Source organism: Pimephales promelas, chromosome 1 (assembly GCF_988280905.1).
Source record: "Pimephales promelas chromosome 1, fPimPro1.hap1.1, whole genome shotgun sequence".
In the NCBI taxonomy this organism is placed as follows: Eukaryota; Metazoa; Chordata; class Actinopteri; order Cypriniformes; family Leuciscidae; genus Pimephales; species Pimephales promelas.
This window is the reverse complement of record NC_142769.1, coordinates 14905453-14977541: the sequence shown is the minus strand read 5'-3', so window position 1 is coordinate 14977541 and position 72089 is coordinate 14905453. Positions and strand designations below refer to the sequence as shown.

Below are 72089 nucleotides of genomic sequence, written 5' to 3'. Positions count from 1 at the left end.
AATCAGGACTCGTGCTTTCAATGTTGCTGCGTGTTCAGCTCCTCCATTTACAGCCAAAGTCCATCATCTTCCAGAGAAGGATACTAATAATACTAATTGCCTATCTATATTCTAAAGATCAAATTTGTTCTACTAAAAAACTTTATTATTAATCTAACGTTACTCCCCTCTACTAAGTTTAAAACCATCTTTAACATTAATTGTTGATTATCTTTCGACTCAAATTCTTCAATCATTTTATTTCTTTCCTCAGAATATTTATTACACTTAATAAGTACATGCTCCAGGGAGTCGGGTCAAGATGGCGCCGTGTTAACAGCAACTTTATTACGCTCTAATCCTTTATTATGTGCTGTGCTTAAGGCTTGAACTTCTATGCTTAATTTTCTATATAACTTGTAGTGGAATCTTAACACATCCTTTTAAGTCTGTTTTAACATTTATTGGGACCCTCCTTGCGTTTATTTTAATTAGTTTTTTTTCTACGCCTGTGTGAAGTAAGCTTGCGCCGTTGATACTACCATGGAAGAAAACATGGATTTAGCCTCTGTCGAGGCTTCTGCAAACAACGAAAATCTAAAGGTACACAACTACTCAAGACGTCTTGAAGATACTTTTGGGGGCCTTCCCGACACTCCTAGTAAGTCCCCTGCTCTGAAGAAACCTCGTTCTATTGCCTCCGACTCGGTCTCTAATTCTGTGCTGCTAGCGGCGATCGAAAAGGTTAGCAAGCTACAAGAAGAGTCTTTGGTAAAACTGCATTCAGTCGAGGCATCGGTGAAGGATAACACTGCTTCGATCTGTAACCTCACCTGCTCGCTTGAATCTATTAACAAGCAGGTGGAGGACGTGACGGATAAGGTGCTTTCTCTGCAAGCTAAAGTTGTGAAGCTGGAAAAGGAAAATAAAGCTCTTAATGAGAAATGCAGCGGTTTGGACAGTTACAAGCGCAGATGGAACCTCCGTGTAGCCGGGATACCTGAGCACGAGGGGGAAAACGTCAAAATGGTCGTCATTGAGCTGTTCAGGAACCTCTCTCCACACTCCGCGGAGAAACTGCAGGACATGGTCGACATCGCGCATCGGCTTGGTCCTAAGTCTGGAAACACCACTCCGCGACGGATCATCGTTCAGTTTTTATCCCGCACTTGCCGAGATGCAATTTGGGCGGAAGCAAAACGTTCTGAGCTGTTGAAACAGAAGAAAATTCGGATCTTGGAAGATCTTACGCAGGAAGACAAAGAAGCGAGAAACAAACTTTGGCCACTCGTTGAAAAGGCAAGAAGGGAAGGAAAGAAAGCTGGGTTTAACGGGCCCGTTGCCTTCATTAACGGGAAGAGAATTTCTGTTTTCGATATTTAACATGCCCCTTATTTTGTATTTTGCGAAATGGGAAGGTGAAGTGTTTTTTGTTTTTTTGGGTCCATAACGGAGTGTGTTGACTTTCCTAATTGATTTGGGAGTTCGAGCCTTATAAGCTCCGCATATCTTCTAAGAAGCATATTTAGTTTCTTCTGTACTTGTTCTGACAGTCGTATTAGGCTACTCAAAAGAGTTTGAGTTCTGTTTTTATGTTTAGTTCACATTTCTCATGTTTCTCTTTGAATGTTCGGGGGCTACGTGACTTAAACAAGCGAAAAGCTTTATTCTTGTTTTGTAAATCTGTTAAAAGGGACATATATTTTTTGCAAGAGACGCATTCTTGTGTAAACGATGAAAAATTCTGGCGTAATCAGTGGGGGAGCTCTATTTCTTTCTGTCATAACTCAAGTTCATCAGGTGGGGTCGCTATATTGCTTAATAGTGGATTTCAAGGAAAGGTTATAGAAACGCTTTCTTCAGGGATTGGAAGGTGGGTTATCTCAGTTGTTCACTTGGACAGCAATTTTTTTATAATGATTAACATATATGGGTTCAATAGTTCTGCAAACAACAAAACTTTACTTGATAGTATAGTCATTCATATAAATAATTTAAAACTTAAATATCCCTCTGCTTTTATTTTATTTGGTGGCGATTTCAACGAGGCACCAGACTTAGTTGCTGATAGATTCCCACCAAGACATGTATCTAATAGCGTCAACCCCCTGATTGCAAATCTCTGTCAATGTCTGAACCTGATCGATGCACATAGATATTTACACCCCGATACACACATGTATACTTGGTTGAAGTCAGATTTTTCTCAAAAATCACGTATAGACCTGTGGCTGATGTCAGACTCTTTAATTTCTTTTTTGGTATCAGCAGAAATTTCACCCTCACCTTTAACTGATCATGCAGTGATTGACATAACGTTATCGGATGATAAATCCAAGCGAAGAAGAAAAATGAACCCTGGGTACTGGAAGTTAAATTGCTCCTTTTTACTCTCTGAATCATATTGTCAAGAGATTGAGAAAATCGCAGAGAGTGTTAAATCTCAGGCTAATACCTCGGCTATTTCGAAATGGGAGCTATTTAAATATGAATGTAGGAGTTTTTCGGTTAAATTTGGAAAAAATAGAATGTCTGTTAAAAATAAGGAAATTGCAAACTTAATTAAAAAAATAAATGAAATTTTACAGAACCCTAACCTGAGTGAGAAGGATAAGGAATCTCTTTATACTTCACAAGCCTGTCTGGATGATCTCTTTCTAGAAAAAGCAAAGGGTGCTTTTATTAGATCGAGGTCAAAATGGCTTGAGTTTGGAGAAAAAAATTCTGCCTACTTCTTCAACCTTGAGAAGAAACGCGGCAGTAATAAAAAAATCTCTTCTCTGTATATTAATAATACGTTATCTAATGATTCCTCTGTGATTTCTTCCCATGTTTCTAAATTTTATCAAAATTTGTATACCTCCTCTTTTGACCCCAACGCTTCATCTTTGTTTTTTCAAAAGATTCAATCTGTTATTCCTAAAATTAATGACCAAAACAGGAAAAAATGTGAGGATCCTTTTAATATAGATGATCTTTATAATATAGTCAAAAGAATGCCTAATAATAAATCCCCGGGGCCAGATGGCTTACCCTTTGAATTTTTTAAAGTCTTTTGGGACTCTATAAAAAATCTTCTTTACGATGCCCTTATTGAGTGTTCAATGAAAGGTGAATTGGCAGAATCTATGAAACAAGGTCTCATCTCTCTTATACCCAAACCTAATAAGGATAACAAATTTTTAGATAATTGGCGCCCGATCACCCTTTTGAACTCTGATTATAAGTTATTGGCTTCTGTATATGCTGAAAAGCTTAAGCCTTGTTTGGGAGACATAATTTCTGACTCTCAATCTGGTTTTCTAAAAGGTAGACATATCTCTAATAATATTAGATTAATTTTAGATATTCTTGATTATTCTGATTTTATAAACAAAGAGGCTTTAATTTTGTTTATCGACTTCTATAAAGCTTTCGATACAGTTGAGCACTCTTTTATTTTTGAAGCCCTTTCTAAGTTTGGTTTTGGTAGTTCTTTTATTAATATGATTCGTACTCTTTATAATGGTATTAACAGTTGTGTCTCCTTAGCTTCCGGCACTTCTCCCCGATTTTCAGTGGGTCGAGGTATTCGCCAGGGATGCCCCATATCTCCTTTTCTATTTCTATTGGCTGCTGAGCTTCTAAGTTTGTATATAAAACACTCAAATATTGAGGGTATAAATATTGGAGAGAACACTTTAATAATTAGTCAGTTAGCTGATGATACTTGTCTCTTTCTTAAAAATGATTCACAAGTCTCTGGCGCCCTAAGCATTTTTAATCTTTTCTCCAAAGCTTCTGGATTGGTGGTAAATCCTACGAAAAGTGAAATTTTGTATGTGCATGATTCAGATAAAGTTTCTGTTAATGGTATTAAAGTTAAACAGCAGGTAAAATACCTCGGGGTCGATATTTGCAAATCAGGTTCAGAACGTCTTCACAACAATTTTCAACCAAGGATAGATAAAACCAAAAAAATACTATGTTGCTGGCTGCAGAGAGACTTGACAATTTATGGGAGAGTCCTGCTGTCTAAGGCTGAGGGCATATCTCGCCTAGTTTACCCTGCTCTTTCCCTATATGTTGATAAAAAAACGATTAAATGTATTGATTCTCTGCTATTCCGTTTCATTTGGAAAAATAAAACAGAATGCATTCAAAGAAAATCTTTGATAAGAAGTTACAAGGAGGGTGGTCTTAACGCTTTAGATTTTCAAACTATTAACCAGACATTCAAAATTAACTGGATTAAGTATTGTATTTCTAACAATGATTTACCCTGGTTTTGGATCCCTAATTTAATCTTTAAAAAATGTGGTGACCTTAAATTCTTATTATCTTGTAATTTTAAGTGTAGCAAATTACCTATTAAACTCTCAAATTTTCATAAACAAGCTCTTGAATCCTGGAAGATTGCTTTCAAACATAACTTCTCCCCGCACACGTGTATTATTTGGAATAATGAAAATGTACTGTGTGGTAACAAGTCTCTTTTTTTCAAAGAATGGGTGGATCAAAATATTATTTTTGTTTCCGATTTGTTTAGTGCTCAAGGAGACCTTCTTTCCATTTATGATTTTATGTCCCTAAAAAGTGTTACGATTTCTGTAAGAGATTTTAATAAGGTGACTAAGAGCATTCCTGTAAGTGTAAGAACCTTGTTTAAAGCACATTTAAATTACAACCGTGTAAACAACTTTATTCCAACACTTGCTTTTAATGGTGTTAATATATTAGATAAAAAATGCAATAACTTCTTTATTAGGAATGCTCTTTCTTCATCTTCAAAAACTCTTCCTAAAGCTCGTTCTAAATGGAGTATCTGTTATCCCAACTCTAATTTGAATTATTTATGGGCCTTTTCTCATAAACTTTTTATTCCTAATAAAATAAAAGAACTCCATTTCAAAATTATTCATAGATATTACCCTTCTAATCTATTCTTGAGCAAGTTTTCTGAGAATGTATCTTCTTTATGCTCCTTTTGCAATATTGAAGAAGAATCTATTCTTCATTTATTTTATCAATGCCCATTTTCTAAATCTTTCTGGTCAGATGTTACCCTGTTAGTTTTTTACTGTTGCAAGAAATTGGTACAAATTTCTGATTCTATAATTTTTTTATCAGATTTTTGTTCTAATGATATTAATTTTAATTATACTGTATTTCTGCTGTGTCTTCTGGGCAAGTTTCATCTTCACAAAGCCAGAACCATTCATTGTAAGCCGGATTTTAGAATGTTCTCATCTGATTTAAAGTCCCTTTTTTCTTCTTTTAAAAATTTGTCAAAACCATTAAACTCTAAGGTTTCTAGAACACATAATATTTTGGAGTCTGTGGTAAAGAACCTTTAATTTGGTTATTTTTACAAATTGTAATATGTTATTTTGTATAACTTAATGCAATCTATTTTGATGTCTGTAACCCCTCTATTATTGTTTTTGTTTTTTGTTTTTTCTCCTCTGTTTGCTGTTATTGTATTTTTTCTTTATTTTGCAATAAAAAAAAAAAAAAGAAAAAAAAAAAAAGTACATGCTCCACTGTTTCTCTGATTCCACACCATTCACACAATCCTGTAGGACAGTGGTTCTCAAAGTGGGGTCCGCGGACCCCTGGTGGTCCGTGAGCTAAAGCCAGGGGGTCCGCGAAATAATTTATAACAACCTAACGTTTTTTCCGTGCTATGAGTCATGTTTTCTTTATCATCTAAAAACATGCTATGTATTCTTAAGTAACTTATATAATGCATTTAACATCAAACAATACAAAGTAGACACTTAAAGTTTTCTATAGATAGATAATCTATATCTGTGCGTCAAGTAGATTATTCGCTGCTGTTGATTTGCGGGACGTGCGCCAGAAAGGAGACCAAGAGACGGCATGAACCCGCATATAAATGTGTCTTTTTAAAAGGCATGACATTTTGTAGTCATTTATAATATAGCCTATACACAAATAAAAAATGGACACTTTACCGTTTCGGATGATGCACTCTTGTCTTATCTATGACCATAAATAAGAGTATTCCTGTTTCCACTGCTGAGGAAAAATTCCCACGTAATCGCGCGCCGGCGTCTCGCGTGCGCGCACAATAGTCAGTTCTAGCACTGCCACTGTAGATTTGACATTAGAAGTCTGATCATTATTAAAATAAAAGTGCATAGTGACAGGGCCGTACCCACAATTGAGGTTGTAAGGATGCACATCGCGATGATACTGACCTTCTCGTCTGAAGTGCTTCAGCAGACTAACAACGCAGCTCAATGTCAAAATGTTTGAGTCGGAGTGAACTCAAAGTTCCCCGCACGACGTTTCAGTCAACGGTCATAAAGTGCGAGATAAGATGTAGGCATAAATTAACATAAACTAAACAGCTATTTTAGATAAAAGTTTTAAAAAACGACTGAAACAATCAGTTTGCAAAGTATTAATCAAGCTCAACTTTAACAAAGGAAAAAGCAGGTCAAGAGAAACATACTGTGCCCATGAGATTAACATTATGGATTCATATATTTAATTACAGAAGCTCAAATTAACAACGCACGCACCTATTAAACATAATGCCATTATCATTGTATTTATAGGCTTATGGGCTTTATATGTGTGCAGAATAGGCCTAATCATTGAAACATTATCTTTTAAGGCCATTCCTGATTGGAATATGTGATTGTGTTTCGTGACATCTTGACAAAAAAAAATTTATGCCACTGCCCACTGACACTGCTTCTAAATCTAGTTATCCAATTGTGGGGCCTTAAAACACCTTAAAATGCACATGTGTAGATCAAGAACATCAAAATTTCCTAAGTGAGGGATCCTAAGTGATTCCTAGCAAGATGACTTTTGGGACCTCAGTAGGCTATTTAGAAATTCCTGCATAGTACCCTGGGTGGAGACCCTTCATTTTGTGCAAAAATATTTCATTAGCCGCTCACACATTAACTTTGTGCTCAATAACGGTTATAAATATGAGGGGGGTCCTTGGAAATTTTTTTCCCCTGAAAGGGGTCCCTGGCTCCAAAATGTTTGAGAACCCCTGCTGTAGGATGTTTTCCTATTATTTGCATTGTTGAATTAAGTCCTGTATGTCCCAGTCTTAATCTAGAAATAAGACCCTGCGTCCAAATTCGCTTACTTACTATACTACGCCCTAAAAGTATGTACTCTTTTTGTGAAGAAAAAGTACATACTTTTGAGTGTGTAGCAAAAGAGTAGGCAAGCTTTGGGCCATAGGCTATCACGTCATCTTTAACGGACGGCTCTGTCGCGTGATGCGTGCATCCCAGAGCCATGTGGTGCATCCTGTCACCATAGAAATCATAGAGACTAGATACCCTATCCACAAGTTTCCGAGGGGCGCTCCTGTAAAAAATAAAGTGGGTGAAACTTCCGGTGACGCGGCGGAAGTAGCATTCCAATGGTATTTTGTGTGTTAGTTAGCGAAGAGGCTAGTTTTTTTTCGGAGAATTATTTTACTATTTAAAGACGCAAATCTTTATGAGAGATGACGTTACGGAGCTCAGGGACAACATGTGCTGTTCGCGGTTGTATGTATAACCGGACTAAACTAATTTAGTGGCTTAAACGGGATTGTTTTGAACATAACCTGAAAACGAAATCAGAGTGATCCTCCCAGAGCCTGTCTCTGATCCTGCCAGCGACTGTAGCTTCCATCACCTCCCAAAAGACGATGAATCTTCCTGTGTACATTTGTTTAAATTCTTAATGTTCTATAAACTCTATCAGCATGTGATTGGCTGTTCGCTACTGATGTTACACCTAAACTCAGGATCAAAGCCTGTGTTGACAGAATACCAAATGTGCCAGTTAATGTATTCAAGCAGCACATTCATTTATAATTTTGAATAAACTCCAAAGCACAATGACTAAGTGTGTATTTTTTATTTGAATTGTTTGTCAGCTCGCACAACTGTCTGTCACCATGCCTTGATGAGTATTGATTATTAATAATGTTATTATAATACTCCCAATCAACTACTGCGGAGGGTAAAGGTACTGTTATTTCACCCTTTTGAATTTCGTTGAGGTTGTGTTCCCACATCGTTATCTAGTTTGGATCGCTATAACTTGAATGACTGTCAACTGTTGAATGAACGAGTGTGAAGTATGTCAAGTTGCGCTTTGTTTACTTCCAACCGGAAGTCGCGCCCACTTTTGACGCAAGGCCTCATGGGGCGTAGGAAACTTGTGGATTGGCCGCTGGAAAACGAGAAATCCGACCGCCATCTTGAACCGGTCGTATTCCTAGTCTCGTTGCGTGGCAGCAGATGAGATGCCAGAGCACTGTGGAGCATTTTCCTGTTCTAATCGCCGGACCACCGAAAATAGGGCTTTTCACAAGTAAGTCTTAAAATTACCGTACTATTGGTTGTATTTTGTGAATAGAATATTACCAGATAATCGAGAAGGAGCAAGGATATTTGCTATTACTGTACTGAAATCGTTGTGAAATGCTGTTTACTGCATCAGCCGGTGTTCACCCGGCATGGAGAGGTGGGGTAAGTGTTAAAGTAATAATTACAAGAGCTTCTAGGTTGTCAGATAAGCATTCAGCTGCCCTGTTGTATAGGTTATTTGTGTTTGCGCACATCAGGAAGCAACGTAATGTACACGCATGACAGCGATGCGCAATTTGAGTTACCTCTCCAACTTCTAGTTTTATTGATAACATATCTTACCACATGCGATTTGGCTATTGATATTACAGAAGTCCTGTGGTAAAATTACATTACATTAGTGTGTGTGTGTGTGTGTGTGTGCGTGCGTGCGTGCGTGCGTGTGTGTGTGTGTGTGTGTGTGTGTGTGTGTGTGTTCCGGGGGATGCAGTTAGGAGGGCTGCAAAAAAAGGAGGCAAAAAAGCTTGCAAAATTCTGCTCTGTTTCAGCCACCATAGGGAGCTTGCAAATCTGGAGACGGAGATGCTTTGTTTATCCTTAATGTGTTGAGTATTAAATGGATGGACTCGTATAAGTTTGTGAGCAATGAATTGTAGATCTGTCACCTTGTCAAAGACCCTTCCCAGAGTATTTGGATCTTGTATTCTTTGTAATGTCTTTTAGATCCAAATAAAAGTATTAAATGTGTGTCTGTTTGTGTGTATGTATTTGCGTGTGTCAATCATAAACTGTTTCTTCAACTTATTAAAATATCTTACTTTACCGCTACTATCTGTTTCTGCTTCTTTATTATATTTATAGTGTGTGAATTATAAAATACATTATATCCTTCATCACATATATTGTGTCTGGTCACTTAATATCTTATATCAGAATATTATCCATAGCAAACTGACATTGAATCAACGTGGAAATATGACATCGAAACAACTTGATCTGACATTGTTTTGCTCATCGAATTAACGTTGAACCAACGTCAGATGCGTCATTCTTTCAAAACTAACGTAAAATCAACTTGAAATCAACGCGTTGTTTCAACGTTATGAAAGCAAACCAATTTTCGATTTCATTTAGCTTTGAAGAATGCCGCGTCTGATGTTGGTTCAACGTTAATTCGATGAGCAAATCAACGTTGTTTCAATGTCATGAGAGACGTCGTTTCCACGTTGATTCAATGTCAGTTTGCTATTACTGTTAACCTACAATGGATATTAAAATACGCCGAACCATGTGTCCTGTATCATAGCTACATGAATGACGTTGGCAGCAAAAAAAAAAAAACGCGTTAAAATCAGTTCAGTATTCAGTATGATTAATTTAATGTGCTGACAGCTCGTTTCACCTGCCATTCAGATTGCACTGAGCGGAGCGGATGACCGGTTTAAGATGGCGGCTCCAATTCTCGTCCGTGCCAATAGGCAGTAGTGGTCGATAGGGCGTCTACCTATATGATGTCTATGTCCTGTCACCACAAACTGCCCTATCAATCATCTTGTCACAGTTAAAATCCTCCATTCAATCTAATTTGATTTCCTACCGTTTCGGGAGCACGTTCATCTGCCAATCGTGGGTCTTTAATGCGGATAGGCTACTTTCGTGTTTTGCTATTTGAATATAATGATGCATTTAAAAAGTAATGGCTAAACGTATCCTTACAAAAGTTCACAATGCTGCTGCAGATGCAATATAATGTGGAGAACATTGAATAAATTATTTTCGTTAGGTTAGATAGTAATGATTAATCACTCAAACCTCTTTATCTAAACAATGATTTTATGAATTACTTCAATGAGAAAATAGAAAGCATCCGAAACACAATTATAAATGTACAATCCTCTATGGTGTCTTTTGATTCAGCTTCAATTATGGCCCCTCCAGAACAACTAAACCGCTTTACAACGATAGGACAGGAAGAGCTAAATAAACTTATCATTGCATCTAAACCAACAACATGTTTATAGATCCAATACCCACTAAACTACTGAAAGAACTATTACCTGTTGTGGAAGAGCCTCTCCTCAATATTATTAACTTGTCTTTATCTTTAGGTCATGTTCCAAAAATATTCAAGCTGGCCGTAATAAAACCTCTCATTAAGAAACCGCAATTAGATCCAAATTACAGACCCATTTCAAATCTTCCATTTATGTCCAAAATACTAGAAAAAGTTGTGTCCGCTCAATTGTCCTCTTTTTTGCGAGACAATGATATCTATGAAAAATTCCAGTCAGGATTCAGACCGCATTATAGTACAGAAACTGCGCTAGTTAAAATTACAAATGATTTACTTTTAGCTTCTGACCAAGGCTGTATCTCAATACTAGTCCTACTTGATCTTAGCGCTGCGTTCGACACTATAGATCATAAAATACTCTTGGATCGACTACAAAACTACACTGGTGTTCTGGGACAGGCATTAAGCTGGTTTAGATCGTACTTATCGGACCGTTCTCATTTTGTCTGTTTAAATGGGGAAAAATCAAAGATAACGTCTGTAGACTATGGAGTACCGCAAGGATCGGTTTTAGGCCCTCTGCTATTCTCAATATATATGCTGCCACTTGGTAATATCATAAGAAAACACAGAATTAATTTCCACTGTTACGCTGACGACACTCAATTATATATTTCATCACGACCAGATGAAAACACTAACTCATCTAAAATGACAGAGTGTCTCAAAGATATAAAATGCTGGATGACGCGTAATTTTCTGCTATTAAATTCAGATAAAACGGAGGTATTACTTATTGGTCCAAAAAACTACTCACAAAACCTCTCACAATACAACTTTAATATAGACGAATGTCCTGTTACTCTATCCACTACAGTAAAAGACCTGGGTGTTATACAAGACCGCAACTTGTCTTTCGAAAATCATATTTCATGTGTTACAAGAACAGCCTTTTTCCACCTTAGAAACATTGCTAAGCTACGTAACATGCTATCTGTTTCTGATGCAGAAAAGTTAGTTCATGCATTCATGATCTCGAGACTAGACTACTGTAATGCTTTATTAGCCGGTTGCCCTGCATCGTCAATAAACAAGCTACAGTTAGTACAAAATGCAGCTGCTAGAGTTCTTACTAGGTCAAGAAAATATGATCATAACACCGATTTTATCATCTCTACACTGGTTACCTATTAAGTTCCGTATCAACTACAAAGTACTACTACTGACCTATAAAGCCCTAAATGGTTTAGCTCCTATGTACTTAACGGACCTTCTTTCGCCCTACAATCCACCGCGTTCCTTAAGATCACTAAATTCAAGGCTTCTGGTCATAGGATATCTAAGTTCACTAAAGGAGGGAGGGCGTTCTCGCATTTAGCTCCAAAACTTTGGAATAGCCTTCCCGATACAGTCCGAGGCTCTGACTCGCTGACACAGTTTAAAACTAGATTAAAGTCAAGTCAAGTCAAGTCAAATTTATTTATATAGCGCTTTTCACAATACAGATTGTATCAAAGCAGCTTCACAGTGATAACATGAAAGTAGTACAACACAGATCAATAATACTGCTAAACACTAAATAACCCCAACTGAGCAAGCCAAAAGCAAGGCGACAGTGGATCAGATTGGATGGAGAAAAAAAACTAGATTAAAGACGCATCTCTTTAGTCAAGCATTCACATAATGCTTACCTTTTAGTCCTCTGTTATGCCATACGGAACCGTTTGCCACTGAAACGCATTTCCGCGACAGTGGGGCTCGACAGCCTTAGTCAAACGGGTAGGCGTGTATGGTTGGGTTGCGGTGAGTTTGTGAGATAGTGGTTTTCTTATCTCCCATCTGCCTTGTTTACTGTTATCTCGGGACGCTTGTCCCGAGAAAAATGGCGTTTGTCAGGTCCAGTTTTGTATCCAGCCTCTCACTGGGATTTCGGATGCCCTAACGCCTGTGACGAAACCGTTGAAGAGGAGACCAGCGCCTGTGAAGAGACGACTCAACGCCGGCGATATGTTATGGAGCCGTTTTATATATAAACAATATTTATATTTAATATTTATATATAAACAATATGAATGTAAGCCAGAGGAGAACTGGCCCCCGACTGAGCCTGGGTTCTCCCAAGGTTTTTTCTCCATCCAATCTGATGGAGTTTTGGCACTGTCGCCTTGCTTTTGGCTTTTTTAGTCAGGGTTATTTAGTATTTAATATTTAACAATATTATTGATCTGTGTTGTACTACTTTCATGTTATCACTGTGAAGCTGCTTTGATACAATCTGTATTGTGAAAAGCGCTATATAAATAAATGTGACTTGACTTGACTTAAACCTCTCAACATAACCGCGGGACTCGCGCGACCTCCGTGTCTGTAGTTTTTTTTTTTTTTAACACTTTTTACTCGTGTTTGTAGTTCTCTAACTGAATCCTCGTCCAACGCGCAATGGGTTGTGGGCAATATCAGCCGTTAGAGTGTGCATCGATCTACACTTCAGATTCTGACCGGAAAAAGTAGACCATCCGGGTATCTTTGAAATACTCATGCTGCGTTCCAGGAAGGTTTTTGTGCACGTAAAGCAGGACTTCAAACCACGACTTACGACTTTGTAGCATTCCAGGTCATTCACGCCAAACTACCTAGATGTAAACAAACCAGCACTTTTTTGCTCAAAGCATTCCGTTGATTCCGCTAATCCGCTCCAGGTTTTTTCCGCTCGCTCCGCAGTCCGCACTCCGCAGCGTATGTCTGCAGCCCTCTCTTGAAATTGAGATAAGAGTCAGTGATGTAGTGGTGCCTGGAGAAGTGGGTATACTCTTGAAGGGGTGGTCAAAATCCCTTGCCTCTTCAGTATATATTTCATAATATCATTTTGAATGATTATGTATTTCTTTTATAAAATCAATAATTAAGTATGTTTATTGTTATTTAATCATTTATTGACATAAATGTATTCTTTGTGCTTTTGCTTGTGAAATAATATTCTTAAATGCATGCTGATGTAAGTCACCAGCTTCTTTTAGGTGCACAAGGCCATTTGTCTCTTTCTCTGGTCTCAGGAGAAAGGTTTATGGATCATAAAGGCGTCGTGAACACATATGTCCAACACATATGATACTTCTCTGTACCGATGGTCAAGCTATATTGAGCATTGCTTTATTGAACTTTAATTGTTATATTAAACTGTATTCTTTCTATTATATTTGCTTTCTGAGAAGCAAATGTTATCTGTTTTTCCCCCAAACGAGTGAATGTTTTACCATTATGTTTTGGTACACTTAACTGATAATAAGCCGCTCAGACTCTCTTCAGCCTTGATGGGAGCTCCTATTTGCTAGTGTCCTATGTGAATGCAGTAACAGTGAAAATAATAGGGAAATAGGGATTTGGTTTATGTTTGAGTGTTAAAACATAAAGGGGTCATTGAAGCCAACAGTTTAAGGCACTATTTCTTTGTTAAAGTCTTACTCCAGTTAGACTAAAGTTTAGTGTTAGTCTTCTTAGTTGCAGGTTAAGGAACCACTGCCATTATTGGAGATTGAATGAGTTATTGTTCTGGACACACTGGCGCCAGCAACCCAAATCTGTGACCTGGAAGGTCATGACGTGCCTCATCGATGGAGATATGTTTCGTCTATCTGTATATGTGTGGAAAATTACTGTGTTTATCCATATCGTAGCCAATGAGAATCATTCAACGTGTAAGCAATGACGTAGCTTAGACCTTGAAAATGGTATAACTGCTGTGATCTTTGTAACTGTAAGCGGCGGCCTACGAACTCCTGAGGGAGTCTTGAAGCTGACTTCTGCTGATGAAATGGCAAACTATGTTCAGTAAAACTTTCTTTAATTTTTATAATTCCGACTCCGGGTCTTCATTCTTCATATCTGGTTCTGGGTCTTTTAACTGTTAACCCCTAACAGTTTGGTGGAGGATGCGCGGGCAATTATTCTCGGTGACACCCCTGGCAAATCAACAAACAAGGTAGTAAGCTTTTGTTAATTGTTAGGGCTGTCTGATTGGAAGAGATTTTGAAGGAGGTCGGGAGAGTCTTCACTCCGATGAGCGAGTGAAGAAGTTAATTATACTAAAGTTTAAAGTATAAAATGAAGTCGCTGATAGCATTGTTTAAGGTTTAAAGTTAACAAGAGCAGACAGCGCAAGTGAAGCGTGCTTTGTGGGGGCCCCACTGGGCCTGGGCATTGTTGGTGTAGCAACACCCCAGCAAAGTGCGTCCCTGGAATGGGTTTAAGTTCCAGGGCACCGCGAACCTACTCTATCTCTTCCATCTCAGATAGGGGTACCCCGAATTTAGTGGATTAGGCAGTTAGGGATACTAACAAAAACAGGGTTGTTTGCCAGGGATGCATCAGGAACGATTCCGGGGAAAAATAAATAAAAAGTTGGGACCCAAATTGGCGTGGACCAGTATATGTAACTGTGATTTTGCAGTATACTTTGCAGTTTCATCACGCAGAAGCCAAGCTGAGTTGTTCAAAGATTGCCGCCTCCATTTCTGCAATAACTTCAGGTGAGTATGAACTATGATTAAGATATGGCAGAAAAATTGGATAACTTAATCAGTAATCTGAACAGTCCTAAAACAAAGAGTGCGACAGAAGAGAGCAAATGCTGTAAACAGCTGTGCTCTGAAGCCCTCACTTTGAAGAAATTTGCAGAAATTATTAAGTAAATGGTAGTCAGGGTTTTGAGTCTGATTGGAAATTTAAATGACAACTTGACTGGTTATAAAGAAACTGAAAGATGAAAATGTTTAGCCTCTTATTGCTAATGATCATTACAAAAAGCAAGTAGAATAAATTCTGGGGCGGGAATAATTTCCCTAGGCAAGTGATTAAAGTTAAACTGAAACTTTGTGAAAACAACTTAGAAATATTTTGAGCATTTCGATGCAGCTTCTGAAAATTAATGTTCTGTCAATAATAATGAAGAAGATTATGATTGGGCTATTGTGATTAAATCCGCCACTGGCGGACTGTAAAAGAATACAGAGAACTGCTTATCAGTGGCTCTGTGTGCATTCCTGAATGGGACACACACCGCTTCAAGAGTGTGCAGTAAGTTGGAGCAGATAGAGAGTGTTTTAATTGTGGTCAGCAGGATTATTTAACACGTAACTGTAAATGCCCACAGAGAAGGTGTTTTAAATGTGACAGACAACACATTTCTGGTATTAATGTGGGTTTGGAAGTAGATCCGTGATCCGTGTTTAAATGACGACATTAACATTTTTTGTCTTAGAAATAAGAAATAAAAATAAGGTCAAAAGATTGAAGTTTTAAAGTGAATCCTTTTAAAGAAAGGATCTATAATACTAATTTTTAAAAGTGAATTGATGAATAGGCCTACAGTTTGATGTAAAATGAATGACTCCAACAAATGTGAGTTGCAAAATATATCAAAGTAACTAAAAGGATGATTGTGTTTTAATTAAACATTTTAAAAAGGTTTTAGATGATATAGAGAGACTAATCACACAGATGATTTACAATAACTGCAAAAGTATCACAAGCAGAGAGTGCTTGCCTCGTCAAAGTTAGTGTGAATCCTAATTGGAGATTGATAAACTCCAAGAGAAAACTTAAGTCAAATATTAAGCAATGGTTGAGAACTTGACGATTAAAATTGAGATTGAGAAATGAGAAACGTTATTGAGAACTAGAATAATTATTTTTATTTAAGAACAAATAAGCAGAAGCAGTACTTTATTGGCAGTTGCTGAATGCTGATTAAACAAACAACTTGAGAAGTTGACCATGAAAGAACTAGAAGCCGATGTTTAGCTTTCAAAAAGATAAGTTTGTTTTGGGCTGTAATGAAACAGTTTGCTTATCTGAATCTGATGTGTACTGTGGCTGAAAACTGCCAGTGCAACAGAGACTCAATCTGAGAGGAAATTAGTAATGCCTAATTCCCTGATGTGGGCAAAAGACAAATGTAAATAATGTTAATTTGAAACCGTATGTAATTTCTGGCAAAGATGCCTTAAGTTGGAATAGAGTTAAACGATGGGATAAAGTTTGATGTTAGAAGTTTATGAGCGCAGTACCAGTACTGAATCCCTCACAGTCTCTCTCTCATTCAATGTCAGCTAAAGATGTTATCTGAGCCTGTGTCATTAGTGATAATAAGCTATTTGTATTAAAACACAGTGTTTCAGTTGAAGATCATAGACACAGAGATGTTAAAAGAAATCATTGCCATTCAGAGGCAGTTTGTATTTTAAATGTTTTAAAAGCAAAACTGAAGGACTTTCAAGAAGTCATTAAAATAATAATAGACGAAACTAGATAGATCTTTGACTAGGTTGTTTGTGAACCAATAACTTCTTTGTCTGAAAATCTTAGTCCCCACCATGAAACGGGGGCGGGGCCGATGGCTCCGCCTACAGATGAAGTACACTGAATGTACGGTTGTGATCTAAATCCACTGAGTAGCTAGTTGCTGCTTTTAAGATGGTTAATGGATTTAAGTGATTGAATATGTTGTTATTAACCTGTCTCCCTGTGTTACAACTATTAGGCAGTCCGAATGGCCCTGGTGACTCTCGAATATTTTTCCTAAGCTCCAGAAACAACAGATTTTGTTGAAGAAAACGGTTTTGAGAAAATGGCGGTTACCATGTGTGCACGAGTGGTCATCTCGATGACGGGTAAGACCTTCTTTGGCCAAATAGAAGGCAACCTAAGGCAGGGGGATCACGCAGACACTGGGCATCTCCTGATGAAGGTGTTTATGTGAGGTTGGGTATGAGAGTGGACGGGTGTCTGCGAGGCCAACAGCATCCTGTATCGTTAGGGGGGATGGAGCTGTGAGGAGTCACGGCAGTCTGCCCCAGGAACGTAAGTCCCTCTATCCCACTCACCAGAAACCGCATTCACTGTATGGCTTGTTTCTCATTGTGACAAGCTCTGTGTATGCCAGGGGACCACACCCTGATGGAGATTATAGATAAAGAGCTAACAGGAAGGGGGCTTCGGGGTTCAGTCGGGGCCATGAAGTGATTCCCATTTGTTGTTGTGGAGACAGTAACAAAACCTTTGGATGTCGGTTACCTTATGGGCAAGGAAAATTATAGTGTTGATTTAGAACTAATATGTCTAACATAATTTTGACTCCTAAAGGTCGTTAGACGTGGTGGTGACTAAAGATGAAGGCAGCATTTGTAGATTTAAGAAAAGTCTGGATAACAAAGGTGAATGGTCAAAGGATATTGTAATGAGTTTAAATGTTGTCTAAGTTACAGTATTATAAGGCTGATGAAAAGATTATTTGTAATAGTGAGAGAGACTTGAGTGGAGGAAGGGATGGAAACTGTGTCCGTCTTTCTGTTTTGGCCTGCTAAAGAAAGCTTAAACAAAATAATGTTAATGAACCAAAACAATCCAGCTGACTGTCTAAAAGTAAATGAATAATAGCAGGCATGCTTTGAAACTGGTTTAGAGACCATAAACAATTAAATAAAAGCTACAAGAAAAAAATGTTGATTACTAAACTGTAAAAAATATTGTTGGTTTAACTTAAAAAAGTAAGTAACCTGGGTTGCCTTAAAATTTTAAGTTGATTGAACTGGAAAAAGTGAGTTAATACAATGAAGGAGATTAATTTAATCATCAGAAACTCAAAATAATAAGTTATTTCAACTAAAGAAATTATTATAAAGTTGATTTGACAAAAGAAAATATGTTGTGATAACAAATCTTGAAAATATTTTTTTTCAGTGTATGAATGTGTGTATTTTTGGTGACGGCACGTTACATGTGTTAGTTTGGGGACTATTATTTCCTGATTTTGAGGATATTGTATCATTAACCTCTGGAATGAGTGTTTTATCATTACAGATGTTAAGTGGAATGACAAACTTTCAAAAAGTTGACATTTCTGAGTCAATCTGATGAAAAGACAATACAGAACATGGGACGAGCTTTAATTGGAGTGGTTTTCCAGCTCTGTCTGCTATTGGTGATTATTAATAATTTTGTCATTTATGATATTGTTCTGAATTACTCTCTGGATTAGTATGTTAAATAAACTGGAATTGTAAAGTTGAAGATTGCCGTCCATTATGGGGTAAAAACTCTTCTCTAAATTCAACTGAGGGTCTACATTTAAATAGACGACTATGTGGGATCTTAATGATAAACGTAAATAAAAGAAATTATAGACTTGACGGCAGAGAGACAAAGTGACACATTGGCTGAGTCACTATCCAAATTATCCAGAGTGAGCTCCCTCATTTTGTTATGAAAGGCCGGTGGGCGAACAAAGGAGGAGTGAATATAACTTCTAAAAAAAAATGTTATTTCTCAATCCATTGAATGGATGTTTGACATTAGATGTCTAAGAAAAATACAATTTAGTTAATAAAGGTTAAATGAGAAAGCAGCTTTATGGCTGTCTTAGAGGTTGCGATGCGAGTAAGATAATATTTTCGTTTCTGTAAAAGTGTAAAGATAAGTGGGACTGAGATATTACTGAGATACTGATAATATTTTTGGACTTCTATTTTTCTAACAGTCTTTAGACTAACCATTTGATAGACAAATACTGTGAAAAGGAAAAATAAAGTTGAAATTAATGATAAGAAACCAAGGGTATTGAAGAATTAATAAAGTAATTTCCCTAACGAGGGAACTCGTGTCACTAGGCTGACAGCAGTGAGAGACTTGTTGGAAGAGGGAAGTGAAAAACAAAAAGGTTGTTTTGTGAGATATGTTTGTGTGGATTGTAAGCAAACAATTATACTGGTTAGATGAGGAGTGTAGGTAAATGGGTAAAGATAGAAGAAATATAGGTTAAATTAAGTTTAAATGGTATGAAATGTTTCAGAATAAAAATAAGGCATTGTATGATTAACAGGGTTTAACGTGATATAAAGATAAGGAATGGACAAAAGCTTTATTAAGCAGAATGGGAAAAATTCTGTATTTTAGTGGTAAAATAATAATTAAACTGATGATGTGGATTTGTTTTATTTTATTACTATTTTTGAAACCATAATAATAAAACAGGTGTAAGATGTTATACAATTAAACTGATACATGCTTTGTGACCATAAACTGATTGATAATTTCAGTAAAGACTTAAAAGTGCTTGAATCGATTATCAGTGATCTTATTAATATTTTATTTTTTGTTGTTATATTTTTGTTAGACAACCATTGTGTTTTGAACCTAAAGGGTCTATAAAGGGGGTAGTGAAAATAATGGATTAACTATCCAACATTGTTTATGATAAAAGGATTTGAAAATTATGGTTTTAAATAAATGAATAAAAAATAGTGCTTATATTCTGGTATTCATGATTATAGAATGTCCTTATTTAGGATCTGAGTAGTGACTGCGGGTCTAGCCCATGCTAGGAATACAGCAACAGTGCTTGTTTATTTAGCCCGGCTTCCAGAGAATAAATATGTACTTGTTTCGTAATCAGTTATGTGTTTTATAAAAATGTTAATCTGACTGATAAATTGAGGAAGAATGACATTGATGTCCTGTTGTGAGTGGAAGGTGGGAGAGCCTCTTAATGGGGACTGGAATTTTTAGTATCCAGCATGTCCGTGACGAGGTGAAGAGACAAGTGTGACCCGTCAGGGGAGCATGCGTCATCACTCCCCTTTCCGTAGTGACCTCACTGGTTAGACCAGACGTGGCGGTATTGGACCCCACATTGGTCTAAAACGGGGGACTGAAGGGGTGGTCAAAATCCCTTGCCTCTTCAGTATATATTTCATAATATCATTTTGAATGATTATGTATTTCTTTTATAAAATCAATAATTAAGTATGTTTATTGTTATTTAATCATTTATTGACATAAATGTATTCTTTGTGCTTTTGCTTGTGAAATAATATTCTTAAATGCATGCTGATGTAAGTCACCAGCTTCTTTTAGGTGCACAAGGCCATTTGTCTCTTTCTCTGGTCTCAGGAGAAAGGTTTATGGATCATAAAGGCGTCGTGAACACATATGTCCAACACATATGATACTTCTCTGTACCGATGGTCAAGCTATATTGAGCATTGCTTTATTGAACTTTAATTGTTATATTAAACTGTATTCTTTCTATTATATTTGCTTTCTGAGAAGCAAATGTTATCTGTTTTTCCCCCAAACGAGTGAATGTTTTACCATTATGTTTTGGTACACTTAACTGATAATAAGCCGCTCAGACTCTCTTCAGCCTTGATGGGAGCTCCTATTTGCTAGTGTCCTATGTGAATGCAGTAACAGTGAAAATAATAGGGAAATAGGGATTTGGTTTATGTTTGAGTGTTAAAACATAAAGGGGTCATTGAAGCCAACAGTTTAAGGCACTATTTCTTTGTTAAAGTCTTACTCCAGTTAGACTAAAGTTTAGTGTTAGTCTTCTTAGTTGCAGGTTAAGGAACCACTGCCATTATTGGAGATTGAATGAGTTATTGTTCTGGACACACTGGCGCCAGCAACCCAAATCTGTGACCTGGAAGGTCATGACGTGCCTCATCGATGGAGATATGTTTCGTCTATCTGTATATGTGTGGAAAATTACTGTGTTTATCCATATCGTAGCCAATGAGAATCATTCAACGTGTAAGCAATGACGTAGCTTAGACCTTGAAAATGGTATAACTGCTGTGATCTTTGTAACTGTAAGCGGCGGCCTACGAACTCCTGAGGGAGTCTTGAAGCTGACTTCTGCTGATGAAATGGCAAACTATGTTCAGTAAAACTTTCTTTAATTTTTATAATTCCGACTCCGGGTCTTCATTCTTCATATCTGGTTCTGGGTCTTTTAACTGTTAACCCCTAACACTCTTAATTTAGGATACTCTTAATTTAGGATGAACGCTCTGTGTTATAAACAGTGACATGTAAGACTACTAGTCTTGCATTAGTATTCAATATGCAAGACTATAGAATAGAGTATAATGAATACAATAGAACACATAGAATCAGTATTCTTGCATATCAGGGCCGCACATATGGTTTTCTAAATACCCAGGTGCCTGCCAGGTCCCATAAATTGTATTGTTAGGGGGGCATCGGGGGCAAAAATTTTGATTTTCCTGATCTCGAAATGAGCATTTTAAGGTGTTTGATGGCCTAAAAAATTGAAAACAATAGCTGTAAAAGCATGAAGTAGCCTATTTGATCAGATTCTTATACATGAGAATCAGTTCCAGTTTCAGCGACTTTTCTTTCCTAAATTAATCAATGTTTTTTGGACTAATCTGTTAATTTAATTAATGGTTCAATTGGCTTTATGCCCAGCTGCACTACTTCCTGAACTTCAGCCAGCTCCTTGTTTCCTGTCTGCCATTATTGGCCAAATTGATTAATTCAGGTGTGTCTGATTATTGTTGCCATGACTACTGAGGTCAGGTACACCTGAATTAATCAATTTGGCCAATAATGGCAGACAGGAAACAAGGAGCTGGCTGAAGTTCAGGAAGTAGTGCAGCTGGGCATAAAGCCCATTGCTCACTCAAAAAGACATTCACTTGTCACCACCCTCTGGCTTAATGCAAGTGGCGCAAACACAGACATCGGACAAGCAGTGAAAACTCAAACACATTCGAAAAAACGTTATACAAATATATTTATACAATAATAATGGCAATATATTTAATAGGGTGCTTGTGTTGTTAAATTGAGCTTATAATTTCCACTGCCTTTAATCAAACTGATTATTTCTGTCGGTCATTTAAAACGTCTATTGAAAAACAGCCGTAAATTTGAGCTACTTGCATCTTATCTCGCACTGTCGTTAACTGAAGTGAAGTGTCGCGTTGGGATTCGCGCTCGGCTCGCGCTTCTATGAACAAAAATACTGCATTCTTTGATTGCTCTCACGAACATTTTGATATCGAGCAGGTGAGTGCTGAAGCAGATCAGATGAGAAGGTCAGTTATCGTCGCGATGGGAGAATCTGCAGCAACAAATTAAAGTTAATATTACGGATACGACTCTAACTGGGTGTTTTTTTTTCTTCACGAAATTGGATTAGCAACTAAATGATGCGCATCAGAGGGGATTTAGAAGTGGGTATGCGCAATGCCGACTGAAAAGGAAGTGGGTATACGCCGTATACCTGCGTACCCTGCACTACACCACTGATAAGAGTGAATACGACAGTTCACGAAAGCTGTTGCATTAATAGCCTAACAGGTAGGCTATGCAAGACTATGGAAGCTTGTTTCCGCCACAGAATGAAAAATAAAAAAGGCAATTGCAACTTTTTACCTCACAATTCTGACTTTTATTCTCACAATTGCGAGTTTATATTGCGAGATATGAAGTCAGATTTGCGTGATATAAAGTCAGAATTGCGTGTTATAAAGTCAGAATTGCGAGATATAAACTATTCTGAGGGGGAAAAGTTAGTATTTTTCCCCCTTAGAATTGGCTTGAGACTCGCAATTGCGAGTATATAGGCTATCTTAAAATTCTGAGAAAAGATGTAAGAAATTCGACATATAAACTCGCAATTATGTGTTATAAAGTCAGAATTGCGAGATGTAAATTAGCAATTGTGAGAAAAAAAGTCGCAATTCTGTTTGTTTTTTTCTCTTAGAATTGCGACTTTATAACACGCAATTATGACTTTAGGCCTATATCACGGAATTCTGACTTTATATCTCGCAATTCTGACTTTATATCACGCAATTCTGGCTTTATATCACGCAATTCTGACTTCATATCTCACAATAAAAAGTCGAAATTATTTATTTATTTATTTTTATTCAGTGGCGGAAACAAGCTTCCATAATAGACAGTGGTTGAATCTGCGAAATTATTCATTATTTTTTTGTTTGTTTTTGTGCATTTATGTCGGTAATGTTTTGCTCTTGGTCTTCTACTAACAACTTGTACAACATATCCACATTCTTAGAATTAGCTGCTTGTCTTACCAAATTAGGTAACACTTTATTTTGTAAGTACACTGAAATTACGGTGTACGTTTCTGTAATTATAATGTAGGCTACTTCTGTGTAGGTATAAGGGAACAATATGTTAAGTTTGGGGTAATAAAGGGGTAACAAACAGATATACAACCTTCAAATAACTTTGTAAGTACACTGAAATTACGGTGTACGTTTCTGTAATTTTAGTGTACTTCCGTGTAGTTATAAGGGAACAATATGTTAAGTTTGGGGTAATAAAGGGGTAACAAGCAGATATACAAGCAAATTATTTAATTAGTTAAAAAATAACAGGTACCTATTCTGTTAATATATTCCAGGCAAAAATTGTACGTCTGTTGTTTATAAAACATATCACATTTCTGGCAAAATATGTTCTTGTGCAATGTTACAGGGTAATTGTGACATCTGTGGGTTAAAAGTTAAACAAACACACACACACACACACACACACATATATATATATATATATATATACTATCATAAAAATGAAATTTATTGGCATTTCTTACTAGATTACTTAATGTTAAGTCAAAATAATTTGTTTTTGCTATGATTTTAATTTAGACCTTACCATGTGGTAATTACCTTATCCCATTGAATTGCAATGACACTTAAATGTCAAATATACTGTGTAATTAAAACGTTTTTTTTTTGTTTGTTTGTTTGTTTTTGATAACAGTACCTTTCTCTGTAATTATTACAGTGCAAATAGTGTTGTTTCGTAGTAAGTAGCGTTTGTTACCCCCTTGTTCTGTATAGTTACAGGGTAAGTGTAACTCCTGCGGGCTGTAAATTAAAGTGGTGCTTGATACACCCTTGTTCTGCGTAGTTACTGGGTAAGTGTAACTCATGCGTGCTGTAAATTAAAGTGGTGCTTGTTACCCCTTTATTACCCAAAACTTAACATATTGTTCCCTTATACCTACACGGAAGTACACTACAGAATCGTACACCGTAATTTCAGTGTACTTACACAGTTGTTTGCGGGTCGTAAAATAAAGTGTTACCAAATTATATTTGACATTTAAGTGTCATTGCAATTCAATGGGATAAGGTACTAATTACCACATGGTAAGGTCTAAATTAAAATCATAGCAAAAACAAATTATTTTGGCTTAACATTAAGTAATCTAGTAAGAAATGCCAATAAATTTAATTTTTATCATAGTATATATGTGTGTGTGTGTGTGTGTGTGTGTGCGTGTGTGTGTTTAATTTTTAACCCACAGATGTCAAAATTACCCTGTAACATTGCACAAGAACATATTTTGCCAGAAATGTGATATGTTTTATAAACAACAGACGTACAATTTTTGCCTGGAATATATTAACAGAATAGGTACCTGTTATTTTTTAACTAATGTAGCAAATGCAACATTTAATAATATACATAAAATGTATTTAAGGGGCCGAAGGCCAATTTAGCTCAAAGGGAAATGATTCATTGATTTGCAATGAATCTATGGAACCGAATCACTGAACCGAGCAAATGACTCGCTTAGAATTCATTTGAACGGGCCGTAATTATAACCAAATCTATAGTGAAACACTATGGCTGCGTCCAAAACCGCATACTCAATGAGTAGGTACTTAATTTCAATAAGTACTTACTCAACGAGCGCTAAAAGAGTAGGTACTTTATAGGCAAATCTCGTTGAGTATGAATGAGAACCGGACATCTGCCATGTTGACGTTATCATGTGACCTACTACGACGCGTTATTATCATAGGCTATCACAAGCGCAACAACTTAAAAGAAATGAAGAACGACACGTTTAATTATTCTATCTATAAATATCTTAACATTGATGAAACTTGCTCATTCTGTTGTGGTATTGTTGAAGAAAAAGCTGCCTTTAAGGTTGATTTAAGTTGTTATATTTTAAACCCTACTAATGTGACCCACAGTGTTATTCTTATAACGATATATTTTTTTATTAAGAAACCCCCAAATCGTCACCTCTTGAATATATGTTGTTAATTTCTTTATTTTATACCCCAAAAGTTTCTCCTTTAAGTTTTCCTCCTTTTCTTGATGAATTTACCTCATTTCATCCCTCAGACTTATAACAACATTTTTTATGTATTATGAAGAACTATTTAAAGATATTTAGCCTTGTTATTGTTCCTTTTTCCTGTGTATAAATATTATATTATGATGTCATATTATGTACACAAACCAATGATCTTTGTGTTTTCTGTTTTGTCATTATGACTGTTATGGTATCTTTCCATGATCTTGTATGTAATAAGTTTGTAAGTTTAAATTATATGAGCAACAGGTGCACTAACACTTTATAACATCAGTAACTCGACAGCACAACCTAGAACAGTTTTCCTCTGCGTTTGTAATGTCTTCATAAAGGAGACGGGCAGCTGCTTGAAGATCTCTTTTGGAGAAAACTGTTGATTTTATACTCGAAAAATGTAAGTATCACTCCTTAAAAATTAATATTACCTCAGAATGAATTGCATTGTTAGCCCACCCCAAAACTTAAACAAAATAATGATATTAAATGCTGACCAATACTTAATCATATAACTTTTTTATATATAAAAATATAATTTAATATAACAAGCAAAATGTAATTTGTTTTGTCATATGACAGTTATGCATGAATAAATTTATATTCATAAATGCAGTGAAACATCTCAATTATCAGTCAATCGATGAATTAATGGATACATTAATTAAATAATTCAATTTTATATACTGACAACAATAATAAAAATGAATAAATGAGTAAAAGAACAAATAAAAGTAACCATCACAATAAACAAATGCATTATACAAGTCAACAACACATGAAACAAAGCTTTATTCAAACTACAAACATGTATTTACAGGGCTGAACACCACATCCTAATGCCGTCTCAACACAGCGGTTCCCATTCTGCGGCTTTATTCTGCTGAATTCACCAGAGGGGACTGTGCCTTCGTCCCGGAGCTTGTTGCTGCGCTGCGCTTCACAATCTGAGGCAATAAGGGCAGGTGGAGAGATAGAGGGTCTTGTAAGGGCAGGTGGAGAGATGTAGGGTCTCATCCATGGCACCACTTCCAGGATGCAGCTCTAGGCTCCTCATCCTCAGTGCTCACACCAGTCTGCAGACATTTCAGATCCTACAAAAATGCACAAACATTATACAAAAGCAGTAATTTTAACACAATGTCATTTGATTTATGTATTAAAAATAACCTTACTTTATATTTGAGTAAAATCCCTAAAACAAATGCTGCCATCATCTTTCCTTGCAGGTCTTGCTCCACCACAAAAGCTATGCAGCAAATGCACAGAAATCAAGAATCAGAAAAGTGTTGTAATTTCTCTACTTGAAATTTGTACAATAATTCAAATAAACTACAATTTAAGATTGAATAGATTTTGTTATCCATTTCTGTAGTATACTCACTCAGAGCCTTTCATGACAGCATTCAGCATCATGAGCCTCTCTCCAGCAGATAAACACACGCGTGTTCTTCTGTCCCTGTAACATACAGACAAGATTCACATTACGAGTTCAACACTGAATTTACATGCTGAGGTTGATGTGTTAACTCACTTTTAATCCAACTTAAATGTTCCTCAATATATCAACACTAATAAGGGACAAATTAAATATAACATATTTAGTTACTTTATAGATTTGTTTATTTACCTTATTTACAGTACATTTGTCTAATGTAAGTAGTGTTGACAACAGTGAATTATCCTTCATATTAATAGCACACATAACGTTACATCACTCAGATGTATTTTTCATGTTGGGATGTGCTCATCTGCAATACTTAAACAATATTTTCATTTCAGATGTAAATAGACATTTTAAATAAGCGTATTTAAGATGTAACGTTATATGGTTATGTAAATCCATTTTAGAAACTTACGTGTAGCGTACTTACTGGAGCTCCCCAGTTTAACTAACTAATAAAACATGTGTTTACAGCAAAATCACAACTATACTATACTGTCTAAGTCCTTTAGACCTTCAACAGTTAAAACGTTTACTCTATAGTAGTTTAACACATACGATTTAAACACAAGAAACCGTGTTTACTCACATTTGAAAACCCCTGCTGATCTCCGATGTTGATAATGACGTATGCTCTCCCGTGGCCTCCTGGGATAGAAGAGTATCCATCGGATGAACACTCAAAAATCGGGGCGAAAGCAGGAGATCATCCGGGAACTTCTCGCCTACTCTTTTATGAGTACTGAGGTTTCGGACATACTACTCCTCCTAATACTGTTTCCCCCTACTATATAGTACGAAAGTAGGAATATTCGGACGTACTATAAGTATACGTATGCCCGAATCTCGCGATAATTAGTACGTCACTCTGGTAATTCTCGCCTACTCTTTTATGGATACTAAGGATTTGGACATACTTATTCGCTCGCCTACTGCTTTTTCCATACTATATAGTAGGGAAGTATGCGGTTTCGGACGCAGCCTATGTCTTAGCAAGGTAACTTTAGATCGAACAGTACAAGACATTAAATGTGCAAACACGACACAAGAAGATTTATCTTTTCAAATATATGGAAGACTTTATTAGCTATTCTAAACACAACTAAGGTCTAACACAACTAAACATAATCACGCACACACACATTCATACAGTCGCGAAAGGGAAAGAGTGAGTTGGAAAGAGTGAGAGAAAGTTTCAACTTTCTATATGCACGTAAGACATAACCTGAAGGGACCACCAAGCATTAATTTGAACCTTCATTTCTTAGAGAGGTTATTCAATTAACATTAAAGCACCAGTTCAGTTAGAGCCTGGAGTACTTGCGCTTTGTAGTGGCTGAGGGAATTCCCTTTGTCTGCGTCGCGTCGAAGGGGGGTTTCCCGGCCGGGTCCGTTGCGTGGTTTGTTGTCTTTAAAGTGCAGGGATGGAAGTTTCGCCGCTGGTCACGTGTGATTAGCAAGCGAATGAGAGTCTTTTCCAGTTCGAAGCGCGTTGCAAAGTTAACTTTGAAACGAGACTTTTACGAAAAAGGAAATAAAGGAAAGAAATGAAAGTAAGACGAGTCGGATGGCTTGACTGAGCTGAATTGTAACCCTGATCTTGATGGGTTATTCGTCTGCTGGTCGAATTTGGTCTAGTCGATGTAGAAGCATGCGAACATGTTCTTTGTTTCAGAGATAAGCACGAACAGAACACTCTCTTGCTGGTTTTAGAGAGAGGCACGAACTTAACAGTTACAAACACTAACAAAAATCACAAAAATCACAAAAATCTGAACATGAGGTCCTTTGTTCGGATCTTTAACTTAAACTCTAGTCCAACCTCCAAGAAACTTCAGGCCAATGGGTAATGGCATGATCTCAGGAGGTGGATCTACTTCTTGCTTTATCATAATTTATGCATGGTCTGTGAGCTGGTCTCCAGCACTTAGCAGAGACAAAAGACCATCGTTTTAACCTTATGATAATTATAATCATAAAACAAAACCTTTTACGCAGATTTCAATCAAGCCATCTTTTGAATTACGAGAATACGGTTCGTTTAAGAGCAAACGAGGCATTCACACTTCTAATGGTTGTATAACAATTACAAGAGTTAATAGTTAACAACAATTACATGGTTATTATGTGATCTAAGCATAATAACACATGAAGTGTAGGAACAACAACAATTATGATTGGTTATAGGTCCAAGAATTGTTCTGTGGTGAGTTTATATGATTTTATGTGTGAGATCTCCGATCTCAACCGCAAGGTTACTGCGAGTTCAACTCGTAAGGGGGACGAGGAGATGTGTTCTGTGGAACATCTCTGTCAGGGGATCAAAGGGGTCTTGGTTGTGAGCCTCTCGTTCCACCATTTTGGAGCCGATTTGTCTTAGTAAACATTAACATATTGACACGTTTCTTCCTGTGGCATTCTGTTGGTATCTGCAGGACCATAAAAGTCTTCGGAGGGGGGGGGGGGGGGGGTTATTGTCCCCCCAAAGCAAACCCTCGGTGCCGTTCTGTGACTCTGGAATGTGGAGCTCCAGAACTTGGAGTGTTGAAGCCATGTGAATTAATCCCATGAGAGATTAATTTGATTAAGTTGTGTTTGATTCGCCTTGATTCCCTACATATCCCCCCTTCGATCGATGATGGGTTGAGAAGAAGACATCATTGAACGCTGGAGAATCAGAAGAAGAAGAAGCAAACACACACAGCAAACAACAAGGCAACTCCTCCATGACTGGTCACTTTACTGGTGCAGGGCATTAGGTTATCTAGGCCTAACGAGTTCACTCTCTCAATATAGTCAATTATGTGGAAAAAGTTTAGTTCAATTTTAGGACCGTTATTCTAGTTTGTGTTAAACGGTGATTGATCAACTTTGTGACTAAATTTGATTTGTTTGTTTTATTCTCTCCTAAATTGTTCTAGGTTTAGACCAATTTACCTTCCAAGTTTTGATTCGAATGATGCAGGGAGTTCTCTGGCTAACATTCGTTCTAAGGTGACTTGCAAACGTCAGGCGTGGTGCGTCAATCCTTATATTGTAACCTTGACCCTTATGGGGTAAAAGGGATTTTACCTAATAAGAGAAGAAGGGAAGGAAGAGGTAAAACAAAACAAAGCAGTTGAGTGACTCCAGTATGGCTACGGTCGTGCAGTGACAGGTGTCAAAATGTAATGAGAGGTGTTATACTTGTTGGGTGTATCGCTATATGTTTCCTGTGGAAAGGGTAGCTAAGTCAGTGTTGCGATTTCAGTGTCTACCTGTGGGAAGAGCATGTTTGTGGAATGTTCTTCATGGTAGATGTGTTTAACTTGTGTATGTTAGTGGTACAGTGTAGTAGTGCATGTAGTGTAGTGCATGTACTGTACGTATGCTGTATGTATGTCAGATCTGTCTCAGTCTGTTTTGCTCCCCCCCTTTGCTTGATGGCTTAGCTTTGATGAGCTTGTCACATCTTTGCCTTGGAAAGGGATCTTCTGTGATCTGCTGGGGGTCAGTCCAGTAAGGCAGGAAGTTCTCTGGCAGACATTGGGAGGTGGTTTGGCACTGTTACGTGGTTGTACGTTGGGGACACTGTTTGTGTTGTTCTTGTTCGTTTTGTTGTTTTCTGTTTCCTGCCTTATAGGTCACGTGACGTCTCCCCGGTTGCGAGTGGGCGGGGCCGACTGTTTTTAAAAGGACGGAGATTCACATTCTCGCTCTCTCTCACTGGGTTTAGACCTCGCTCTCCCTCTGGTGCGGTCGGACGCCGTGCTCTCTCCCATGTTTCCTCCTCGCCGTGGTTGCTCATGTCGGAGCGGATGCTGTACCCAAAAGCTCCCATGGGCTTGGCCGATGTTGCCTTTGAGCTAGATGGCGTCGGAACGGTGTAAACAGACCACGCATTAACCCCAGTACCTGTCCTGACATTTGTGTGGGTGTTATGACGAAGTCGTTTATTTTTGTTTTGAGTTGGTGGTATTGGTGACGGGTTTTTCACTTGTTTAGTCTAAGATTATTTTAGAGCAGCAGTCAGTGGACCCGGAAGACTCACCGAGAACTTGTCTTTGTTTGGAACGGGAGGCAGACAAGTGTGTTGGATTCGGTAGATATTAGTGAGCAGGGTTCTTCTTTCTGTTTGCTTTATGTTTATTTTACCACCAGACTTTGTTACCGTCCTACCTGTCTTTCTTGTTAACCACTGACAATAAATTATTTTTATATTGTCCACGAACGTTCTTGTGGTTTCTTTATATGTTAGGATGTCCCCGATTAAACTCAGTTAGGGGGCACGTAACATATAAATGGGGGCTCGTTTTGCCGGGTTTTGGACCGTATTTATTTATTTATTTATTCGTTTCGATTTTTCCTTAGTAAAAATCTTTTTCCGTGGGGGGTCGTCCTGCACGCTGTGAGAGAGCGCTTTTTTTTAGGCTTCTGTGGAAGTTCGCTGATGTATTTATTTATTTTTCCTCTCTTTTCCTTCTTGACTGCGGCCCGTTTAGGGAATTTTGTATCATTCGAAATGTTTGATTTAGACGCGTTTATTCTCGCTCCTTCGCAAGAACTGTTGTTATCGATCACACGTGATGACCTTGTTAGAGTTGCCGGGCACTATAAACTTGAAGTGAGTGGTGGCCCTTCCAAGGCTGATTTGCAGGAGATGCTTGTGAAAAGGTTGCGAGAACTGGGAGAGTTTGGAAAAGTGGTTTCTGATATTCCTACATCGCCTGATCAGGGTAAGCGTCTTCCTATTGATCCTTCACCTAGTAAAGCAGCACTAGAATTGAAACGTTTACAGTTAAGAGAGAAGGAGATTGAATGGGAACGGGAGAAAAATAAACTAGAGGCTGATAGGCGGTTAGTAAGAGAACGAGAACAAAGAGAACACGAATTTAGGTTAAAAGATCTTGAACTTGCACAAGCATTACGCATTAAAGAGCTCGAAGTGAAGGCTCGTGAGGCTGGTGTAGCGTTTAAGCCAGATCAGTTTGACATAACTCGTAACATTCGTCTTGTTCCACCCTTTAATGAGAGCGAAGTGGATAAGTTCTTTGCACATTTTGAGCGTGTGGCAACAACATTTAAATGGCCTAAGGAAATTTGGACCATGACGTTACAATGTGTCTTTACTGGGAAAGCGCAGGAAGCGTATTCCTCTTTAACTCTGGAAGACGCAGCAGATTATGAAAAAGTTAAACATGCTGTTTTGCGCATTTATGCTCTTGTGCCTGAGGCTTATCGACAAAAGTTTCGTAGTTATCTAAAACCTGAAGCTCTTACATTTGTCGAATATGTTCGAGAGAAAGAAATGTTATTTGATCGCTGGCTTAGTTCACAAGAAGTAACAACTTTTCAATCTCTTCGTGATTTGATTATTCTTGAAGATTTTAAAAACGGTCTTCCTCAGACAGTCGCTACTCATGTTAGTGAGCATAAAAATCTGACACCTGCTCGCGCAGCTGTGTTGGCCGACGAGTATGTGCTCACACATAAGCGTGTCCTGCCTAATTTAAAACTTTCTCAGAATGTCTCGGGTCATTCAAATGCGTCTAAAATGTCTAAAGAAATCGTGCCTGTCCCTGCTCATTCTCCAGACCACCGTCCGTCGCGGTCTAGTGGTATCGTTCCGACCTGCGCCTACTGTAAGAAACGTGGTCATGTTTTGTCTGAGTGCTATACTCTAAAACGTAAAAACAAGACGGCAAGTCAGCCAGCTTCTTATAGATCAGAGGTGGGGTTGTGTGTTTCAAATTTGCCTGTGAGTAGTAACGACCCGATTTCTGATAAGCACGGTTTTGCGCCGTTTATAATGGATGGTTTCGTCTCTTTGCCTGGGGAGCACTTAAAAACTCCAGTAAAAATTCTGCGGGATACTGGTGCTTCACAGAGCTTTATTTTGCGAGATGCATTACCTTTCTGTGATGAGACTTTTACTGGTGATAGTATCCTGGTACGTGGATTTGAAATGGGTCATGTTAGTGTCCCTTTGCATGAGATCTCTTATGACTGATTTAGTTACCGGTAACGTTATCGTGGGGGTACGCCCCTCCTTGCCCATTGAAAATGTATCGATGTTACTTGGTAATGATTTGTGTGGGGGAAAAGTTTTACCTTGCCCCATAGTGTCTCCTGACCTTCCAAAAATGGGTACTGATGATCTGTCTATTAGCTTCCCTGAAGTTTTTTCCTCTAGTGTCGTTACTCGGGCCATGGCGAGAAAGGAACTAGAACAGGAGACTGAGGAACAGTTTGATCTAAGCGATACTTTTATTGCTCGACCTTCACCCCATAGCGATAGTGAGTTACGGTTGAATTCGGATTCACTGTCGTTTTCTTCCGAGGTTCCTAAATTTTCTATGAGTCGAGAGGAGCTTATTAAGGAACAGGAAAGTGACCCATCTCTGTCTTCTTTTTTTTTCAGAAGTTTTGTCTGAAGAAGATATTGAGCATACGCCGCATGGCTATTTTTTACGGGATGGGGTCTTAATGCGCAAGTGGAGACCTCTTATGGCTTCAGCGCAAGATGAGTGGAGAGTTCTTTTTCAAGTTGTTGTCCCAGTTGCTTTTCGTGATAAGGTGCTGAGTTTAGCTCATGACCATCACTTGGCAGGTCATCTTGGCGTTAATAAAACTACGGATAGAGTGCTGCGTCATTTTTTTTGGCCGGGTATTAAGAGAGACGTTGTGAGATACTGTCGAACATGTCATGTGTGTCAGGTTACGGGAAAACCTAATCAGGTGATTCCGCCTGCACCGTTACAGCCGATTCCCGTTGCTTTTGAGCCTTTTGAGAATATTATACTAGACTGTGTGGGCCCATTGCCTCGAACAAAGACTGGGAATCAATGGTTGCTTACCATCATGTGCAGCTCAACTCGTTTTCCAGAAGCTGTTCCGCTCCGTAAAATCACTGCCCCGGTCATTATAAAAGCCCTGATGGGTTTTTTCTCTCTCTTCGGCCTTCCAAAAACAGTTCAGACAGACCGCGGCACTAATTTTATGTCTCGCGTGTTTGCACAAGTTATGCGTCAGCTCGCGGTCCGCCATGTGACATCCACCCCGTACCGACCACAGACTCAAGGTGCACTCGAGAGGTTCCACCAGACTTTGAAAAGTATACTCAAGTGTTTTTGTCTCGAGTTTCAACGTGATTGGGATGAAGGGGTTCCATCTGCTCTTTTTGCGGTACGAGAGGTTGTACAAGAAAGTTTGGGTTTTAGCCCTTCAGAGCTGGTTTTCGGGCACACGGTTCGTGGACCTTTAAAACTGTTAAAGGAGTCTTGGCTTGCTGAGCCTAAAGATTCCCTCAGTTTGTCGGATTATGTGTCTAAAATGCGTAGTAGACTCAGTCGCGCATGTCAGTTGGCTAGAGATAATTTAGGGCTCTGTCAGAAGAGAATGAAGCAGAGATTTGATCAGAAGGCTGTCTCACGAAGTTTCAGTCCTGGGGATAAAGTTCTTGTGCTGATTCCCGGGTTTGGTTCTGCTTTGCAGGCTCGTTACAGCGGTCCCTATTGTGTCCAACGACGAGTGAGTGACTTAAACTATGTTATCTCTACCCCAGATCGAAAGAGAAAAACTACGCTGTGTCACATCAATCGACTGAAGCGTTTTTGTGATCGAGGAGAAGGTTCAATTTCGGAGCTCAAGTCGCTTTGCCCTTTAGGTAACAGAAATGATGAGCGTGCGTCAAAAGTGGCGCTGTCCAAGAAAGGTGGTGCTGAAGTTGCTGTATCGCTGACAGTGGCGACACCTGCTGAAAATGCGTCTCCATCAGAACAGCTGGGTCCGGTGTTTAGTCCTTTGCTGGAAGATGAGGGTCGTATTCCTTCAAGGGAGATTATTGAAGGGAGAATGAAGAATTCTGAGGTTCTTAATGATTTAGATTTATTTTTGTCTAATTTATCCACCTTAGAACGTAATGATTTAATCTCTCTGTTCAAGCAATATGAGAATCTGTTTCCTGATGTGCCTCGTCGGACAACGAAAATCGAGCATGACATTGATGTGGGCGCTACGCGTCCAATTAAACAACAGCCTTATCGTGTAAATCCACATAAAAGAATGTTGTTTTTAGAAGAGGTGAAGTTTATGCTGAGGAACGGCATTGCAGAGTCTAGTAATAGTCCATGGAGTTCGCCCTGTCTTCTTATTCCAAAGAGTGATGGTACCACGCGGTTTTGCACAGATTTTCGTAGAGTGAACGCTGTTACCAAGCCTGACAGTTATCCCTTGCCACGTGTTGACGATTGTGTTGATCGTTTGGGTTCTGCTGTATTCGTCAGTAAAATTGACCTATTGAAGGGATACTGGCAGGTTCCGTTGACGCTCCGTGCCAGGGAAATCTCCGCTTTTGTGACCCCAGATCACTTCCTGCAGTACACTGCTATGGCCTTCGGTCTTCGAAACGCTCCTGCCACCTTTCAGAGGCTTATCAACAGCGTTCTGGAAGGAGTGTCCAACTGCGAGGCCTATTTAGATGACTTGATCATTTATAGTGATACCTGGGTCTCACATCTGGCCCATCTTTCTACTGTCTTTGACCGATTGTCAGAAGCTAATTTGACCATTAACCTGGCTAAGCGTGAGTTTGGCCAGGCCACCGTGGTATATTTGGGCAAAGTGGTTGGTCGGGGACAGGTGCGTCCTGTCCAGTCTAAAGTTGAGGCGATTCTGAATTATCCTCCTCCAACTACTCGTCGTGAACTCCGTCGTTTCCTCGGCATGGTCGGTTACTACCGATCGTTTTGTAAAAATTTTTCTGTTTTTGCTTCACCTCTCACTGATTTGCTGAGTCCGAAGGTGTCTTTTTCCTGGACTTCACGGAGTCAAGCTGCCTTTGACTCTATTAAAGCACTGTTGACTACTGCGCCTGTGCTAGCGGCCCCTAATTTTTCTTTGCCTTTTGCCATCGCCGTTGACGCGAGTGATCTGGGAGCGGGAGCTGTTCTTCTGCAAAATGACGCGGATGGACTGGAACACCCTGTCTGTTTTTTTTCGCGTAAGTTCACCCGCTGTCAGCGTGCTTATTCGACAATAGAAAAGGAGGCTCTTGCGCTAGTGCTTGCCGTCCAGCACTTCGAGGTTTATGTCGGAGGTGCTTTGTCTCCAGTGGTGGTCTATACAGACCACAATCCCTTGGTTTTTCTTGATCGCATGAGAAATTCCAACCAGCGATTAATGCGGTGGAGTTTGATTCTCCAAGGTTGTAACTTGGAGATTAAGCACATTCGAGGACGTGACAATGTAGTTGCAGATGCATTGTCTCGTGCTTGATGTAAATGAGTTAAATAAATTGGGATCAGAGATTTAAATTTATATTTGTTGTACTTAATTTTTTTTTTCTTTTTCCTGTTCAGCAGGTTTTGGAGATCCTGCGGCCTGCGAGTTTGTAGATGTTTATGGATGATTTTTCCTTTGTTGACTGAAACCCCAATTTATTTTCTTTAAGGGTGGGGGTGTTACGTGGTTGTACGTTGGGGACACTGTTTGTGTTGTTCTTGTTCGTTTTGTTGTTTTCTGTTTCCTGCCTTATAGGTCACGTGACGTCTCCCCGGTTGCGAGTGGGCGGGGCCGACTGTTTTTAAAAGGACGGAGATTCACATTCTCGCTCTCTCTCACTGGGTTTAGACCTCGCTCTCCCTCTGGTGCGGTCGGACGCCGTGCTCTCTCCCATGTTTCCTCCTCGCCGTGGTTGCTCATGTCGGAGCGGATGCTGTACCCAAAAGCTCCCATGGGCTTGGCCGATGTTGCCTTTGAGCTAGATGGCGTCGGAACGGTGTAAACAGACCACGCATTAACCCCAGTACCTGTCCTGACATTTGTGTGGGTGTTATGACGAAGTCGTTTATTTTTGTTTTGAGTTGGTGGTATTGGTGACGGGTTTTTCACTTGTTTAGTCTAAGATTATTTTAGAGCAGCAGTCAGTGGACCCGGAAGACTCACCGAGAACTTGTCTTTGTTTGGAACGGGAGGCAGACAAGTGTGTTGGATTCGGTAGATATTAGTGAGCAGGGTTCTTCTTTCTGTTTGCTTTATGTTTATTTTACCACCAGACTTTGTTACCGTCCTACCTGTCTTTCTTGTTAACCACTGACAATAAATTATTTTTATATTGTCCACGAACGTTCTTGTGGTTTCTTTATATGTTAGGATGTCCCCGATTAAACTCAGTTAGGGGGCACGTAACAGGCACGGATGCGTGAAGCTGTAGTGCAAAACGTGGTCTCCTTGTTGCATTCCACTTGTGATGCCTTCTGGTTGTGACAGACAGTCTGACTTCTGTGCTTACTGGTGTTGCGGCAGCACATAGATGGTTCTTGAGTTTGGAGCTTGTGGTGTGATGGGTAACCAGGATGGTGTTTTCTGGTACCTCTGGGTGTTTGTCAGTGGTTGACTGTGAGAAGCCACTTTGTTCTGTGTTGTTGTAGAACAGGTGGACGTCTCAGGAAGGTGTGCAAGGGTGATCACTGGTCTTCTGTGTTCAGCTTGTCTTTGAAGAACACTTGCAGTCGACTCAGTAGTCGCTCCATGTCCTCTGAGGGGAGACTGTCGTGTTCTTGGACACACTCAGTGTGATGTGGTGGTGGGTTTCGTTGTCGCTTACCCACATAGAATGCTTTTGGATGCACTCGTTGATTCCAGTTGTTTCCTTCTGAGAAGTGTGGCTGGTCCCATGACTTTTCCACGTGGTTGGAGTGGTAGCTGTCATCGGCATGGGAGTCACGCTCTCTGTGCTCCTGATGAAGGACTGTGGCGTTGTCATGCCACTGGGTGTCTTCCAGTGCAAGGCTTGTGTCTTGGCTGCTGGAGTTTGACACTGTGGATGTTTTCAAACCTTTCTTTGAAGTCATCTTTTGTTTGATGTAGGCCTTGTGTGTCAGGTCACGTAGCTGTTGAAGCGTCATGGTGACTGGGCAGGCCATGATGCCGAGATGACGACTCAGTCCTGGGTGCAGGTTTCTCAGGAAGAGGGTTTTGAAGTTCAGATCCTCTTCAAATTCAGGTTTGCTATGTGCACCGAAGTAGGCTTGTCGGAAACGGTGATAATAGGCTTGGGGAGTCTCTTGACGACCTTGTTTGGTTTCCAAGGCGACTAACTAATCAGGATCTCACGTAGCAGCTGGTAGTTTGACTTGACATGAGCAGGTTGTCGGTCTAGGACGCTTCGTACCTCTTGACTGGATGTGGATCTGAGGAGGTATAAAATGTCTCTGTCAGTCATATGTGGTCTCACCTCTAGGAGGAAGTCGATATCTTGGAGGTAGGCCTGGATGCAGTGGCCCTCCGTGGAGTTCGGGTCGAACTGGGTGATGTTCTTAGCCAGCTGGTTGAGATCTTTGAAGGTCATTCCAGTTGCAGCTTTAGAGTCTGGCTGGATGATCTCTCTTTGTTGGTTGGCAGGGAAGAGTTCTGTGGTGAGGGCCGGTGACGTTTTGGGGTGTGGCCATTCACTTCTTCCGTAGGATGACAGTTCTTGGATGGAGGACTCTGTTCTGCTCAGCAGTGATGATGCTGAGGGAGGTCTCTCCCTTCTTGGCTCTGGTTTCTTGGCTGTTGGTTTTCCAGGTGCTTCTGGACAGTCTTTAACTCTTGTTTGTCACGTTCAGTGACTGCAAGGGCTTCTTGGAGCTTGTCAACTTGGGTCTTTGTTTCATGCTCCGCTTCGTCGGACGCTTTGAGCTGGTCTTTGCAGTGTTGAGTGTGCGTCAGCTCTCTCAGGAACTCGGTGGTCTTGAGGTCGTCCTGGACTTTCACTTCCAGCTTGTCTATGCGGCTTTGGGCACGCGTCAGCTCCTCCTGAAGGTGGGTGACGTGCTGGTGGCTTAGCTTTAGCTGGGCTGTGAAGGCATTGCTTAGGGAACAGGTTATTTTTGTTAGTTCCACATGGCTTTGGTTTTGGCTTGAATCATGTGTCAGGAATCTTCTCAGAATTATGATTATTATTAAAAATAATAACAGTTCAATTGTCTTTGGTGTGAGGCAGTCTGTAATGCCTCTGAGCCAGGCGTCCATGTCTTCCCGTTGGGCAGTGGGGTTTGTCGTCCACGACATGTTGGCATGCTCGGTGAAGAGACTGACACAGATCTGTGTGGTATAAGCCTATATGTGGTTGCACGGCTGAGTGTAGTTTCAGTAAGTGTGCACTAGGGGTGGCACGGTTCACAAAACCCACGGTTCGGTTCGTATCACGGTTTTAGGGTCACGGTTTTCGGTTCTGTACGGTTCTTCTTGTTATTTTTTATTTTAATCTTTAACACTCCAGAAATTTCCTTCAGCATATGATACATACACAGGAAAAATAGCAGAGTAGTTTTTCCAGAGTAATTATTTTTTTCCTCAAAAAGAGTTGTTTTTTATCTATTTTGAGTGAACAGAGTAAAATGTGTCCATAGAGTGGGAGCAAAATTATAGAGTAACTGTGACTCCTCCCCAAAATCTTCTGCTCCCTAAGTTTCGTTTGTCAGCCATTACTGTTCTACACGGCCATCGCGATCGCGATCTGCATTTGGATTTGGAAGAGATCGTTGTGCTACTGCTGGATTTAAAAGTAAGTAGAATTCCAAAGTTTTAGTACCCATTTTCATAAAAATCGCCTCTGTTTTGAGCTCAGATCAATTCCGCGGTTTTTGAACATTACAGAGATAGCTTTCTCATGTTAACTTGATGTGAAGTTTAACGTGACCGTTAAGTTAGTGCTCGACAAGAAAATCACTAACGTTAACGTTAATCACTTGTTTGTTAAATGCAGTTGTACAGCCAAAATGCTAAGCCTATGTTAGTTAACTGGGAAGGCGAACACATAAGGATCACATTTTAAACTGGGCTCAAGATTAAACTAATGGGATAAATTAACTTATTTTTGTAATCACCCCAAACGCAAAGAACGTTAGATGACATAAGTTATAGCTTAAGTAAACGTTAACACTAGTGAAACTAGCTAGCTGCATAATTATGTGTGTCCACTGTCCAGTAAGCGGCTTGAGTTGTGCGCCACATGTACATGACTCTATTAAGAGTTAAGTTAACGTTAGCCTTAATTGGAATGATGGAGGCTATTTATAAGTTATAGCTTACATAAACTTTAATTGACACTATTGAAACTAGCTAGCTGCATATTGATGTGTCCAGTAAGTTATACGTACATTAACGTAACATTACTGTGACGATGAGCGGCTCGAGTTGTGCGCCACATGTACTTGACTCTGTAAAGAGTTAAGTTAACGTTAGCCTTAATGATGGAGGCCATTTTGATGTGGTCATTTTGAGTGTTAACAATGCGTTAAATATTTGTTCATGATGAATAACTTACACATGAACAAATGATTAATGCATTATTAACGCTCTAGTAGAAAATATTAACTAACGAATTCTGATTAATAAATAGTGAGTAATAGCGCTCAGAATGTGTTAGTTCACTATTAGCTAATCAGTAACTTTTTCATACCTCCCATAGGATTACTAATAAATAATAACTACTACTGCTTGTAGGTTCATAATTAACGTGAATAATGCATAATGTATAAAATATTGTAATGTTGGTAACCCACTGATTATGACTCAAGTATTACCAAATAGTTCATAGGGAACTACTTATTATTTGGAACAGTATTCTAAAGTTAAAAGCATGATAACTTCCTTGTAATGAATGACTATTGTAAGCTTTTGATATAATCAGGGCTTCATCTGACTGTGAGTGTTAACGCCTTAACTGTCTTTTTGGTCCCTCCAGAATGCAAACCAACAACGTTGTGAGACTGAGAGTGAAGTTCAAAGACACCAAGAAATATATTTTTTCTCCAACACCTTTTACATTTCAAGAATATGCAAAGGGAATCATCTCCCTATTCCCATACTTGGCAGAATGGGTCACCCAGGATCAAGCTTGGTTATGTACGTAGCTGTTGCCTCTCAATATTTTTGATTTACAGGAGGATGATATACTCTGTATACTGCAGAGTAAAGATTATCTACATTATTATTCATATGGTATTTATTTCTTTAATTGTGTAATGTATAACTACTAGGTCTGTGTATTGTTCTGGTCATAGGAGCATTATTACAATCCAGAAGATGGAAGTGGATATCTGGCATGGAGAATAAAAACCCTGCAGAAAGAAGAATCAGAGGGACGGATGAAAAGGCAACCACAAACAGGTGTGAGATTTGATTTTTAGTCTGCTTTTATTAGCTTGAACGGAATGATTAATAAACTTTTGTAACTTTTTTATTGACCATACAACTTGGTTATTTTACGCATCTGTCTTTGAAGTATTATTTTGTTCCAGATTGGTCAGTCATTAAGTCATAATGTAAATAAGGTCGAGAGTAACATAGTATCTTTTCAAAATATAATTGCTGTTCTCAGGGATGGGCAACAATTAATCGCGAATTCGCGATTAATCGCATCCAAAATAAAAGATTGTGTTTACATAATATATGTGTGTGTAGTGTGTATAATTAATTTATAAATATAAATACCCACACATGTATGTGTATATTTAAGAAGAATGTGTTATTAATATATCAAATATTTATATATAATATTAATTATGTTTAAATATATATAAAGTATATACATGCAAATATTTCTTAAATATATACATGCATGTGTGTATATTTATATATACAAATTAATTATACACACTACACACACATATATTATATAATTTTATTTTGGATGCGATTAATCATTGCCCATCCCTACATGTTGGGCAAATTTAAAAGTCTGGGATACTCTCACTCTGGGATTATCCCACTCTGGGATACTGTATGGTTTCTATGTTTTTTTTCCTGTCATCTAGTTCTGGTCATAAATGTGTTGTGCTTTTGAAAGAAAAGGAACAAAATATTTTGTTTTCATATTGTCTTAAATACTTTCAGGTGGGCCAACTACTGACAGGGATCCCTTCAAAGCCGCGAGGCCTCAAACAGACTAGTGAGCTCCAAGACGTTATCCAAAATGCTGAAGGTAACTATTGTGCTATAACTTAAATTATTTAATTGGAAGTTATGCATTTATGACAGCATAGCTTTATTCAGATCTAGAGTTTACTCTATACTTTACCCATTAGACATGCTTGATTCATATGCAACACAGACTTGCAATGGGTAAACTGTCAGAATGAAAATCACATGTTTCTCTAACATTTCTACCTTGATCTTCTCTCAAAGACCTAGTAGAGGAGTTTACAGATTTACAGTTTGAAATGGCTTTCATATTGGTCTCTGAAATATAAAAAGTTTAACTCTTTGATATAAAGTTTAACTCTTTGACCTCATTTTAATATCTGTAAAAACGATATAAACACTGTTCGATTTCTCAAACAAACCGCTCGTTTCGTGTCTTAGGCCATCAATGTGTACTTACATTTACGAGTCATTCAATCATGTTTAATTTGGACTTCTCTGTGCATGCTCTTTGAGGTGGTGACCATAGACCTCCATTATATGACTGACAGACAAGAACGGTTTGACTGAAAAATGTCAAAATTGAAAATACTGTGGAAACAAAGACACCTACATCTTGGATGCCCTTGAGGTAAGCTAAAACATATCAAAAATTAATTTCAAAGTGAACTATCCCTATAATACTTATTCTGTGTGCAGTATAAACTAAAGTACTGGAGTGGTTAAAGTATTTATACTGACACATCATCCAAGTGAAGTTAAGTCTACGTAAAACTAGTTCAACTGAGTATGTTCATCCCCTTCTACCTAAAAAACTAAAACAAATGTGTTTATTTTGTTTTCCTTGTCTTCAGGTTGGGACAGCGACATGTCATCCATTCTGATGCTGGTTCACCTTTTGCCACCCTCAAGTTAAGGCCGGGAAAGATCTCAGCGAGAAAAGCGTGATTCTTGTGAAATTCATCAAGGTGAAGCAACTGATGAAGCAGATAAAATGACACTAGTTCATATGAAGAGTTCAGATGCAAAAGCCTCTAAGTGCCATTTGAAATTTTCTTCTAGAATGATCATTTTTATCAAGCCTGTATATTTAAGTTCAGTAATTTCACTTAAATGGCAATGAAGATTACCTATTGATTGTCATTTAAGTGAAATTACTGAACTTAAATATACAAGATTGATAAAAATGATCATTCTAGGAGAAAATTTCAAATGGCACTTAGAGGCTTTTGCATCTGAACTCTTCATATGTTGTGTTACTGTGTGACCTTGAACTTGCTTATTTCTCAGACAGGTTCTTATAGATCACCTACCATCCAAATTGTTGTTCTTGTGCTATTCTTTTCTGCTTAGTACAGTAACAATCTGTTGAAACTATGTAATAAAGAAACTTTGAGGGAAGACACAATTTTATCACAATTTTCGATTATTTTATTATTATTGTTAATTTTTATTTTATTTTTTTGATCACAAGTGAATTGAGTGTAAGTGCAACATTGTTTAAACAGGTGCTTGAAAAATAAAATTGAGATATATGAGTATAAAGTTGTTGATTTTTTTTTTTTCAGACAAAGCAAGTTTTTCATTTATATTTTTACGACTTTTTGAGGGTAAAACATGAATGGTGCAATTCAGAAAAATAATTTACTCTTTATAGTTTACTCATAATTGATAATAAACAACTCAGGAGGGAAAGTAAATTGTGGCAGAGTACATTTAAAGTTCCCCTGAACAGAGTTAAAAAGTAGCAGAGTAATTTTCTTGTAGCTCTAAACTGAGTAAAATAGCATGAGAGTTGATTTTAAAAAACACTAAATAGAGTTAAATATCATTGGAAAGAGTAAAATTGTATCACTAAATTGAGTATAATTAACTCTGGAAAAACTGCTCTATCAAAAGAGTAACTTTTACTCTTTTCAGAGAGGGACCAAATGTTATCTGGAATAGAGTAAAATTTTCTTCAATTTGAGTAAATTTTACTCTGACAAATTTACTGTGTAGCTTATTAGCTTAATTATCCACAATTTAGAATACAGTATACATTTTTTATATGTACCTTTTTTATCATTATGTAATAATCATGCACTATGAATTTGGGACCCTCTCTGAGTAAAAGCTAGTTGAGATTTTGATACAGCAAAAGAGAAGACATTGATGATTACATTCTTTTTGTTTATTTGGCACAACAAAAGAAGAATGTGTATTGTCATCTCCTACAGGAACTTGTGCCTTTTTAGCACACAAAAATTAACTTGCATTTATCAATTATCAAACTTCAGTGTAGCTCTTACAAAGAACAATATTTTAAAAGAAAAAGAGAAGAACTCTTAAAGCTCTGTCTTTATACAAGTCAAAAATACTTTAAACATAAATATATAATATAATGCAAAAACATAATATAATGAGGCTATAACTAGCAAAGGCTAGTTAATTTTAACCAGCTTAACACAAACAGTATAACAATGCTTCTATCTATTCCCTGAGAGTGAGGATACATTTCTTTCACTTGAAATTAAAGTGCAGTATTTGGAAACTAGAAATTAAAGTGCCACTGTATGTATATAAAAACAAATTAAAAACAAAAATGCTGGCTATCAAAATGGCTATAAAATGTTGAAATAAAAAACACACTCCTGTTCACTTAATTTTCATATTCTTCTGCAAGAATATCAGTTTGTCCACATTTTCTGCCAAGAGGCGAGACCTACTTGCAGTGACTATGTCCCCAGCCGTTGAGAAAACACGTTCACTTGGCACAGATGTACCTTGGACAGCGAGGTTGCGTTGGGCTAACTTAGCAATGTGCGGATACTTGTGCTCATTGCTCTTCCACCATGCGAGTGGGTCTTCATCCACAGAGATGCAGCCTGTGGCCTTGTATGAGGTGACCTCTTCATGGATGATGTCTGACAAAGGCTTTGTTCTTCTTTCCTCTGTTTTAAACAAATCTGCAAATACCATTGCCATGGCAGATTTTTTCTGGGGAGGAGAGGTCTCTGATGGCCCTGGCTCTGCTCCTGAGGATGAACTGGCTGTTTGGCCTTCACTGCTTTGACCCTGATGAGTATATGACAAAATAAACATTTTGGAAATGTTAATAACAACAAATAGCTCACATGGCAGCAAAAAGTTATTCTCTACTGGGCAGTGGGGAATAGAAAAATATTACAATATTACAGGCACAAATAGATTAAATAGGTTTGGTTTAGTAAAAAATTAAATTGCAATTATCATTAGGATAAAAACAATATATAAAATAAATCAAATTTAAGTTAGATAAAAAAAAAAAACCATGCACAAAAAATAAAATAAAATTACCTGCTTTTCAATGTCCAAAATGTCCGTGGTTAGATCGTCGTAGATTTTCTGAATACAGGCTTCTTCCAGGTAAGGCAGGGACTTGAATCTTGGATCAAGTGCTGTGGCTCTGTGCAGATAATCCTGAACACCAGGGTCATTGTATCTGCCTTTAAGGTCTTTAGTGATGGCTGCCTTAGCTTCTTTGATGGTGGTACTGTCCTCTGCACTTGATGTCATGGATTTCAGTATCATCTTCTGCAGTGGGATAATCATTGAAACTGAGGGTGATGTTTCTGTGCTCATGAGGGTGATTACATTCTTCAGAGGTTTGAGAATATGAATGAGACCCTCGGCCAGTTTTGTCTCACTTTCAGTTAACAAGGCAATGTCGTTGACTTTCTTCTTCATATCCTTGTCCATCACTGCAGAGTAGATGGCAGCCTGTTGCTCCACATAACGTTCTAACATGTCATATGTGGAGTTCCAACGAGTTGTTACGTCGTGAATTAGTTTGTGAACGGGCAATTTCAGCATATCCTGCTTGGTTTTCAGAGCATGGGCAGCTGTTGTGCTTCGGTGAAAGAAGCTAACCACCTTCCTAACCTTCCCCAAGAGTCGGGATACTTGGTTTAGTGAGATTGCACTCTTGGCTGCAAGGTTAACTGTGTGTGCGAAGCACCCGATCTGTGGCCCAAGTCCCGCTGCTAAATTGATAGCATTCACTATATTTTTTGCATTATCTGTAGTAACAGGAATTATGGTATTTACCCTCTCCAGTTTCCATTCCGCCACAGCATCTGTCAACATTTCAGAGAGATGCTCACTGGTATGACTTTCATAAATGGGGCGTGTTTGCAAAACGCAGCTTCTCATCTCCCACTCCGAAGTTATATAGTGAGCGGTCACCGTGAGGAAACTTTCAGTGGCCCTGGAGGTCCATCCGTCTGTAGTGAGAGCTACATGGGCTGTTTCTGACAATTCTTTTTCAATTTCTCCTTGTGTCTCGTCATACAGTTTTGGAATTATAGTGGTGCCGAAGTGACGGCGGGAGGGAATATTATACCGCGGCTCGAGTACATTCATCAGCTGACGAAATCCTTCACACTCAATCACGCTGTACGGTTGCATATCTTTTGCTATAAACATCCCCAATGCTTTAGTTATGGCTACTGCCCTGTCTGACTTATCACTGAGAGGTTGCCTAAATGCTGCGGGCAGTTGAAGTTGTTTCCTAACCGGCTCTCTCCTGTTTATGCTTACCGACACATTGGCGTGATGTCTTCTCAAATGAACTGTCATATTAGAAGTGTTGCCATTAGCATATTGAATGCATTTTGCGCAATGCTTGCACACAGTCGCAGTTCTATCCACTGTTTTATTTCTGTTGTCATCGTAAGAAATAGGAAATCCAAAATGTTCCCAAACACCGGATCTGAACGACGCGGGCGCATCAGCCAACTCCGGGCACCCTTCATTATCTCCTCCACTTGCCATTTCTGCAGCACACTTTTACTGCGTCTTTGTATGTTCGCGCGAAACTGTCTGAGGTGAAACTCTCTGAGCACGAGGCTACATTGCGCATGCGTCGAACCTTGTGAACCGTGACCGAGACAAGCGAACCGAACCGAGACAAGCGAACCGAACGGTTCGGGTGTTTTTTCATGTACCGTGCCACCCCTAGTGTGCACCAATAGTGAAGTGTCGTGATGACTAAATGTTGGTCTAAGTGTACACAGTGAGGCTAGGGATGTGAAGATCTCGTCACTCAACTGGGTAAAGGAAAGAAAAAGAGAGAGGTTAAAACAAATCTCCAATGGAAAAAGCTTTTTGTTTCAATGGGAGAAAATATTTTTTTGTGAATATTTTCTATCACTGGAAAGCTGGTTTCAACTCGTGAGGTGAGGACTTAGTCACTCAACTGAGTAAGAGAAGAAGAGAGAAAAGTTAACGACCAATTTCAAATGAGAGAGAAACGAAACAAAAAGGAAATTATTAACTAGGGAAAGTATCAATTTCTCATAAATGTTTCTATCAATGACAATCTGTTTCCAGAAAGGTAAACAATATTTTTGATTATGTTTGCAATGAAAAATAATACAATAATAATGCTGATACCTCTTTTCTGAGTTTGACAGGATTGACACACACACCTTCGGTTGGACCGCTTACAGCAGGGATGCTTTGAAGGCGGAGTTTGCTCAACACTTGTCTCTGTTAATTGATCTTGGATAAGATGTCAAAGTTTAAATTGCGTTTACAAATGCAGGGAGAGTGAGAAGAACACAAGAGGGTTTGATTAAAAATCAAATACCTAATAATCTGTTGGGAAAGATTATCTTTGTCTCTTTTTAGAGTTGGTTGATGGTTCTTCCAGGTTTGTTCCCTACAAATGTGCAAAATAAGATGGAATAAAGCAGGACAGAACAGGAAAGACGCGATGAGGAGGAAATGAAGCAAGGAGGTTGGATCCCGCTACCTTTAGATCTACTACGAGTAGTATAGAATTGATAGTTGATGAACAACTAAACACACAAATAAACTTTGTAAAAGACGATTGTCTCTGGTTTATTTGAAACTCGTATGGAGATGGTAATGTCTCCTATTGAAGCGTCACGCAAATGAATTATTCCAATATAGTGGTTAAGTTTATAACCAACCAGACGAAAGGATAAAACGCAATGACAATAATAAGCAAATCTGAGTCTAACACTATTTTTGTAATAGTAATAACAACTTTTCAAATTTTAACTTTCGGAGTTCTTAAGTTTCAAAACTAATTCACCTAAAGTGATTAGATCTCAAAGAGAAATGTAAAAATTATGAAAATTATGCAATTAGAATTATTACAAAAATAAATCTAGAAATCATTAGAAATGATCTGTTTAGAAAGGTAGAATCTCAATTTTGCAATTTCTTGTTCTTTTAAAATCAAATTCGAAATTTGACAATTAATAATCATAAACCAGTATTTTCTTTTTCAAGTAAAATGCAGGTAAAACAATTAATAATGGTACATCAATATTTTCCTTTCAGGAAAAATATGGTTAACTTTAAAGAAAAGTGTGATAAAGTTAAAAGAAGAAACAAGAAAAGATCGATAGGTGTCTAAATGGTTAAATCGCTTTAACGTTGTTCAAACAGACACTATAGCTAACCGCTGGGGTTAGTATTGATAATAGTAACTGATGCTAAAGGCTTTAGCACAGGCCTCAATGCAAACAACCGCTCAGCTTTAGCTTAGCCTAGCTTAGCGTAGCGTTTGTTTGGTTTGTTTACAAAGTTCGAGGGGGTCAGAGTTCACCCGGAAGTGTTGGTTAAGACTTCCGTGTCACGATAGCAACTAAAGCGATCAAGCTAACGCTAGTGGGCGAACCGTGAATTGCAGTTGGTAAGCAGTTTGTTAGAGTTCCATGCAATGTGAGCGCATTTCCATGTTCACAGAACATGTACAGTAACAATCGATCATAGTAGCTGGGTTTACGACATGGGGCTTCACTCAGTTTGTTGAGAGTGATAACTTTAAGCACGCGGCGGTGCGCTGTATGAGAACGATGATCTCGTCTCTGTCTTTGTGCAGGTTTAGTTTCACACAAAGTAACAGGGTCTAACTTGGTTCAGTTTCTAAACAAGCTTTACTTGGACAAAACTTAAAATAAGTCCTATTCAATTACACTCGGACACGCGCAGTGTTTACACGATAAATAATTGAATAGACATACACAGAAAAGCATTAACTTTAACGTTAACTGTTTATCACGGGGATCACGGATAGTGGGACACGCACTGGTGATCAAATAAAATAAACAGATAAGCATTAAGTGTTTATCACAATGGAACACGCACTGCGATCAAACAAATAAACAGATAAGCATTAAGTGTGTATCACGGAGATCACAATGGAACACGCACTGCGATCAAATAAAATAAACAGAAAGCATTAAGCATTTATCACGGAGAAGCAATGGAACACGCACTGCGATCAGATAAATAACTTTAAGGCTTTTATGACTAGATTCGACAAGGAACACGCTTGACGCTCTGTCAGGAAAATATTTTAACTTACAGGGTTAGTTTTAATTATTGCAGTTTGATTTCGTTCGGCTTCTCTGACTGATATAAACACACACACACACAACGTTATAGCTCTCTGAAAGACTCTGGAACACGCAGATGTCGATCAGCTATAACGAGGTATTTTTCTGGAAATAAGGAACACGCTTAATTCCTACCTTATTGTAGTGTGAGGTCTTATATCTTATGCAGGTATAAAGAAAACAAAATAGGCGACAGACTAGACTTCTCAGCTTTCTTTGGGAGCTCACTCACAGACAACAACAGCAGCAGCAGCAGCTTTCAACGTGCGCGCGGCGCATACGTCACACACAGACTCGCGGAGGTTCGGATCTCGCATCCGCAACCAAAAATGAAAAGATAATTTCTTGATATATGTTCACAATTTAGGTTGAACTGCCCGCATTCTCCACCAATTATGTAGCAAATGCAACATTTAATAATATACATAAAATGTATTCAAGGGGGCCGAAGGCCAATTTAGCTCAAAGGGAAATGATTCATTGATTTGCAATGAATCTATGGAACCGAATCACTGAATCGAGCAAATGACTCGCTTAGAATTCATTTGAACGGGCCGTAATTATAACCAAATCTATAGTGAAACACTATGTCTTAGCAAGGTAACTTTAGATCGAACCGTACAAGACATTAAATGTGCAAACACGACACAAGAAGATTTATCTTTTCAAATATATGGAAGACTTTATTAGCTATTCTAAACACAAAACTAAGGTCTAAACCTAATCACGCACACACACACACATTCATACAGTCGCGAAAGGGAAAGAGTGAGTTGGAAAGAGTGAGAGAAAGTTTTAACTTTCTATATGCACGTAAGACATCACCTGAAAGGACCACCAAGCATTAATTTGAACCTTCATTTCTTAGAGAGGTTATTCAATTAACATTAAAGCACCAGTTCAGTTAGAGCCTGGAGTACTTGCGCTTTGTAGTGGCTGAGGGAATTTCCTTCTGCGTCGCGTCGAAGGGCGGTTCCCCGGGTCCTCGTGGCGGGTTGTCTTTGAAGTGCAGGGATGGAAGTTCCGCCGCTGGGCACGTCTGATTAGCAAGCGAATGAGAGTCTTTTCCAATTCGAAGCGCGTTGCAAACTTAACTTTGAAACGAGACTTTTACGAAAAAGGAAAGAAAGGAAAGAAATGAAAGTAAGGCGAGTCGGATGGCTTGACTGAGCTGAATTGTAACCCTGATCTTGATGGGTTATTCGTCTGCTGGTTGAATTTGGTCTAGTCGATGTAGAAGCATGCGGACATGTTCTTTGTTTCAGAGATAATCACGAACAGAACACTCTCTTGCTGGTTTTAGAGAGAGGCACGGACTTAACAGTTACAGAACTGAACAAAAATCTGACAAAAATCACGACAAAAATCTGAACATGAGGTCCTTTGTTCGGATCTTTAACTTAAACTCTAGTCCAACCTCCAAGAAACTTCAGGCCAATGGGTAATGGCATGATCTCAGGAGGTGGATCTACTTCTTGCTTTATCATAATTTATGCATGGTCTGTGAGCTGGTCTCCAGCACTTAGCAGAGACAAAAGACCGTCGTTTTAACCTTATGATAATTATAATCATAAAACAAAACCTTTTACGCAGATTTCAATCAAGCCATCTTTTGAATTACGAGAATACGGTTCGTTTAAGAGCAAACGAGGCATTCACACTTCTAATGGTTGTATAACAATTACAAGAGTTAATAGTTAACAACAATTACATGGTTATTATGTGATCTAAGCATAATAACACATGAAGTGTAGGAACAACAACAATTATGATTGGTTATAGGTCCAAGAATTGTTCTGTGGTGAGTTTATATGATTTTATGTGTGAGATCTCCGATCTCAACCGCAAGGTTACTGCGAGTTCAACTCGTAAGGGGGACGAGGAGATGTGTTCTGTGGAACATCTCTGTCAGGGGATCAAAGGGGTCTTGGTTGTGAGCCTCTCGTTCCACCATTTTGGAGCCGATTTGTCTTAGTAAACATTAACATATTGACACGTTTCTTCCTGTGGCATTCTGTTGCTATCTGCAGGACCATAAAAGTCTTCGGAGGGAGGGGGGTTTATTGTCCCCCCAAAGCAAACCCTCGGTGCCGTTCTGTGACTCTGGAATGTGGGCTCCAGAACTTGGAGTGTTGAAGCCATGTGAATTAATCCCATGAGAGATTAATTTGATTAAGTTGTGTTTGATTCGCCTTGATTCCCTACACTAATTAAATAATTTGCTTGTATATCTGCTTGTTACCCCTTTATTACCCCAAACTTAACATATTGTTCCCTTATAACTACACGGAAGTACACTAAAATTACAGAAACGTACACCGTAATTTCAGTGTACTTACAAAGTTATTTGCAGGTTGTATATCTGTTTGTTACCCCTTTATTACCCCAAACTTAACATATTGTCTTATTGTATAATTACAGAAACGTACACCGTAATTTCTGTGCGGGTCGTAAAATAAAGTGTTACCCTTTTATTTAATCTAAAACTGTATTCATATTTAATTTTAAAAAGGCTTTTTAAACCTGCTGAGTTATAAAGGCAAGAATACGCCTAGAACTGGCACTGACATTAAATGACATAAATAGGGATGCATCGATACTAATACCAGTACTCTGGTGTTGTTTGGATACTACTGTGCTCATGTACTCGTAAAACTACAAAAGAAAAGAAAAGCTGGTACCGTAACTTTTTTTTTAATACCGACTTGGTACCTTCCACAGTCTGTCGTCCTCACCAGTTGTCCCGTCATCTGCACTACACTTCCCCGGATCCTTTTGTTTCTACTCCCGGACTCACTCCCCAATCAGCCACCTGTTCCTCGTCCTGTCATCATCATTCTCACCTGTTTGCACCTCGTTTAGTTTGATTCCCCTGTGCATTTAGTTCTCTCTCCTCCAGTCTGTCTTTGTCGGTCAATGTTAATGTTACCCTGTGTTCCGCCTGCCTGTATCCTGTTTATTTGTGATTAAAACCTTTTGTATTGGAGCTTTTGGACTCTGCCTGTTTGTCTGCCTGCACCCAACCTCGTGACAGATTGACCGACCCAACTGCAACATGACCGCAGTGACTTTTCGGGGGATAATCTACCCGATTCGGCGGCCCCGCTTGATTCTGGTCCCCCGAAAGCCTGCGCTCACCGTCAGCCCTGCAAAGCTCGAGCTCTCCTCTCCGCTGGTTCCGTCCAGCCCCGCCGAGTTCGAGCTCTCCTCTCCGCTGGTTCCGTCCAGCCTCGCCGAGCCCGAGCTCCCTTGTCCGCTGGTCCCGTCCAGCCCCGCCGAGCTCGAGCTCTCCTCTCCGCTGGTTCCGTCCAGCCTCGCCGAGCCCGAGCTCTCTTCTCCGCTGGTTCCGTCCAGCCTCGCCGAGCCCGCGCTCTACTCTCCGCTGGTTCCGTCCAGCCCCGCCGAGCCCAAGCTCTCCTCTTCGCTGGTTCCGACCAGCCCCGTCCAGACCGTCAAGCCAGCCCCAGAGACCGTCCAGCCAGCGCCAGAGACCGTCCAGCCAGCGCCAGAGACCGTCCAGCCAGCGCCAGAGACCGTCCAGCCAGCGCCAGAGACCGTCCAGCCAGCGCCAGAGACCGTCCAGCCCAAGACCGTCCAGACCGTCCAGCCAGAGACCGTCCAGACCGTCCAGCCAGAGACCGTCCAGACCGTCCAGCCGGAGACCGTCCAGCTGGAGACCGTCCAGACCGTCCAGCCGGAGACCGTCCAGACCGTCCAGCCAGAGACCGTCCAGACCGTCCAGCCAGAGACCGTCCAGACCGTCCAGCCAGAGACCAGGATCCCACCCAGCCTCCCTCTCCCGCCTCCTCCCACCATTTATCCATCAGCCCTCCTGTCCCATAGCCATCCAGACCCAGCAGGGTCGTTGGATCCCCGGCCTTTGCCTCACACCTCCTCCATCTGGACACTTCCTCGGCCCCCGGTCCCATTGGCTCCCCCGTGGCTCCTACCTCCCTCAGCTCCTCCTTGGCCCCTCAGTCCACCACCTCGGCCAGGCTCCTTCAACCCTCCGGATTCCCTGCGCTCCCTCGTCATCCTCCCTTCACCTTTGGACTTCCTTCCCTTGGCTCCGCCCTGTCATGTCACCCCCCGGTTCTGTCGGACTCCTCATTCCCTCCAGTCACCCATCGGCCCTCACTCCCTCTGCCCTCACCATGTCCCTCTGTGCCCCTGTCGTCACTTCTGTCATCCGAGCCTACGGTGTCACCATGGTCCCTCGGTCCCTCTTCAGCACCCGATGTCGTCTGTCCCTCTGCTTCACCCTGGTCTCCTCTCCCATCTGCTCCGCCCCTGTCAGTCGGCCCCCTGTTGTTGTCAGCCCCGCTTCCATCGGCTCCACCAGGGGTCCTCCCTCCATCTGCTCCGCCCTGGTCTCGCCCTCAGCCTGCTCCGCCCTGGCCACGCCCTCAGCCTGCTCCGCCCTGGCCACGCCCTCAGCCTGCTCTGCCCTGGTCTCGCCCGCAGCCTGCTCCGCCCTGGCCACGCCCTCAGCCTGCTCCGCCCTGGCCTCGCCCTCAGGCTGCTCCGCCCTGGCCTCGCCCTCATCCTGCTCCGCCCTGGCCTCGCCCTCATCCTGCTCCGCCCTGGGGGGGGGCTTCTCCCTCCTGACCACGCCCTCCACAGCCTCCAGGGCGCCCACCCACCCTCCCCATTGATGTTACGGCGTGAGGCCACGCCTACCGGGAGGGGGGAGTGATGTCACAGTCTGTCGTCCTCACCAGTTGTCCCGTCATCTGCACTACACTTCCCCGGATCCTTTTGTTTCTACTCCCGGACTCACTCCCCAATCAGCCACCTGTTCCTCGTCCTGTCATCATCATTCTCACCTGTTTACACCTCGTTTAGTTTGATTCCCCTGTGTATTTAGTTCTCTCTCCTCCAGTCTGTCTTTGTCGGTCAATGTTAATGTTACCCCGTGTTCCGCCTGCCTGTATCCTGTTTATTTGTGATTAAAACCTTTTGTATTGGAGCTTTTGGACTCTGCCTGTTCGTCTGCCTGCACCCAACCTCGTGACAGTACCGAAGTACCGAGTTTTTTGACAACACTAATATATATATTTGTGTGTTTAATATTGGTAATCATGGGCGGCGCAAGGGCGGGCTAGTATTGAGAGTGAGGAGTCACGTGCCGATTTGGGCGGGGTCTGAGCCGGTCGGCCATGATGGTTGGAGACACTATCGGTTGCCAGGGGCGACGCCTTAGGCAGAACTTCATAGAGAGACAGCGCAGCTCAGCATTTGTTTAGCTCCATTTTAGCGATATACACCACGGCAGTTTCTTTTGAAGATATAGGGGGAAGAAGGTAGAGAAATGAAAGGGGTTCTATCGGGAGAGACTAAATATCAATGCTAGCCAGTTTTATTTAGAAAAACTGCTTGTCAATAAACTGACAGCAGCAACAGGAGCAAAGAATGAGGACTTCCGAGTTCACGCTTGGTTTGTTTAGTTTTTTGTTTTGTTTTTCGGAGTATATTCATCGGAATATATAGGCGGTGGAGCTCAACTGCTCCGTGAATGGATCAGAGGAAGGTAGGGGGGAGAGAATGGAGTATAACGAAGGGAGATATGATGAATGTGGGGTGGAGAAGAGGGGACGGTCGAGGGACATAAATAAAAGGAATAAAAGAGTAAGAAGTGATAAGCATGATAAGTCAGAGAGTGATGAAGAAAGGCAGGAGACTCTTTATAAAGAAGTTGAGAAATATGAGGTTGTTATTCGATTTAGTGAAAAGAATCAGGCAATCATGAAGAAGGTAAGCCCGTTTGTGCTAACATCCACCCTGGCAAGTAAAATTGGGGATATAGAATTTGCAAAAATCCTTAATGATGGGAATTTATTTGTGAGGTGTGCTGATGCAGGACAAATGGATAAAGCTCTGAAAATTAAAGATATTGCGAAATGTAAGGTGTGTTGTGGAAATAATTCTCTGTTGTTCGAAAAGATAGGAGGAAGAAGACAAGTGGAAACCTTTTCAAAAGTCAAAGTATCAAAAGTTTATTTTCTTGCAAGAAAATAAGTTCCCAAATTGGCATTCAACATACAGAACAATGTCTACATGTGAAGGCGTTCAACATACAGAACAGTGTCTACATGTGAAGGCGTTCAACATACAGAACAGTGTCTACATGTGAAGGCGAAGGCTAGTCCTTCTCATCATCCTTATATACCTGAAACCCCAGGAAACCATGCAGGCTATGTCTGGTTTGCAACCGGTTGTCTCCTATACCGTCTAGCAAGGAATCATATTTGCACTGCTCTTAACTATTCTTGTAACCATATATTTAACCTGGACAGCACAATGACGTCTGTGTTAAAGTTTCCTGTGTTCAAGTACATCTTGACTTCACACCCCAATTTATCTCTTGGTTGCAAGTACTGTTCGACCTCACACCTTTCTGCTTTATCTTTTGTTTGATCAAAACCCTGCACAAATATAATTCACACTTGAGATACAATGAGCTATTAAAATGTTTCCATGCTGCTTGTTCCTTTGTTAAACACAGAACAATATGTCCTCACACTAAGCTTACATTACTTATGCATTTCTAACAGTTTAGTTATACCTTAAGCTTACTCTAACTTATGCATTTCTAACAGCTTGTTATATCTTTAATAATGCCCTTTGGATTACATGAACATCTTCCTTTAAATGCGTATGAGTATATGTTAGATGATATGAATAGTTTCCTTTAAATGCTTATGAATACATCTTCTCCAACGTTAGTAAAAGTTACACACACATCTATCACATCTTAATGAAATAAAAGAAAACATATAAAAGAAAATAAAGATCGTATATGAAAGAAAAGAAACTTATATAAATGTAAAGGGAGCAAAGGGAGCAAAAATTGCGAATGTACAAAGAATGAAAACAAAAAGAGATGGAGTAGTAAAGGACAGTGAGACGGTCTCAATAGATTTGGAAGAAGAGAGCGTGCCTAAGAGAGTATTTTTGGGGTTTATGAGCTATCAAGTGATGATCTTTGTTTCAAAACCAATGAGGTGCTTTAATTGTCAAAGATTTGGCCATACAGCAAACAACTGTAAAAGGCAGAAAAGATGCGCAAGATGTGGAGGGGACCATGACAATGGACAGTGTGGTTCAGGGATATCTCCAAAATGTTGCAAATGCGGAGGAGCTCATAATGTGGCTTTTAGTGGATGTGAAGTAATAAAAAGGGAGACAAATATCCAAAAGTTAAGAGTGGAAAGGAATATTACTTATGCAGAAGCTGTAAAAGTAACAAGAGAGAAGGAAACTAAGACACACAAGGAAATAGATTTGATCACTCAAGAGCAACAACAAAGTAATCATGAAGGAAAGTATGTGACAAAAATGGAACTAGTTACTTTTATAGCAGGAGTGATAAATTGTACAGCAGAAGTTAAATCCAAAAATGAAAAAATCCAGTTGGTGGTCAAAGCTGCAGTTAACCACTTAGGATTAGTTGGACTGACATGGGAAGAGGTGAGGGAAATCCTTACAAATCAGTCAAGTCAAGAAGTGTCATGTATCGGGTAATATTAATAATGGTTTTAATTATACAGTGGAATGCTAGGAGTTTATTGGCCAATGGACAATTTAAACATTTTTTGAATGAGTTGGATGAAAAGCCAGATGTAGTGTGTGTGCAAGAAACCTGGTTGAAACCAAATTTAGAGTTTAAATTACATGGATATACAGGAATAAGAAGAGATCGGAATACAGGAGAGGGAGGAGGGGGATGTGCCATATTCATAAAGACAGAAATACCATATAGAATACTTGAGATAGGTGAGGAACAGGAGTACATAGTGATGGAGATGTGGGATAGAGGAGAGGCAATTAGTATTATTAATTACTATAACCCATGTAAAAGATTGGATTTAAATAACCTACTAAGGATAGGAGGGCAGGATGGATCAAAAATAATCTGGTGTGCAGATTTTAATGCGCATAGTTCAATCTGGGGAAGTATACAAATGCTAACGGCAAGGTAATTGAGGATTTGATGGATGAAAGAGAATTGGTATGTTTGAATGATGGGAGAGGAACCAGAATCAATGTATCAACAGGGAAAGAGTCAGTTTCGGACATAACTTTAGTGTCTAATACACTGGCTGGAAATAGTAATTGGGAAGTTTGGACATCTACTACAGTGGGGAGTGATCATTACCCTGTCTTTTGTTCAATAGGTCAAAGATTGGAAGTAGGTCCAGAAGAAATAATTCCTAAGTGGAAGTTAGGGAAAGCTGATTGGGATAAGTTTAACAAATTGAGTGATGATTACATGATCAGGGTTGAGGTTTCAGGAAGTATAGATGAAGTTAACAACCAGATAACTACAGCTATTATAATGGCAGCAGAGGAAGCTATTCCTAAAGGAAGAAACAGGGGAAATAGAAAACTGGTGCCTTGGTGGAATGAAGAGTGTTATCAGGCGGTAAGAGACAGAAACAAAGCTTTTAGATTACTTAAAAGAACTCATACTATGAATCAGTTAATCCAGTACAAGAAAGCTCAGGCAGTGGTTAGAAGAACAATTCGACAAGCAAAGAAGACTAGTTGGAGAAATTTCTGTGATGAAATAGGAAGAACTACACCGGTGGGAGAAGTATGGAGCATGATTAAAAGGATGGGGGAGACAGGAGGCAGTGGGATTACCCAGTTATGTCATATGAAGAGGTAACAGCAGTTTCTAACAAAGAGAAAGCAGAAATTATGGCAAAATCATTTATAAAGGTACCAGTGGCGGCTCCTGCAAAATCTCTCAGGGGGGGCAAATATTTGGATGATTGATAAGGACAAGGCCCACCCATGCAATGGATAAATTAACATCTTACGCATGCAAAGTCAACTTCACTTTAATATTAATGACAAATAAAGTGACTTAATAACAATAAATCTTCTTGTTTCTATACTCACTATTATTACACTTATTTTATCACATTACTCACTTAAAGAGATAGTTCACCCAAAAATGAAAATTATGTCAGTAACTCAACCTCATGTTGTCCCAACCCCGTCAGACCTTCGTTCATCTTCGGAACACAAATTAAGATATTTTTGATTAAATCTGAGAGCTGGATCAGTCCTCCATACACAGCAAATTCTGATTTTTGGAATAAACTCCCTGTTAGTTAAAATCAACTCAATCTGAGTGTACATGTGAGACCATCAAATAGACTCCAGCGGAGTTGAATTAACACTTTTTTAGAGTTAAAATGTAACTCTTTATGGAGTTAAAATACTAATCCTACAGAGAGTAAATGTAAGTCTAAAAATAATTATATGAACTCATTACCAGTGTTAAAAAGTAACACTTAAAAAAAAAAATAGTTTAACACTTCTTAGAGTTAACATTTATTCAACACAATATAATGTTTTGTGTGGAAATTACTACACTGAACACCATATTCTTGATTTACTGCCTTTATTTCAGCAAATCCATTTGGTTCAGATTTGAGGAGGAGTAACCTTCAACCGGTTGTATGCAGGACAGTCGTATCTGAAGATCACAAAAACAACAGTATGAGGCATAATCTAGCACCATTCATTGAGAAGGCAAAAATATATTAGCTGAAAATCACGCACATCGTGGGTCACCACTAATATAGCCTAACGTTATAGCTGTTACAATTCAAATAATTGCAGGCCTACACAGCACAACTATATCTTATTTTCCAGGGTAACGTTAGACACTGCAATTTTGTAACCACGTATGCCTGTAATGCATTGATGCATCAATTTCACGGTAAAACACTCATTTTCAGAAACACGGTGAATGGAAAGACGGTTAGCTAATGTTAACTCGTTTACATCGACAAACCCCCACGCAAATAGCCATTTCAAAATTTGAAACAAGTAAACAAACGTTCAACAGCAAGTTTGTCATAGTCGTTGACGTTAGTAAACAGTATAACTAGCCTATAGACGAATCCGGCGAAACTACCGGAAGTAAGCGGGCGCCATTACTGAGCTGTTGCTGGGTAGCGTTGCGCCATTGCCTTCTATTGTTTTAGTTGCAACTTGCGTCCACTGGAATAAACAGCTCGCGATTTACGACTGTCACTAACGTTACAACGTTAGCCCTTGTATAATGTCGAGTGGGTAAACAGTTTCCGTTATAAATTGTTTTAATGGTGGCAGTAAAATTTCAATTTTGAAGAGAAAACATTGTGAATACCCCGGGTCGACTGCCACTGTCTGGTGCCGTACGGTTTACACAGATTTCCTGGGCGAGTACAAGACGCGGACATTCGCGTATAATAACAATTATTTAATGACATAAGTAAAAAAATATAATAAATGTGTGATATAGTGATCAGCAAAATCTCCTCTCTTGTTATTTTTTCTATTCAATTTACATGCTATGGTCATTAAATGGCTTTCCTGAGCTGAATGTAACGTTATGTGACATAATTGTTCTCCTGCTGTTATATTGACTTCTTTCCATGGTTTAAAAACAGTAGTTGGTCGATATTATGTATACTTTCTAGCTGTAACGTTACCTTACCCATGCCCGTTGCAATGTAAAAATGAGATAAATAATGGACACAAATGAAAAACATGAAATTGTTTATTTGATTTCATTTATTTATTTATTTATTGTTGCCAAATGGACAGATCTTTTTTTAGTTTCCTCGGTAGCAAACGTTAGCCTAGCTTGCTTGCCAAGCTATTTTCATAAATAATCTGTAAGATCGTTTGTACCTTCATCTGTGACTGGAGGCCAATGTCTAACATCATCAACCCAACAAGTCTGCCTGGCTGTAGCTGTCATCAAGGGTGCGTTATCACCTTATCTCCGAGGTTTGTTTACATACTGGTGCATATGTCTATGCCGGTGTAACAGCTCAGTAATGGCGTCGCCACAAGATGGCAGCCTACACAAGAACGCTCGTCGGATTCGTCTATAACGTAACAGCTACGCGATGACCAAACGTGTTTTTCAGAAAATATAGAACATTTTTAAATAGTTTTATATACACTTTTACCTACCTCACGACGAGGCACATAAGTCCATTATTCCTTTGTCCAGCTGCAGGGTCGTGTCATGGCGCACTTCTCAAAAATAACTCCAGGTGTAACGTTAGCGTTAAAACCAAAACACACTCCTGAACTCCAATGAATGAACTCCAAAATACAACACAGCCCGGGAGTATCCAATAACACAAAGTGTAGTTAGAGTTAAAAAAAATAACTTTTTTGCCTAACTCATGATTTTTCAACTCCTGAAATTTGCTGTGTATGCTTCTAAAGCACTGTGTTCGCCATGACGTTGTTCAAGTTCAACTGTCTGTAGCCACAACTCGCGAGATGTCCCAACAGTCTCTCTCGCTCTCGCTTTTTTTTTTTAAATCAATTTAATAAAGATAATAAAGTAGTGTTTCATTTTTTATTGTTGTTTAAATTCAAAATTGTTTTAAAATATTATTTTTCACTTAATGTTATGTTTGTTCCCACCAATCGCTGCACAAGTTAAGGATACGTATGATGATGTAAGCACGTTAGTGCGAGCCCTCCCGGAACCCATAGGAATGCATTGCAGTGCCTGCAGTTCGAAAAAAAAACATATTTGAATGTAAGTCTATGGGAACACTCTGGGCGATTCTCAGCCAGAGTGAAATCGCCCAAAAAGAGGCGGTACTTCACAGAACGTGACATGACGCTGATTGGACTATATCCAGTGACGGCTAGGGTCTGGTTGAATGAGATTGCGAATGTGATTCACACTTTGGTGGTGCGTCGCCCAATCGCCCCAATGAAGAAACCGCCCCTACATAGTTCAAATAATTTAAAAGAAGAAGGAAGAAGGAGAAGATTGATAACGTTTAATCAGCATATGCATAAATTAAACAGGAAGGAAGATACCAAACATGAATTAGATGAACCGTTTACTTTGACAGAGATGGTAAGAGCAATAACGACAGCAAAACCTTCATCTCCGGGGAAAGATCAAGTTTGTTATAGCATGTTAAAACAATTGGGGGAAAAATCAAAGTTGAAGTTGCTTGAGGTATATAATAAAGTATGGATGGAAGGAAAATTACCAAATGCCTGGAAAGAAGCGGTAGTGATTCCGATAAGAAAACCCGGTAAGGATCCGACAAAACCCACTAGTTACAGGCCGATAGCTTTAACGTCTAATCTATGTAAAATTATGGAAAGGATGATAGTAGATAGACTGAACTATGCTATTGAAAAAAGAGGATTATTGGCTAGTTGTCAGAGTGGTTTTAGGAAGGGAAGAAGCACAATAGACTCTGTGGTAAGAATTGAGACGGAAATAAGAAAGGCGCAAGCGAATAAAGAGACTTTAATTGCGGTATTTTTTGATATTGAAAAAGCATACGACATGATGTGGAAGGAGGGGTTATTAATCAAATTGAATAATGTCAAGTCCACTCCAGTTCAAGTTCCAAAGGACACAAGGACAACTCAAACTTCCAACTCAATCACTTTTATTTTGGCTTTGTCAGGTGATTGTTCTGTTCAGCAAATTAGGTTGTAAACCTTTAAGACAGAACAAAAGTTACAATTTTAAACATTTTTTTAACAACACAATGAAGAAAAATATGATTTCATGAATCTTCCAAATTTGTTTGAAAAGTCACCATTTTTAACTTTATACCATCCTTTTGCATCTTATACTGTTCATTTTTACAAACTCAAAATCTAATATTTTAGCACAAACACAAAATAAATGAAGGCAAAATAAATGGTGTTACTTAAACATCTACATAGCAGTTAAACATAGCTCGAAAATATCAAGCAACATTTTAAACACCATGAAAGTAAATAAACATTTTACAGACCATTGGCGTCTTTGGACTGACCATATGAGTAACTTGGAGCCTCTTCTCTCTGAAGTTTGTTTTCCTGACAGACTGAGAATCTCCATGCATTTTCAGGTGTTCCAAATCAGTGTTAATGACGATCAGGTGACAAACAGTCGGTTTGCTGCTGCTGCTGGTGGTGCACTCTGGGAAGTGTAGTTCTTTGATTATCACTCCTGAGATTCAGCTCAACACCTCCCACTTGAGCTCCTGGTTTTTTCAAACCCAGAGAGGTCACACAAGCCCTTCACACCCCACTTGTTCTTCAATGGGAAGTAGAATGACGAGTCGTCTGACATCCCTATGAAGAATTGTGGCTGGGATTTTGGTTTGAAGCCTCTTAATTCTTTCACTGTTAGCTCTTGTGATGTGAACAGGATAACTGGGAAAAGTCTTCACAAACGCATCTCTTACAATGCCTTTGCAGTCAGAATTTACACTGACTACTCTAGCGAGTTTGTACTGCCCCCTCAGGGTGTTTTGGTCAGCCACCCAGACCACATCTCCAACAGCAACATTTCGCTCTTTGGTGTGCCATTTGCTTCTTATGAACAGATTAGGTCCAGCCAGTTGGCTCCACTTCCTCCAGAAATTGTTTACCTCTGCTTGAATATGTTTAAGCCTTTTATAGGGGTAGCCATTAAACTGGAAATCCCCAGTGTCTCCCTTTGCATTGGCACGTCCTAAAAGCAGAGAATTTGGGGTGATGTACTCTACACAGTCTTCTCTGCTTTGAGTTCTTGCATCGATAGGTCTTTCGTTTGCAAGGTTAGCTGCCATGAAGAGAAAGGTTTGGAATTCTCCCCATGTGAAGACACCATCTCCACCAAGGTTGCTCAACGCCCGCTTCACTACTTTAACAGCTGCCTCTGCTGCACCATTCCTATGGGGAGAGTCTGCAGGATGGATCTTCCACGACCATTCTGTACCATGCTTAGCAGCTGTATCTTCAAGTTTAGACTTGTCTAGTTGGTTCAGAAATCTATGAAGCTTCTCCAGTGCAGGTCTGGCTCCCACAAAGTTTGTGCCAGGGTCTGACCAGAGTTTCCTGGGGTGTCCTCTCAGTGAAGTGAACCTTTGATAGGCTAGCAGGAATCCTCCAGATGACATGTCACTCACCACTTCAGTGTGTATGGCTCGGGAAGCCATGCCGCAGAAGACTATTCCCCATACTTTGAGTCTAGTTCTCTTCTTGACCTCATCCTTTACTTCATAAGGGCCGAACAAGTCCATGGTGGTGAATTCAAAGGGTGCAGCTGGACCTGTTCGCTCTAGAGGCAGGTCAGCCATGATTTGTTGACACTGTTTTGCCTTGTTTTTCCTGTAGACCACACAGCTGTCAACCATTTTCTTGGCAAGTCTACGGCCTTTTATTACCCAGGCTTTCTTCCTCATCCGGAGAAGGGTTCCTGCCACTCCCTCATGGTTTGCTTTGTGGGATTCTTGTGCCAGCAGTGTTGACACCCATGCTTCAAATGGTAAAACTGGCACTGCTGTCTTATCTTCGTTGAACGTCTGAATTCTGCCTCCACAAACTAGCAGTCCAGAGTTCACATCTTTGTATACTGCCAGTCTGTTCAGAGTTGTGTCTGAAAATACTGTACCTTTTTGAGCTGCGAGGAAGAGGTCTTTGAGTGCATTTTCATGTTCCTTGACTGTCAGCACAGCTTGCTTGGGTGATTTTACCTCCCACTTTGACTGTTTAGGGGGCCGGCACTTCCTCTTCAGCCACTGTTTGGCAGCTAGATAAACCCAGGCAACGACTCTCACCAATTTAAACAGGCTACTGAATCGTCTTACTTGCACAAGGTCTTTAACCCAGCCCGTGGGTTTCTTTCTTAGAAGAAGATTTGGATTTACCACAGGTATTCTCTCTTGAGATTCACTCTTTGGACTTTCCTGAGTGCCTTGTAAGTCTTCTTTCTGCTGACTCCTTGCTTGAGCTCTTGTTAATGCACCTGAGAATGCCTTCCTCTGGAGCTTGTCTACACTTTCTCTGGAATGAGCTGCAACCTCTCCAGCTGATTTTATAGGCCATTTCTCCACTGGCCACTTCAGGAACTCTGGTCCATTTTGCCATGTGGAATTTTCCTTTAAATCTCCAGGAGCGCCCCCTCTTGTTATGATGTCAGCTATGTTTAGATCTCCACGGATCCACCACCAGTCTTGCACTTGTCCAGCCTTCTGGATTTCACCCACTCTATTTGCAAAGAAGGTTTTATATCCATAACTGACTCTTTGAATGGCTCCCAAGACCGTCTGACTGTCAAGTAGATGGAACCATCTCTCGATCTTCAATTGTGCATGCTTTTCCACATACTTCCTGATCCTGGCAGCAAAAACAGCACCACAGATCTCAGCTTTTACAGCTTCTCCCTTTTGATACAGGGGTGTCAATTTGGCTTTTGATTCAACTAATCGAACTACAGTGCCTTGACTTGTCTCCCATCTTAAGTACATCACAGCTCCATAGGTTTTGTCACTTCCATCAGAGAATGGGATGCCCCAAGGTTTCCCTTCCCAGCCAGCTGGTGTGAGGCTCCTTGGGAATCTCACCTGACCAAGCTGCACATATTCTTCAAAAAGTTGTATGGCTTCTTCTCTGAGGCTTTCTGAGAGAGGTTGGTCCCAGGTTTCTTGGGTTAGTTTCCCACCCCCTCCCTCTTGGAATGCTTTTCTAACAAGAATTGCTCCCTTCTGTTTGGCAGGTGTAACTAAGCCAATTGGGTCGTACAGTCCAGCCACTTGGCTTAAGAAAGCCCTTCTAGTCAGTGGATTAGGTGTCTCAGTTCTTACCTCCTCCTTGAGAAGATCTTTTCCAACTCTCATCTTCTTCTTCCTTTTGGAAAAGTTAACTGAGGTTAATATGTAGAGCTCGTCTTCATCCATTTGGTAGCCGATACCCAAGGCTTTGTTGTCTTCGTCTCTCATTTGATTTGGAAGAATTAAGGTTTTACTTTGTGTCTCTGTTAGAACCTCAGTCTCCATTCCTTGCCTCCCACTTTGCCCTGACCGGATCCATGGTTTGAGGAAAAAACCTCCAGCTTTCAAGATCTCTTCAACATTTGCGGTAATTCTATCAAGTTTATTTCGGTCATTTTGGGAGGTTAAGAGGTCGTCCACATAACTGTCCTCTTCAATGACTCTGCGTTCATCCTCCAAGTGAAGAAAGTTGGGCAGGCGTGCGGTTTCCCTCATAGCCACCTGAGCAATGCAACCAGCAGGTCTGTCCCCAATGTTGACTCTGGTAACTGCATATTCACTTATCTCTTCATCTGGGCTGTCCCTCCAGAGGAACCTGTGAAGATGCATCTCACGCTCCTCCAACCATACAGAGTTGTACATCTTCCTGATGTCTCCTAGAGCTGCATACGTCCCTTCTCTGAACCTCAGCAGGACAGCTCTGATAGGGTTGAGAACGTCTGGTCCCTTCAGAAGAAGATCATTCATACTCACGCCTTTGTATTTCTGGCTACTATTCCATACAATACGAACTGGTGTTGTCACCGAATGAGGGTTTGGCGCTACCAGGTGGCTTACATACCACACTGGTCCGTTCCACTCATCAATGATTTTGTTGGTGAGTTTTATGGCTGCCCCTCGCTCGACCATTTCATGGATCTGGGTAGCATATGCGACTTTCCAGTCTGGCTCTCTGTTTAGTTGCTTTTCCATCCTTAAGAAATAAGCCTGGACTGCACCTTTGTTGTTTGGGAGAGAGGCTGGATCTACTGTCCAAGGATACTTTGCATCCCAATGTGGAGCTGGTGTGTGAGCATCCCCCTCCTTGTAGGTGAGGCCCCCTTTAATGATCTCCAGCTCCCTCTCTTCTGCCAGGGTCATTTCTTTTCCTCCTGGTGGACAGTTTCCACATCGGCATCCTCCACATCTTGGCTCACATGCAGCCCCGATGCTGTCCCAGTGCCACCACTCAAGGAACTGTAAGGATTTTGGCCAGGCGAATTTCTGAAACACATACACGCACACACAAACCTTTCACTTCCCCCACACATCGGAATGTGTGGAATGTTTTTGAACAAAGAGAAGGACTTTTGGTGTTTAAAAACATTCAACAAAATGTTTTCAATGGTTTTTATGTATATGTGTCTTCCCCATGTCACAGTGAAATAACTTTGTTTGGTCACAGTTTAAATAGGAATTAAAAATACCTTCGTCATGCATTTGAAACATAAGTGTATATTCCTTTGATATAACATAATGTTCCTTGATATCTCTAGAATGCTTATTGAATGAAACACTCGAATATGCATAGAGATGTAAAGGAAAGTGTATTTTTAATTCGTTTTACTGCCAATGAAGATCAAATTGCTATTGCAAAACCCTCATTTAACACACCCCCTTCCACGAGAAGCGCGCTGAGGAACAAAAGAAAGCTTCCCGCATGCAACATCCACTCTCCGATTGGCTCAAGCCAACAGGAAGGGGATGGATTTCTCCAAGGTGATAAATGTGAGAACGCAGGTCCGCCCTCGCTCTCTTCTGACCTTTCCAGCGCTCAACATGTAAACCTCACGGGACTCTGATCCAACGATGGATCTTTCCTTTTGTTCGTCTAAAAGTTTCATCTTTTCCTCAAGTGGACTACCAAGTTCGTCTTCCAGGAAAGGAAGTGGACTTTGCCGAACTATCTCCTCGGGTAACGTCACCTCAAAGACTCTCAGCCTTTCAAACACTGGCGCTAAATGCCGACGAACGCCACGTGACTCCCCACGGAACAAAGCAGCCATGAACGAGCCGGAACGGGCCGCGCAAACACGCCGCGGCCGCGCTTCACGGCGCACCTCCAGCCGACATGTGGCCAGAACGGGCCCGCGACTCACACAGACCAAATGTGTCCTGCAAGTATACCTTCTTTTAGAGCTTCTAAGAGGCATTAAAGTGTTTTCGTGGTGTTCAGAAAGGTTAACTGACTGTGTGGCAAACAACCCACTCTCTCTCACTTGCTCTACAACTCACTCTATCTCACTCTCTCTCTCTCTCTCCAACTCACTCAACTTACGCGTATCCATTGTCTAAACGCTCTGCGTCGTCTTAGTTTGTGTTTTAATGTTTGTAAATACATGTATCATTGTAACGTAGTAAATGCTTAAGTAGTAACTTTATTAAATACAAAATATGCTTACCTTGACTGATTGTCTTGCTCATAATACGGGTCAATGAAATGTCAATTTAAAGCTACACGCTTTACAGAACTATAAATACCTAAGAGGGTGTTTGGTTATAGAGCAGGGAAGGCAGATTCTAGTGGCCACAGAATTTGTTTTCACAAGCTATATAACTTATTGAGCTAATTGATTTTGCCTGTCTTGTAAAACGTGGTCCTTGCAATCAATAACAATTAATTTGTGGTTGATTGCGGGATGCACATGTATGCATATGGGTAAAATTAATAAATTAATATGTAAGACAGGTCTGATCCAAATCTGTATGAATAATTATTAATTATCAATTATTAATTATGATATGCAAATCCCCCCCCCCTGATCAGAACCGACCCAGTGTCTTTACAATGGTGGAGAATGCGGGCATTTCAAACTTGTTTATGAGCAATCAATTTCAAGCTAATGTGTATATTGTTATTTAATATTGTTTATGTAATATTTAATATTACACGCGCATCGGAGTGAACGCTTTGCGAACTCACGATATGACTGATCTGGGCACGAAAGCCGCCTCAGTCAAGCACATTTAACAAGCTGCTAAATGTTCAAACATTTTAGTCACTGTTAATTGTTAAAAATAAACTGCAGTTTCCATAGTATTAAATTTGTTCTGGCACAGATGGAAGAGAAACCTCTGCGCATAAACAACATTTTTAATAATTATAACTCCTCTGAATGAACGATAATCTTCTGAAAGAGTCGAAGACAAGATCGGTAAAACGATACTCTTTTACTGTTCTTAAAAGGCCTTATATTATAATCGTTAGAGTAACGATAAGCTCCTGGTTAAAAAAAAACATTGACTTAGCTACTCAATGTATAAAACCGTCAAGCATATTATCATAAGTGCTATTTGATATATGCCTGTTGGAGCAGGAAACAGACGAGTAATTCCTGTTTTCCTTTGCACAATGCAGCGAAGAAAACCTGCGAACGTGTTTTAAACAAATATAGCACCAAAAAAATCCAAAACTGAAAACATTCCAATCATTAATACTAGTTTTGATAAATGTTATTTGGAGTTTTGAAACAGACGAGTAATTCCTGTTTTCTTTTGCACAACGCAGCGAAAAGAAAAAAATCCTGCCAAACGTGCTTGTAAAATATCGTACCGGAAAGAAATCCGTCGAGATTTAAAATTCCGTAATATTTGTGATTATTCTCCCTCTGAGAATATCACAGGGGCAGCAGGTGGTTGTAATACTACTGCCAGACATTAGGGTGCGCCCTTGAGTGCTTTGCAGTATCAAATTTCCACCGGTGTCCTGACTTTACCCCGTGTGAGCGCAGTGGCGCCATCGCGTGGACACTAACAGCTAGGTCATCTTTTCCTCAAAATTCTCTGTTAGAAAATTCCTATTTTCTTACTGAAATTTTGAACTAGTTTCTCTAACTTTCAATGCATGTGCAATTTACAGCCTCGTTGTAACAACATGATTTCCTTTACCTTGACTGTGTGCACTTGTTTTGAATTTGGTTCAAATGACATTTGAATTTAAAATTCAGAATTAAGTTTTAGCAGCTTCTGATGACCACTTAGGGGAAAGCGCCCCCTTGTGGCCGTCCCTTTGGTAAGTCATCAGCTAACCTCACTCTGTTTCGCATGGCTCTCTCTGTTGGTTGTATTCTGGTTATCACTGATCCCTCACCGTAATCGTGATTATCATCAAATATGACACCAACCTTTAATTTCCTACACTTATTCAAATTTGGTTTGAAACAGACAAATTTCGAAGTTAATTTGAATTAATTCTCTCATTTCCCGTTGGGAATGGTTTATGGCTTTATTTCTATATTTCCTCCTCAAATTATTTTTAATAATTTTGATCTGGTCTCGGTACAGCTGTATCCTTACTAATCTAATGGTTACTTAACCCCTATGCATTTGCTCAATTTGAATTGTGTTTAAATCAGTTTTAATGCAATTTAAATCAAGCTCTCTGTCAGCCCGGTGAAACACTAGCAGGAAGTGGCCCAAAACCCGCCACTACAGCTCGCTTCCTCCTGTGTTCTCCATTGCTGCACTCTATCCCTTTCCTGAATGGAGGCTAGGTTATTCTGATAAGTAACATTGTCATAATTTCCTTTTTGTTTATACCATAATTTTAGTAAAGCTGTTGCCTTTGATTTTTCTACAAAAAAACACTCAATTTGATTTAGATAAAGGAGCTTTAAGTCACATTGAAGTACACTTGTTCTTCATTCGGTTTTGTGTTTGCAAGTAGAAATCTCTTTCGTGCTGTGATGATTTGACAGTCATCTCTGCCTGGGGTCCAGCGAGCTGGTTCGTCTGATCTGCGTCACCATCACTGACTGAGCGCGAGTCTCGGACTTTTCTGTATCTTCTGTTGGTGCGGCCCGCAACACGATATCACCAATCTGGCACCGCCGGTTGTGTTCAAGGTCAAGTTACCTGAGAGGGCGCACCTCTGTACAGATGCACTGAAAGGCCCGGGACACTGCTGTCATGTGTGGGGCGACAGAAGGACCAACCACGATGCTGACTCCGGCCAGAATGACCTCATTTCACCCCAGGCAAACTAGAAAGGTATTAAAACCCATCCACTTACTATTTGCCACAGAACCTAGAGATTCCCCTGGTAATTTGAAGTGGTTGGCTTCCTCCTCTCCGAGCCACAAACCGGCTCCAAACAGGCTTAGGCCTTCTCTTCTTCCCCTTTCTAACACTGCTGGTGTACTACTGCCATTTTAGTACAGACCTCCCCATCTCTGATGGTTGCATGTTACTTCAAACTTTGCTAGATTGCCATTGCTCTGTTCTGTTGTGCTCTGTTCCTTTCAGTTCACCTAGAGACAGAACCTCTCTGACACACCAAGGAAAGCTGAAGAATAGTTTGACAACCAAGTCGTTAGCACCAACAGGTGACCCCTAAGCTAGCGCCCTGTCAAAACCCTTCATTCAGACCCATGATGACCTACCCAAATTGTCCCACCAAACGGTTTAACTGTCTGCATCAGTTAACCAAAATTCTCATACACGGCTTAGCCTGTATTATAGCTCGTTAAAAGTAGTCGAACTGGCATTGGTCTGTCTGTGTGTGTTGTGTTCCTCTCGTCCACAGTGAAGCCAGTATGTTCCAGTCCTACAGTCCCACAACCCGCTGGGACGACCTGGGACAACCTGGAGACATGGCTGAGATTCATGACATCTCCATCCCTGCCCAAAGCCACCAGCGACTCAGAGCCCCGAGCCAAGAGCAGCTGACAAAGACTGGGCCAGACACGTCACAACCTCGCTCACCAGCTCAACGCACACGCACGCCTCCGCGAAAGGAGCCGCATCGCCCTGGAGCACAAGGTTGTAACACCGAGGATGACAACGACCCCGAGCTACCGAAGGAAGTGGAAAGACTTCAAACTGCCCTGTCTAATTTTCTACACAGACTGAAGAAGAATAGTCAGAGAAAAGAACTAAAAAGAATTCAACGAGAAACTCCGACAAAGTGAAGTCTCTTGCAAAGAGCAGAGACTGAACTGAAAGAGACTCAAAAGCCACGGCCTGCGCAAGAGGCCCGTGCGACCACCCACAAACTCGGTCAGCAGAGACAAGATCTCGAACAGGAACTTGACCCACAGAGTTGCAACACTCTGATAGACTGCAGCACGACTGGAAAGGGGAGGACACACACCACAAGCTTCCCCCGACCAGTCTGCACATTTCAGCCAATGCACAAGAGCTGAAAAAGGGGGGGTGGAAAAGCCCGCCTTCCACAACATCTCTGACAATCTAGGCGTGAAGGCCCCCAGTAAAAATTCCTCAAACCCCAAATTATTCTGAACTGCAGAACCAGAAGACACACAGCACGAACACCGTGCAAGACTCTGCGTTTGTAGAATTAGAATTTTACTAAGTTAAAGGAATCTGAGATAGGCATGTAAGCCTCAACGGCCGACGGACTATGCACGACTCTTTTGAAACAGACAGTTTCTAGATGTTGTTTAAATCAGCACCGTTAATCATTAGGTTTCGTGACAGTGAAGAGTTACAGAAAACACCAACTCCGAACAGGGCATACAGTACGTTACCCTGACGACAGAGTGTAGTAAAATCACCCGAGTTTTAACTATTGTTAACCTACAGGCGTGCACTCGATCATCGCGACCCAACTAAAACGCAACGTGCAACACGCATCTTGATCGCTGGCTTATCTAAATGCAGATAAAACAAATAGCTGGAATTGACATCTCTATTTTGAAAAAAAAAACAGCCTTAGAGTCCCAACTGATATCAAGAACTTCAGCATTAAAGCGTAAGTCTGTGTAACAAAGGTTTCACCTCAGCAGCTTGTAATCTGTACCGATATCTATTCTGCTTTGGTTAAAAAAAAAAAGAAATCCAAATCGCGGTATGACTAAACCTGTTCCTGACGAAGGAAGCCCAGGACAGAGTTATATGTAGGTAGACCTGGGAGACGCTCCCCCTTTCTACAAAGTAAAGGCCTTAATTTTATTGTTAGATTGATGTAATTCACCTAAATTTTAGCTGCATCGACAAGCAGAAAGCCACTAAACGATCAAAACAAGTAACTCGTGGAAAAGTCAGCGTTCATGCATGAGAGAGATGTACCTAGATATGCTTAGACGAGCTTTGACTCAGCAGAAAATCTATTTCCTTACTCTGTAAACAAATAGAACAAGACAAGCTTTGACTTGCAGCAAATCTATTTCCTTACTCTGTAAACAAATAGAAGACGTGTAAAGTAAAGAACAGAGTTCCATGAGAAAATCAGCAAATGCCAAACACATTTGCGTGTTACTGAATGCAACCAAAGTTCTTGAAAATCATGAAGTATAGGCGCCTCCTTTTAACCCATTAAAACGTGCATGATTCATGTAAAATATACAGACATTCTTCAGGTACTGTTGAATTGCTCTGACACGCTCTGGTTCCCATGACAACAACTTGTCACAGGAAGTGTTACCTTGTAATGTCACTTTTGTAAACAAACCAGCCTGGGTGGCTAAGCTAACCTAGCCTAGCGACACGCTCTGGTTCCCATGACAACAACTTGTCACAGGAAGTGTTACCTTGTAATGTCACTTTTGTAAACAAAC

At 39.9% G+C, this 72089-nt stretch overlaps 1 protein-coding gene and 2 long non-coding RNA genes across 3 annotated transcripts; 1 reads left to right on the top strand and 2 right to left on the bottom strand.

Annotated features, from left to right (window-relative positions):
- Positions 1-26041: 26041 nt before the first annotated feature.
- LOC148998382 (uncharacterized) lies at positions 26042-27710 on the bottom strand. The gene is made up of 4 exons (XR_016155054.1): positions 27316-27710; positions 26667-26741; positions 26458-26531; positions 26042-26376 (listed from the first exon to the last, which is right to left on the bottom strand). It is a non-coding gene; the product is annotated as an uncharacterized LOC148998382 (long non-coding RNA).
- Positions 27711-39024: 11314 nt separating this feature from the next.
- Positions 39025-42695, top strand: LOC120479184 (uncharacterized). The gene is made up of 6 exons (XR_016152574.1): positions 39025-39255; positions 40438-40598; positions 40757-40862; positions 41589-41676; positions 42132-42246; positions 42470-42695. It is a non-coding gene; the product is annotated as an uncharacterized LOC120479184 (long non-coding RNA).
- A 1315-nt stretch (positions 42696-44010) lies between these two features.
- LOC120485564 (E3 SUMO-protein ligase ZBED1-like) lies at positions 44011-46581 on the bottom strand. The gene is made up of 2 exons (XM_039681387.2): positions 44934-46581; positions 44011-44672 (listed from the first exon to the last, which is right to left on the bottom strand). The coding sequence occupies exons 1-2, from the start codon at positions 46407-46409 to the stop codon at positions 44253-44255; spliced, it is 1896 nt and encodes a 631-aa protein (XP_039537321.2). The 5' UTR covers positions 46410-46581; the 3' UTR covers positions 44011-44252.
- Positions 46582-72089: the final 25508 nt, after the last annotated feature.

Coding starts and splice junctions, on each gene's coding strand:
- LOC120485564 (XM_039681387.2), bottom strand. CDS start 46,409: ATGGCAAGTGGAGGAGATAATGAAGGGTGCCCGGAGTTGGCTGATGCG. Junction 44,673..44,933: donor TTTTGGACATTGAAAAGCAG/GTAATTTTATTT, acceptor TATACTCATCAG/GGTCAAAGCAGTGAAGGCCA.